General features: G+C 40.8%; 3 protein-coding genes and 1 pseudogene across 8 annotated transcripts; 1 reads left to right on the forward strand and 3 right to left on the reverse strand.

Annotated features, from left to right (window-relative positions):
• The window catches only part of LOC137765889 (mitochondrial assembly of ribosomal large subunit protein 1 pseudogene), a 931-nt pseudogene extending 99 nt beyond the window's left edge, over positions 1-832 (reverse strand).
• A 21,265-nt stretch (positions 833-22,097) lies between these two features.
• Positions 22,098-28,179, reverse strand: CRYGS (crystallin gamma S). Its single transcript, XM_068546415.1, has 3 exons — positions 27,679-28,179; positions 22,833-23,075; positions 22,098-22,436 (listed from the first exon to the last, which is right to left on the reverse strand). The coding sequence occupies exons 1-3, from the start codon at positions 27,697-27,699 to the stop codon at positions 22,164-22,166; spliced, it is 537 nt and encodes a 178-aa protein (XP_068402516.1). The 5' UTR covers positions 27,700-28,179; the 3' UTR covers positions 22,098-22,163.
• Positions 28,180-29,547: 1,368 nt separating this feature from the next.
• Positions 29,548-50,078, reverse strand: TBCCD1 (TBCC domain containing 1). 6 transcript variants are annotated; one of them, XM_068546411.1, is made up of 9 exons: positions 50,002-50,050; positions 48,125-48,231; positions 47,341-47,719; positions 43,001-43,156; positions 39,638-40,004; positions 37,650-37,836; positions 37,010-37,507; positions 32,338-32,488; positions 29,548-29,952 (listed from the first exon to the last, which is right to left on the reverse strand). In XM_068546411.1, exons 3-8 carry the CDS (start codon positions 47,674-47,676, stop codon positions 32,359-32,361), a joined length of 1,674 nt encoding a protein of 557 aa, XP_068402512.1. In that variant the 5' UTR covers positions 47,677-47,719; positions 48,125-48,231; positions 50,002-50,050; the 3' UTR covers positions 29,548-29,952; positions 32,338-32,358. The 6 variants fall into 6 exon arrangements, with proteins under 6 accessions (XP_068402512.1, XP_068402513.1, XP_068402510.1 ...); XM_068546412.1 differs by lacking the exon at positions 50,002-50,050 and adding an exon at positions 49,767-49,977; XM_068546409.1 differs by lacking the exon at positions 48,125-48,231 and having other exon boundaries at positions 50,002-50,078.
• Positions 50,079-55,436: 5,358 nt separating this feature from the next.
• On the forward strand, positions 55,437-71,059 carry DNAJB11 (DnaJ heat shock protein family (Hsp40) member B11). Its single transcript, XM_068546416.1, has 10 exons — positions 55,437-55,705; positions 58,382-58,538; positions 62,328-62,425; positions 64,209-64,341; positions 66,503-66,645; positions 67,471-67,553; positions 68,226-68,283; positions 69,418-69,529; positions 69,983-70,142; positions 70,601-71,059. The coding sequence occupies exons 1-10, from the start codon at positions 55,638-55,640 to the stop codon at positions 70,663-70,665; spliced, it is 1,077 nt and encodes a 358-aa protein (XP_068402517.1). The 5' UTR covers positions 55,437-55,637; the 3' UTR covers positions 70,666-71,059.
• The last annotated feature ends 186 nt before the right edge of the window (positions 71,060-71,245 follow it).

Here is a 71,245-nt window from a genome sequence, read left to right on the forward strand (position 1 = left end):
CTGGTCATCATAAGAACGTAGGGTCCATAATTTCTCTAATTCATAGGTTTCTCTGGTTTCTGGAAGCATCAAATGAATCACCATGCTGCCAAAGTCCACACAGAGCCAGTCATCAGTGTCCTTCCCTTCGATGTTAACATGAGGCTCACTTTTACATTTCAGGTATTTGTACATTTTCACAATGTAGTAGGCCATGGCATGTAAGTGTCGAGGGGAAGTTCCACTACCAATTACACAGAAATCTGTATATTTCATTTCTGGAGGAACCTTAATGACACAAATGTCTCTTGCCATTTTCTTGCCTCAGAAGTGAAACCAGCATATTGATGTCACACTTGGGACCAGTATGATCTGCGGTGCCTGACTCCGGGCGCCCCTCGCCGCCCGGCAATCCCCTCCGCCTGTCCTCCAGGCCGCGCGCTCGGTGGGGGGGGGGGCGGGCAGACCCTGCCGGGGGGCGGTCCCACCGGAAGCCGCCCCACTGACCGCAGCCTCGGCGGGCCACGCTCCCGGGGAAAAGGCCTCAATGAGTATTTCTTAATTGGATAAATAGAACAGAATGAAAAGCATCCCTGAAGAGAGAGATGAGAATACGGCATTGGTGGTTGCCCGTTGGTAGGGAGGGTGGGGTGTCAGGGTAGAGGAGGGCTGAGAGGAGACGGAACCTCATTCTGTACTGTGTGCAGCTTTTGCACATGTGCACCACCTTAAAAAGTTAAAAAGAAAAAAAAAAAGGGGGTAAGAACAGGAAAGCAGGACACCGTGGGCCTAAAACCAAGTTGGAAAAAATGTGAAATCTGGTCGAGCATCTCTTACTGATACCATCCTCCATTACAGCGGAGGAGAAAAGCTGACTAGAGGGTTAGCAGTCCCTTCCCCTTCACACGGCAGCCCTGAGGGGCTAATCTGCTCTGGCTGTAAATATGGCAACCTTGAGGGTTTCCTTACATAAGCAAATAAGGCTCTCGTAAATAGCACAGCCAAGTCCTTTGAACACTGAAGCAACAGGCCTTCGTTTTGACAGCCAGCCCTTGACATCTTGTCAACCTCATGGGAAGTCATTTCTGCCTGTTCTCCACTAAGCTGGTTTCACTGACACCTTGGAAATGGTAGGCACTCCTGGATAAGGAAAGTCTCTATGTGTTTAATTTGGGCCAATTCCTGTTAAAACCACCATTCTTCTATTTCTAGCAATATTCCCAAATGCCTAATTTCAGTGCTCCCTTCAAAAGGTGGGCAGCATATGAAAGACAGAGAATTAATATTCTTTATCTTTGACAGAGAATTTAGTAGTTAATATTTTGACAGAGAAGTATAAATTTACATGAAATATCTCATTTCAATCTCATAACAGCTTTATGCAGGAGATGGTATCATCCTATTTTATAGGAATTGGGGCTTAAAGAAGCAGGTGGGAAGCAAGGATTCCAACCAGGCCGGTCTCTAAAACGCACGCTTTTCCTCTCCACTGCCTCCCAGCATTTGTATTATACCTGCAATTTACAAAGCAACTCACATACACTATCCCATTTAATCCTCACAACCTGAAATCTAAGAATTATTTTAAATTTCCATTTGCTATGGACTGAACATTTGTGTGCCCCCTGCAAATTCATATATTGACACTTAATCCCCAGTGTGGTGGCATTCGGAGGTGGGGCCTTTAGGACATAATTAGGCTATGAAGATTCAATATCAAAAAAACAAACAGCCCAATCAAACAATGGGCAGAAGACCTAAATAGACATTTCTCCAAAGAAGGCATACAGATGGCCAACAATCATATGAAAAGATGCTCAACATCACTAATTATTAGAGAAATGCAAATCAAAATGACAATGAAGTATCACCTCACACCGGTCAGAATGGCCATCATCAAAAAGCCTACAAATAACAGATGCTAGAGAGGGTGTGGAGAAAAGGGAACCCTCCTACACTGTTGGTGGGAATGTAAATTGGTGCAGCCACTATGGAAAATAATATGGAGGCTCCTTAAAAAACTAAAAATAGAGCTACCATATGATCCCACTTTTCCAGATATAGACCCAGCAATCCCACTCCTGGGTTTATATCTGGAAAAGACAGAAACTCTAATTTGAAAAGATACGTGCACCCCAGTGTTCATAGCAGCACTATTTACAATAGCCAAGACACGGAAGCAACTTAGATGTCCATCAACAGAATGGATAAAGAAGATGTGGTACATATATACAATGGAACATTACTCTGGCATAAAAAGGAATGAAATATTGCCATTTGCAGCAACATGGATGAACCTAGAGAATACTATACTTAGTGAAGTAAGTCGGGCAGAGAAAGACAAATATTATATGATATCACTTATATGTGGAGTCTAAAAAGTAATACAAATGAATCTATACACAAAACAGGAACAGACTGACAGACATAGAAAACAAACTTATGGTTACCAAAGGGGAAAGAAAGGGGGGGGAGAAATAAATTAGGAGTATGGGATTAACAGATACAAACTACTGTCCATAATATAGAGAAGCAATAAGGATTTACTGTATAGCACAGGGAACTATATTCAATATCTTATAATAACCTATAATGGAAAATAATCTGAAAATATATATATAACTGAAAAAAAGAAAAAGTTTCTCATCAGTGTGTCTCCAAAGACACCAGGCTCTTTTTCCAAGAGTTATACAAAGTCTTGTTAAAACCTAGAAACGTTTAATTACCTATGGCATATACAAATTACTCAGATTTCATTTGGGTCAAGGCTTAAGATATTATTAAAATTATCTGTCAGGGGACTTCCCTAGTGGTCCAGTGGGTAAGACTCTGTGCTCCCAATGCAGGGGGCCCGGGTTCAATCCCTGGTCGGGGAACTAGATCCCGCATGCCGCAACTAAGAGTTCGCATGCGCCAACTAAGAAGCCCACGTGCTGCAACTAAAAAAGGATCCCGCATGCCGCAACTAAAAAAAGATCCCACATGCCACAACGAAGATCCCGTGTGCCACAACTAAGACCCAGTGCAGCCAAAATAAATATAAATAAATACATAGATAAATAAATAAACAAAAAATTAAGTTGTGAGGGCAGAGCCCTCAGGAACAGGAACAGAGACTTCCTTTCTGCTCTCTGCCTGTGAGGACACAAAAAGATGGCTGTCTGCATCCCAGGAAGCGGGCTCTCACCAGAAACCAAATCTGCCCGTGCCTTGACCTTGGACTTCCCAGCCTCCAGAACTGTGAGAAATAAATGTTTGCTGTTTAGGCTACCCAGTCTAAGGTAATTTGTTACAGCAGCCCAAACTGACTAAGGCATCATTTTACAGAGGGGAAAACTGCAGCTCAGAGACGGGCACATAGGGGCAGCATGGTATAAGACAGAGAGTGCTGGTCTGGGAAGAAAGACCTGGATCCTACTCCTGGCTGTGCCCCTGATGAACTTGGTGACCTTGGGCAAGGCATGCATGCTCTCTGGCCCACAGTTTCCTCTTCTGTAAGGCAGTGTAATAGACTAGATGCTCTAGCATCCCCAGCAGCTCAGATAGTCTTTGATCTTAGGAAACCTCTTGGTGTTCCTTGCAATGAGGTTAGAACTTTAGTTGTGAAGGGGGAGCCAATGAAACTGACATACACAACTGGCCCTGGTGGGATATTGGCATTTATTCCTATACTGCAGTTCACACTTCTAAGTTTCTACAGTTGCAATGTCTTAATCATAATGACACTGCTTCTAGAATGCCATTAATATTCCCATCGGAAATGGAAATGCCAAATTGCTAATCGCGCCCCGGGGGCTTTTCATCTCATGCTATCATCGCTTTAGATGATTTTTAAAATCATATTTAAGTTTATTAAAATATCAACCATTTTTTGTTTAGAAACAGGAAAGTCTACACCAGTGTTTATACAATGGCAGGAAAAAAAAAAACTCTGTCCACCAGAAACAAGCCAGCCCACGACTCCACAGAGCTGATGAAAACATTTGAAGAACCCAGCTCTGCCTGGCTGCCTGGCTGGGGCTCCCTTCGCGAGAGGGCATTGCCAACAGCAGTGACAGGTTAGTGCTGGGTTAAAGTAGCAGCTGGAATCAGCACAGGTGGAGGCTCATGGCCCCTGTCTGTGGCTCAAAACTGGAAGCTATGGTATCTTGCCTGGTAAGGAAGTGGGTGGAGCAGAAAGAGAATGGGCAGCCCGGGTTTGAATCTGGGCTCTGTCGCTGGTGTCTCTGTGATACTGGGCCAGTTACTTCATCCCTGTGAGCTTTAGCTTCCTCACCTATAACTTCTCATTTAGCATTTCTGGCTGAGGACTGCTGCAGTGATGGAACAGGCTTAGTAGGTGCACAATAAACGTCCATGTAACCACAAACATCTGCCCTGGACAAGACACAGCCTTTGACCTCAAGGAGTTCAAGGTCTAAAGAGGAAGAGAAACGTGGAGAGACAATGACGACTGAGGATACCGAGGACTGGGGTAGTGGCAAGGATGGAGAGTTGCGGGAGCTCGGAAGAGAGTGTGTAGCCTTATGGGAAGAGGTGATGTCGTCAGAGGAGACCCTCTCCTCCCCCCAACTTCCCCCCAGGAGACAGCTGAGCTGATAGCAAGGATGAGGAGGAGACTCACGGGGAAAAGGGTAGGGAGGGTTACTCCTGGCAGGAAACAGCCTGCCGCCTTTGAAGAATTATCAGCGATTCACCGTGAGTGCAGGGGATTAGAGTTGGGGATGAGGCAGTTGGGGAAGCGGAGGGAGCTGAGGCCTGTGAGCCCCTCTGTGAGCCTGGGGTCTCCCCATGCCCCCTTCTCCACCTGCGTGTGGGCACCCCCCTCTTGGCTGGATGGCTCCATGCACACGCTGCACAACTGCACCCCCACACCCGAGACACAGGGTGCTGCCTCAGCAGGGACGTATGTCATGGTCTGGGAAATCTGGATTTTGTTCAGAACACTCCGAACCTGAGGAATGAACTAGAAGGGTTTAAATCAAGGAAGTGACACAATCACAGCTGTGGTTTAGAAAGAACACTCTGAACACAGGAAGGCTTCTGGATGGGTGAGGAGTGAGAGAAGGCTGGAGGCCTGGGGGAGGATATGCTGAGGACACGAGCAGAGGCACGGGGGGTGGGGGGGGGCGGGCGCTGGCAGAAAGGGAGGCTTCAAGGAATCCACAGAAGGTAAACTGGACAGGATTTTGTGACCGCGTGGAGATGGGAGGAGGTGAGGACACGACGGTGGCTGGGGCCTGTGGATCTGCAGACGTAGACGTGGGAGTCATTTATGTGGAGAGAGAGGGGAAGGTGAATCCGTCGGAGAGTCAAGAGGGAAGAGGACCCAGAACAAAATGTCAGGGGCCCCTGAAGTAGAGACAGGAAGAAACATGCAGGGAGCAGGGAGGAGGCCGAGCCAGCCTGGCCCTGTGGTCTTTTTCCCCACTGAGTAGGAGGTGGAGGTATCTGGAGAGGCTGGGGCGTGTGGCAGGGCTCAAGGTGGCGAGGAGGAAACAGCTACTGTGAGGGGGTTGGAGAGGGAGCGGATCGGGGACGCTGGGGAGGACTGCCAAGCACGGGTTGTTTTCTCCTGGCCTGACAGCTGCCGTCAGTCAGGGGACCAGATGGAACAATGAGGTAAGATCCTCCCAGCACACAAGCTACACTCTGGGGGCAGAGCAGGTGCTTTTAGACACAGAATTTATTCGTCTGAACCGCTAGAGGGCCACCGGTGCCATTTGCTTGCGGGAGTGTGGGAAGAGGCTCCCAGCCGGCCTCCCCAGCTACCAGCAGGAGCAAGCCTGGAGCAAGAGAGCAAACGGAGGCCCATACACCCCATACACAAGCTGGCTAAACACGTAGAAACTCCAAGCGAAGCTATTCCCCCAACGGGCCTGCTTTCCTAGCCGGGCCTCGCAACCTATTCCCAAGCACCACCCTTTCATCCCAGAGGCTAAAGGCGGTGAGCTCTTCCCTGGGTCAGCCCGGCCACCTGTGAGCCTGTGAGCCAGGATGGGGCAGAAGCTGGACCTGGGCCCAGGACTCCCAACTGGTGACTAGACCCTCGGGACTGAAACGGATGGACACAATCAGGGTCTCCCAGGGAGCTGAGGCAAGCAGATTCCCCTCCCTGCGTGTCATTTTGCCGACTCAGGATTTCCAGGCAATTCTAAGCACCTCCCCAAACTACATCACCCGAGTAGAGAGAAGGGAAAGAGCATAGTTATCTTGTGGAAACGTCTCTGGCTATACACCTACTCTGGGTGATTTGAAGTGACTGTCAACAAAGCGGGCCTTCTGGAAGCAACCCAATTTCCTTCAACTGGTAAACGGTAAAACAAAATGTGGTACATCCATACAATAGAACACCACTCAGTAATTAAAAGAAAAAAACTACTCTATGCAACAACTTAGATGTATCTCAAAAGAATTTCATGTTAAGTAAAATAAGCCAGGCACAGAAGGCTGCATACTGCATGGTCCCACATTTATGACATTCTAGAAAAGAGGAGCTATGGGGAGAGAAGATAGATCAGTGGTTGCCAGAGCAGGAAGGGCAGAGGGGATTAGCTGCAACGGGACATAAGGGAATTTGACTGGGTGGTGAAAGTGTTCTGTCTTGATTGTGTTGGTGGTTTCACAGCTGCATACATTTGTCAAAACTCATCAAACCAAATACTTTTTAAAAAGGGTGAATTTAATGAAGCTAACCCCCAAATAAGTAAATTAATCAGACCCTCTTTCTCTGGTTTCCCAGGACAGAGGCTGTGGTTTTCTCCCTCTTCCTTTGTCTAGGGGGTCCATTTCAGCCCAAGTGACCCTCTCCTGTAATTTCCCTTCATTCAATTGGTTATCAAACCAGAGGAAGACAGATGGACAGAGATAGAGACAGCGGGAGACAGAGATTTAGACAGAAAGACAGAAAACATTCTATATTTTGGAGTTTGTGATATGTAGAATCCTCCTAAGCACGGGCCCCAAGGCAGGGAAAGGGTCCTCTTTCCAGGGTGTAAGAATAGCACGAGACTGTCATGGCTGAGAGCATCTCCTTTGATAAGTCTGGGTACCTCAACTTCTACCACCCAATAGATTCTCACTTACACAAATTCTTTGATAGTAAGCGTTCTGTGAGCATTGAATTTTTGCTGAAATTTTAAATGTGAATTTTTTAAAGACTCCCATAGGTAGTCACTTTAAAGTTTATATTCTTCCTGATTTATTTGTTTTGCACATTTGAAACTTTTCATGAATTGGATTTGCTTAAAAGGGAGTATACCTGAAGGATAAGCCATCAAACCTCTGTTTTGCTTGACAGACCTGCCAGATGTGTCGTTCTTTTGTGGCAGGGCCCAACTAGAAACCAGAGAAATGGAGGGCAGAAAGGAAGAAGATAACACAAAACAATGGATAAACAGAAAGCGCTTCTATTTGTCTTTCTGATGCACGCTCACAGACACTCACACATTCCTCCCCAGCCCAGCACTCCCTTGCTCACTTGTATTTCACTAACGTTACATGAAATCACAGGAGCCACCTACTCTGAAAGTATGCGTTCTACGTGTGATAAAAATGAAAGAAGACTTTTTCAGAATTGTCATATCATGGGAGAGACTTTCGGCATGAACCTGTCACACCGAAGGGCTGCTGTTGACTGTGGGAGCCCAAGAAGTCTGTAATGACCCCCACAGTCACATAGCCCTTCAGTGACTCAGTTTATTCATATGTAAAATGGGAATAACAATAACTGTCTTCTTTTTCTTACATAACCGTGGTTAGGGGCACGTGTGGAATGGCATGTGAAAGAGCCCTGTAAACTCTGGACTAGCACCTACCTACATAGCGCCTATAGCAGCTGCTGCGAACGGCTGTGAGACACAGCCAGCGTGGTGTGAAAAGCGGCTCCCTCCCCACCGCAAGGACCCCTGGCCTTTAGAGGAGGCCCCCGGAGCTTGTTAGTGGTCGAGATACTTTTGTTTCTAGTTTATAACCAACCTGCGGGAAGCCCCCTTCGCCTCCCCCGCTCACCGGAACACAATCTAAAGATTTCTCTCGCTGTCCTGAGTGCTGGATCCTGCAGGACCCGCCAAGCCAGGGTCATCGGCTTCCCCGTGAGCTCGGCATAGCATGCGGGTGTGCTGAGAAGCGCCGAGGTCAGCACCCCAGCCGGGACCCCCTTGTCCGGCCCCAGTCAGCGCGCCGGCTAATGCGGCCTATTCAGGGAGGCGGGGCGGGAACAATGGGAACAAATCTCTGCCCACCGCGCTCCCAGGGGACAAAGTGCTGGCAGCCTTTCCCTCGGAGCTCATCAATTCCGGAACCACTCAACCAGGGTGCTGAGCCCTGGCGGCTGCTGACTCACAAAGGGCCACGTGGACGCCGGGGAAACGGGAACCCATTTCGCCCAAGTGAAAGGAAATGCGATCGTTTAGCAGAGATAAGATAAGACGAGGGGGCAGCACAAGGCCTGGCAGAAATGAAGTGAGAGAGATCACGTTCCCTTTTCTGTGCAAGTAGCTGCTCCCCTCCCCCTCCGAGGCACGGAGCTCTCTGCTCTCCTGCGGCCCCCGACCCCACCTCGCTCCACTGCGCCCTCCTCCCCCCCACCTGCTCCCCCGACACCATCTCATAGCCACTCACAGACACGTAAGTCACTGGTCATTAAAGTGGGGAGGGGCTGAAGAGACCACCAGCCCACTGCTCCCAACCTTTAAAGCATCAGTGGCTCTCTTAAGCCTCCTTCTGCAGGGATTTCATATTTGGAGAGATTTTAGAATAGCTGCCTTTATTGAGTACCTGCTCCTTTGGGTCGTTCCCTGGACAAAGAATTTCCCCCTTACTATCTCATCTAGTGCCAGCAAAACTACTGGGAAGTGGGTGTAATTATCTCTATCTTACCTATGAGGAGGCTAAGACTAAGAGAGAGGTGTGTTTGCCTGAAATCCTACAGCTAGAAAGTAGCAGAGTTAGAACTGAACCAAGGTCTGTGTGGCTTCAAGTCCCCACAGGCTTCCAGCATTTGAGAAGAAATAGCTCATGCTCCCAGCAATTGCACTGCTAGGTATGTACTCAAGAGAAATGAAACTATGTGTCCACATAATAACTTGCACACCAACGTTTATATCAATACTGTTCAAACGTTCATCAACTGGCGAATGGATAAACAAAACGTGGAATATCCACACAATGGAATATTATTTGGCCATAAAAAGGAATGAAGCACGGGTACATGCTACAACATGGCTGAATCCTGAAAACATTAGGTTAAGTGAAAGAAGCCAGTCACAAAAGACCACATATTATATGATATCTTTTACGTAAAATGTCCAGAATAGGCAAATACATAGATACAGAAAGTAGACTGGTGATCACTCAGGGCTGAGGGACAGTAGCAGTGATCCCTAAAGGATGCAGGGTTTCCTTCTGAGGTGACAAAAATGCTCTAAAACTGACTGTGGAGATGGTTGCACATATCTGTGAATATACTAAAAACCATTGAGCTGTACATTTTAAACGGGTGAATTGTATGGTATGTGGATTATATCTCAATAAAGCTATTTAAAAAGAAATAGCTCATGTTATGACTGACAAGATATCCTGGTTCTGTGTCGTGAAGGTTGAGAAGCAGAAGCTGCATGGTACGGTGGAAAGAACCAGAACTTTGGAACCAGCGACCTTGGACAAGTTGTTCAGCCTCTCTGAGCCCGAGTTCCTTGTCTGTAAACTGGGGTTAGTAAGCCCATCTCACCCCGTTGTTACAGTGTATGGGAAGGCCCCCAGCCCCTCCAGGTATACAATTCCCTGATTTTGAAGTTTGAGGCTTGAGTGAAGAGGCAGAGGTGGGAGGTGCCTGCGGGCAGAGTGGTCTCCCCTGCGTAGAAGGGATCCTTCTCTCCAGATGTACCAAAGGCTAATCAGGCAAAGGGCTGAAAAGAAAGCTTGGTGATTCACTGCCCTCTGTTGCCTAAGCGACCCCAAATAAGAGAGACTGAGAGGAAGTGAGAAAACAGGGTGTGTGTGTGTGTGAGGTCTCGGGGCGACCCTGCTGGCCCTGGAATGGTGGGAGCCAGAACCAGGAGGGAGGCAGATGGGAGAACTAAGGGAAACCAGCCTCCTGTGGAAGGCGGCTCTTTTTCAAGGCAGCAGGATGGGTTGGGTGATTCTGATGTATTTCTGCCCGACTATGAAGCATCTGCCAAAAATGCCGTGATGCTTTTCTGAAAACAACTGGGGCGTTAGAAAGAGGTATGAAAAAGCTAAACAAGTAAAATAACAAAAACCAGAAAACAGAGCAACTTGGTAACAGAGGTACTTAAGGTCTAGGAGATGGTACCAGCACGTTGGCCACGGTGGGAAGTGCAGTGGATCTTCGTCATTCACAGATTCTGTATTTGTGAATTCGCCCACTCACTAAAATTTATTTGTAATTCCCACATCACTGATCATGGTGCTCTTGAGGTCATTCCTGGTCATGAGCACAGCAGCAAAAAATTTGTCACCCAGTGTGCACGTTCCCAGTTGAGGTAGAATAAACGCTCTGCCTTCTTGTTTCAGCTCTCATACTGTAAACAAGAGTCCTTTTTGCAGTGTTTAGTGCTATGTTTTCTGCATTATTTTCCTTTTGGTTCATGATCTCACTGTATAAAATAACCCACAAAGGCAGTGCCAAAGTGCTGTCCAGTGTTCCCAAGCACAAGAAGGCTGCGATGTGCCTTACAGAGAAAATGTGTGTTATATAGTCTTCCTTCAGGTATGAGTTAGCTATGAGTTCAGGGTTAATGAATCAACAATGTATATTAAATAAGGTGTCTCTAAACAGAAATACACATCAGCAAAAGGTTATGTATTGATTAGTTGACAAGAATGTTGTGACCAGAGGCTCACAGGAACCCAGCCCTATATTTCCTTCAGGAAAAACTAGTTCAGTACTGCATTTGCTGTTCAGGGTTCACATAGGATTCTATATTCATAGAACGTAACTACTACAAATAATATATGCTATGTATTTTTCATATATTATCTCATTTTAATGCCCACAAAGTAAGTGTTATATTTTACAAATAAGGAAATTGACATTATAAATATTAGATTATGTGACTTCTCTAACATGTGAAAGTGGCAGGATTTGAACCCATTTCTAACTCTTCAGTGGGGAAAGGAACTCTCTAGCGCTTGAGCTGAAATGCCAGTTCTTAGGGAAGTGTGATCAGGCTCATATCAGGGCTGGTAGGAGGGCACAAGGAGAGCTGAGCTTGGTCAGGAACAGTATAGATCTGAGAAAGGAGGGTGAAAGGACTAACACGACCCTCCAGATGTAGTCTGCACTGATCAGACTGTAGCCAAGACAGCGGGGAAAAGCCAATCTGCGATCAGCACAGAAGAGAGGCACCAGTGTGGTGAGGAGACTGGGAGCCAACCATGTCCAGAGAGAAATAATGGAAGGACTGGGAATTGTTCAGCCTAGAAATGAGAGCATGGAGGCAAACAGGGAGGGATCTTCAAATATCTAAAGGGTTATCTTGGGAATGAAGAACTAGATGGAAGGCAGAACTAGGATTGAGGGCTGACAGTTAGTTACAGGGAGCGGATTTTGACTGGGTGTAAGGAACATTTTTTGATATTCAGAGCTCTCCAACAAGCCAAGATTGGAAATGGGTGGTCCACAGGCCAAATCAAGCTGCAGACATGTTTTGTTGCCTCCCAAAAAGCACAAAAGTGTTTTTTAAAAATTGTATGTAAATGCCCTGTGGGACATGTATCCCAGTGCCACGGCCTGCAGCACTCCCTTTTAGCCCCATGTCACTCATGTGTAACTTGCCTTACCCGTCATGTATGGGGTTGACTGATTTAGCAAATAAAATACAGGATGTACAGTTTAATTTGAATTTCAGACAAATACTTTCTTAGTATAAGTATGCCCTGCAATACTTAGGATATACTTATACTGTATTTGTATCCCAACACTTGAGACTTACTAATACTGTCCTGTATTTAATCTGGCAACCCTACCCTGGTAACTTTAAATGGGAGTCCCTGACATTGCATTTTGAGGAAGTGGGCTCCACCTTTGGGAAATAACCAGAGACTTGTCTCAGAGGAATGTTCAGGATGGAAGCAGAGCTAAAATGGTCTAAGAATGCTTTTGCCCAATTTTCTTGAAACCCCCCATTTCAGAGCGACAAAACAATAAAAGGTAGAGGAAGTTAATAATTCTAAGTAACACCCCTGGTGCTTTTCTGGGTGTGCTTGATGGGAGAACGCTGGCTTCTTGCTCTAATGGCAGAATATCGTACCAGAACTGGGACTGATTGCTAGATAAGGACATAATGTGTTCCTGACCTCTAATATCAATTGCTAGTAAAATTCCTTTTAAGTGCAAGTTGACTGATGTCTCTACAGCTGGGGAGAAATGTTGCAATCTCTTTCTGGATCAGGGCATGAACAAAAAGGCATCTAATATCTCAAAATTATAATTCAGTTTTATCTGTCAAAAGCCATCTTCTGCTTCTCTGAAGCTGTGGTTAGTCATACTGACACTTGTTTTCCTACCCTGCTGCCAACACTGCTTTTCTGGTTGTTTTGAACAGACGGTGGCCAACTCACCATGGATTGGAACGTGGCAGCAGTTGATACAGGAGGAGAGACTGGCCCTAACTCACTGCCTCAGTTTCCTGGGCAGAAAAGGAGGAGCGGTATCTCTGAGCCAATTCCAGAAATTGTGCCTCTAAAAATGGGTGTCAGTAGTCCTTGGTCATCAGCTAGTCCTTCAGCCTCCAGAGAATCCAAATGTTGATGTTTGATGGGATTTGAGTGAGCATTTGGTTCAACTCGCTCGTTTTGGAGATCAGAAAAGTTAGCTTCAGGTAGGGTGTCAGGGCCTAGAGCCCTTTGCAGCTCAGCGAACGGCCTCCCATTCCTCTGCCCTGGTTCATCGTGGGTCCTTCCCTTATTTTCACTCAATTTTCTCAAAGTCCCTCACTCAAAACAGACAAAATGGCAAAAGGCAGGGGAAGTTAACAAAATGCATAAAAATACTTGAGGGAAAGTATCTACCACACATTAGAGTGTAGACTAGAGTACACACAAAGGCCGTGTCCCCAGCCATCCTAACTTGTCCTTCTGGGGACAGCTCCTAGGAGACGGGCTTTGCCGTCTCTTTTAAAGACAGGTGAATTCAGCATATCCCCAGGTTCACTTGGATGCTCACAGAATATTCCTAGCGATACTGTTTCCTTCGTCATGCTTCATTAAGATTCAATAGGTAAGATCACAGGGGTCACTCAAAGTAAGTAAAACTCAATAAAACTCCATGTCAACTATTGTAGAGTAGGGACAAACTGTTTAATATGTCCTTTTGTTTTAGAGGAACTGAACTTAGGTTGAGAAGTAAGAGATCTAGGAGTCTCTGAATCTTAAACAAGGGAATTCCGGTGACTCGTGGCTCTGTTATTTTCCAGTAGTAGCCCTGTTCTTACTGGCTATTCTCGATAGGTGTTCTGTCTCCTCAAGCAGAACTTCAAGGGGACCTGTCCTTCCTACCTTTTAAATTTCTCAGGGTCTTATTCTTACATTATGCACACATATCCCCAGCCAATATGTGTTGAATGAACGAGTTGGAACTAAAAAGGACAAGGACTTTGGAAACATAAATATCCTGGACCAAATCCAGGTTTCTCCATTTACCAGCTGGTAAACTTGGGCAAGTTTTGAACTTCTCTAGACCTCAGTTCCCTCATCTGTAAAAAGCAGATAGACCCCCTATCTTATAGGGCTGTTGTGAAGAGAAAATGGGATAATGAAGGCACACGATAAATGGCAGCTATGATTATTGTACCTGTTGAATTAATACAGACCTTTTTTTTTTTACATTTTAAAAATCAGTTTTATTGAGATATAACTTACATGCAATAAAATTCACTGATTTTAAGTGTACAACTAGATGAGTTTTGACAAACATATACAGTTTTGTAAATACCACCACAATCACGGTATAGATTTCCATCACCACAAAAAGTTCCCTTGTGCCCCTGTGTAGTCAGTCCCCTCTCTCCATCCCTGACCCTTGGCAAACACTGATCTACTTTCTGGCACTATAGTTTTACCATTTCTAGAATTCCATATAAATGAAATCATACAGTATGTGGTCTTATGTGTCTATCTTCTTTCACTTAGCTTAATGCTTTTGAGATTCATTTATACTGCTGTGTGTTATCAGTACTTCATTTCTTTTTACTGGTGAGTAGTAGCCCATTATGTGGCTATACCACAATTTGTTGATCCATTCACCTACTGATAGATATTTGGGACTTCCAGATTTGTGGCTATCATGAATAAAGACTGAAGTACAAGTCTTTGTGTGAGTATCCATTTTTATTTCTCTTGGGTAAATACCTAGGAGTGGGATTTCTGGGTCAAATGACATACTAGTTTTCTACTGCTGTGTAACTACATATCACAAATGTAATGGCCTAACACAACATCCATTTATTACCTGACAATTCTCTATGTCAGAAGTCTGGGTGGGCTCGACCAGATTCTTTGCTTAGGGTTTCACAAGGCTGAAATCAAGGTATTGGTCAGGCTGGGTGCTTATTTGGGAGAGCTGGGAAAGAATCCACTTCTTCCTCCCGTTACAGGGGGGTGGGGTGGGGGCTCTTTCAGATCTTTAAGGTTGCCCACATTCTTTCTCACACAGCCCTTGCATCTTCAAACCAGCAATGCATGTTGAGTCCTTTTCACACTTCCAGTCTTTCTGGTTCTTCTTCTGCTACCAGCCAGAGAAAACTCTGCTTTTAAAGGACTGGTGTAATTAGATTGGACCCACCCAAACAATCTCCTTTTTGCCATATAATGTAACCTAATCACAGGAGTAACATCTGGGAGCAAAGGTCATGGGACCATCTTAAAATTCTGCCTACTACATATGGTAAGTGTATGTTTAACTTTATAAGAAACCATCAGACTGTTTTCCACAGTGGCTGCACCATTTTTCCCTCCCTTCAGGAGTGCACGAGAGTTCCAGTTGCTTCACATTCTTGCCAACACTTGGTACTGTCAGTCAGGTTTAGCTGTTGGTGAGTGTGTAGTGGTTTGTCAAGGTGGTTTAATTTGCATTTTCCTAACCCTAAGTTCTTTCTTATGCTTATTAGAGCATAAAATTTTGTTTGATGAAAGGTTCTGCTGCTTTAAAAAAAGATTTACATGCACTGGCTTAGATAAACTGTGTGGCTCTTACAGAATCTGTAATCTGTGAATCTTTTTTTTTTCACGTCTTTATTGGAGTATAAATGCTTTACAATGTTGTGTTAGTTTCTGCTGTACAACAAAGTGAATCAGCTATATGTATACATATATCCCCATATCCCCACCCTCTTAAGCCTCCCTCCCACCCTCCCTATCCCATCCCTCTAGGTCGTCACAAAGCACCAAGCTGATCTCCCTGTGCTATGCTGCTGCTTCCCACTAGCCATCCATTTTACATTTGGTAGTGTATGTAAGTCAATGCTACTCTCTCACTTCATCCCAGCTTCCCCATCCCCCCTATGCCCTCAAGTCCATTCTCTACATCTGCGTCTTTATTCCTACCCAGCCACTAGGTTCATCAGTACCACTTTTTAAAATTCCATATACATGCGTTAGCATATGGTATTTGTTTTTCTCTTTATGACTTACTTCACTCTGTATGACAGATTCTAGGTCCATCCACCTCACTACAAATAACTCAATTTCATTTCTTTTTATGGCTGAGTAATATTCCACTGTATATATGAGCTACATCTTCTTTATCCATTCATCTGTCGATGGACACTTAGGTTGCTTCCATGTCCTGGCTATTGTAAATAGTGCTGCAATGAACGCTGTGGTACATGTATCTTTTTGAATTATGGTTTTCTCAGGGTATATTCCCAGTAGTGGGATTGCTGGGTCACGTGGTAGTTCTATTTTTAGTTTTTTAAGGAACCTCCATACTTTTCTCCATAGTGGCTGTATCAATTTACATTCCCACCAACATTACAGGAGGGTCCCCTTTTCTCCACACCCTCTCCAGCATTTATTGTTTGTTGATATTTTGATGGTGGCCATTCTGACCAGTGTGAGGTGATACCTCAATGTGGTTTTGATTTGCATTTCTCTAATGATTAGTGATGTGGAGCATCTTTTCATGCATTTGTTGGCCATCTGCATATCTTCTTTGGAGAAATGTCTATTTAGGTCTTCTGCCCATTTTTTTATTGGGTTGTTTGTTTTTTTGATATTGAGCTGCATGAGTTGCTTGTATATTTTGGAGATTAATCCTTTGTCAGTTGCTTCACTTGCAAATATTTTCTCCCATTCTGAGGGTTGTCTTTTTGTCTTGTTTATGGTTTCCTTTGCTGTGCAAAAGCTTTTAAGTTTCATTAGGTCCCATTTGTTTATTTTTGTTTTTATTTTCCTTACTCTAGGAGGTGTGTCAAAAAGGATCTTGCTGTGATATATGTCATAGAGTGTTCTGCCTATGTTTTCCTCTAAGAGTTTTATAATGTCTGGCCTTACATTTAGGTCTTTAATCCATTTGGAGTTTATTTTTGTGTATGGTGTTAGGAAGTGTTCTAATTTCATTCTTTTACATGTAGCTGTCCAGTTTTCCCAGCACCACTTATTGAAGAGACTGTCTTTTCTCCATTGTATATCCTTGCCTCCTTTGTCATAGATTAGCTGACCATAGGTGCGTAGGTTTATCTCTGGGCTTTCTATCCTGTTCCATGGATCTATATTTCTGTTTTTGTGCCAGTACCATAGTGTCTTGATTACTGTAGCTTTGTAGTATAGTCTGAAGTCAGGGAGCCTGATTCCTCCAGCTCTGTTTTTCTTTCTCAAGATTGCTTTGGCTATTCGGGGTCTTTTGTGTTTCCATACAAATTGTGAAATTTTTGGTTCTAGTTCTGTGAAAAATGCCATTGGTAGTTTGATAGGGATTGCATTGAATCTGTAGATTGCTTTGGGTAGTATAGTCATTTTCACAATGCTGATTCTTCCAATCCAAGAACATGGTATATCTCTCCATCTGTTTGTATCATCTTTAATTTCTTTCATCAGTGTCTTACAGTTTTCTACGTACAGGTCTTTTGTCTCCTTAGGTAGGTTTATTCCTAGGTATTTTATTCTCTTTGTTGCAATGGTAAATGGGAGTGTTTCCTTAATTTCTTTTTCAGATTTTTCATCATTAGTGTATAGGAATGCAAGAGATTTCTGTGCATTAATTTTGTATCCTGAAACTTTGCCAAATTCATTGATTAGCTCTAGTAGTTTTCTGGTAGCATCTTTAGGATTCTCTATGTATAGTATCATGTCATCTGCAAACAGTGACAGCTTCCCTTCTTTTCTGATTTGGATTCCTTTTATTTCTTTTCCTTCTCTGATTGCTGTGGCTAAAACTTCCAAAACTCTGTTGAATAAAAGTGGTGAGTGTGGACAACCTTGTCTTGTTCCTGATCTTAGAGGGTATGGTTTCAGTTTTGCACCATTGAGAACGATGTTGGCTGTGGGTTTGTCATATATGCCCTTTATTATGTTGAGGTAAGTTTCCTCTATGCCTACTTTGTGGAGGGTTTTTATCATAAATGGGTGTTGAATTTTGTCGAAAGCTTTTTCTGCATCTATTGAGATGATCATATGGTTTTTATTCTTCAATTTGTTAATATGGTGTATCACATTAATTGATTTGCATATATTAAAGAATCCTTGAATTCCTGGGATAAACCCCACTTGATCATGGTGTATGGTCCTTTTAATGTGCTGTTGGATTCTGTTTGCTAGTAGTTTGTTGAGGATTTTTGCATCTATGCTCATCAGTGATATTGGCCTGTAGTTTTCTTTCTTTGTGACATCTTTGTCTGGTTTTGGTATCAGGGTGATGGTGGTCTCGTAGAATGAGTTTGGGAGTGTTCCTCCCTCTGCTATATTTTGGAAGAGTTTGAGAAGGATAGGTGTTAGCTCTTCTCTAAATGTTTGATAGAATTTGCCTGTGAAGCCATCTGGTCCTGGGCTTTTGTTTGTTGGAAGATTCTTAATCACAGTCTCAATTTCAGTGCTTGTGATTGGTCTGTTTATATTTTCTAATTCTTCCTGGCTCAATCTGGGAAGGTTGTACTTTTCCAAGAATTTGTCCAGTTCTTCCAGGTTGTCCATTTTATTGGCATAGAGTTGCTTGTACTAGTCTCTTAGGATCTTTTGTATTTCTGTGGTGTCAGTTGTAATCTCTCCTTTTTCATTTCTAATTTTGATTTGAGTCCTCTCCCTTTTTTTATTGATGAGTCTGGATAAAGGTTTATCAATTTTATTTATCTTCTCAAAGAACTAGGTTTTAGTTTTACTGATGTTTGCTATTGTTTTCTTTGTTTCTATTTCATTTGTTTCTGCTCTGATCTTTATGATTTCTTTCCTTCTACTAATTTTGGGTTTTCTTTGTTCTTCTTTTTCTAGTTGCTTTAGGCATAAGGTTAGATTGTTTATTTGAGATTTTTCTTGTTCCTTGAGGTGAGCTTGAATTGCTACGAACTTCCCTCTTAGAACTGCTTTTGCTGCGTCACATAGGTTTTGGATCGTCATGTTTTCGTTGTCATTTGTCTCTAGGTATTTTTGATTTCCTCTTTGACTTCTTCAGTGATCTCTTGGTTATTTAGCAGCACACTGTTTAGCCTCCGTGTATTTGTGTTTTTTACTGTTTTTTTTTTTCCTGTAATTGATTTCTAATCTCATAGCTTTGTGGTCGAAAAGATGCTTGATACGATTTCAATTTTCTTAAATTTTCCAAGGTTTGATTTGTGACCCAAGATGTGATCTATTCTGGAGAACGTTCTGTGTGCGCTTGAGAAGAAAGTGTATTCTTCCACTTTTGGGTGGAATGTCCTAAAGATATCAATTAGGTCTATCTGGTCTATTGTGTCATTTAAAGCTTGTGTTTCCTTATTTATTTTCTGTCTGGATGATCTGTCTATTGGTGTAAGTGGGGTGTTAATGTCCCCCACTATTATTGTGTTACTGTCAATTTCTCCTTTTATGTCTGTTAGCATTTGCCTTATGTATTGAGGTGCTCCTATGTTGGGTGCATATATATTTATAATTGTTATGTTTTCTTCTTGGATTGATCCCTTGATCATTATGTAGTGTCCTTCCTTATCTCTTGTAACAGTGTTTATTTTAAAGTCTATTTTGTCTGATATGAGAATTGCTACTCCAGCTTTCTTTTGATTTCCATTTGCATGGAATATTTTATTCCATCCCCTCACTTTCAATCTGTATGTCCTTAGGTCTGAAGTGGGTTTCTTGTAGACAGCTTATATAAGGGTCTGGTTTTTGTATCCATTCAGCCAGTCTGTGTCTTTTGGTTGGAGCATTTAATCCATTTACATTCAAGATGATTATCGATATGTATGTTCTTATTACCATTTCCTTAATTGATTTGGGTTTGTTTTTGTGGGTCTTTTTCTTCTCTTGTGTTTCCTGCTTGGAGAAGTTCCTTTAGCGTTTGTTGTAAAGCTGGTTTGGTGGTGCTGAATTCTCATAGCTTTTGCCTGTCTGTAAAGCTTTTGATTTCTCCATCGAATCTGAAAGATATCCTTGCTGGGTAGAGTAATCTTGGTTGTAGGTTTTTCCCTTTCATCACTTTAAATATATCCTGCCACACCCTTCGGGCTTGCAGAGTTTCTGCTGAAAGATCAACTGTTAACCTTATGGGGATTCCCTTGTATGTTATTTGTTGCTTTTCCCTTGCTGCTTTTAATATTTTTTCTTTGTATTTAATTTTTGATAGTTTGATTAATATGTGTCTCAGCATGTTTCTCTTTGGGTTTATCCTGTATGGGACTCTCTGTGCTTCCTGGACTTGATTGACTATTTCCTTTTCCATGTTAGGGAAGTTTTCGACTATAATCTCTTCAAATATTTTCTCAGACCCTTTCTTTTTCTCTTCTTCTTCTGGGACCCCTATAATTCGAATGTTGGTGCATTTAATGTTGTTCCAGAGGTCTCTGAGACTGTCCTCAAGTCTTTTCATTCTTTTTTCTTTATTCTGCTCCCTGGCAGTTATTTCCACCATTTTATCTTCCAGCTCACTTATCCATTCTTCTGCCTCAGTTATTCTGCCACTGATTCCTTCTAGAGTATTTAATTTCGGTTATTGTGTAGTTCATCACTGTTTGTTTGCTCTTTAATTCTTCTAGATCCTTGTTAAATGTTTCTTGTATTTTCTCCATTCTGTTTCTGAGATTTTGGATCATCTTTACTATCATTACGCTGAATTCTTATTCAGGTAGTTTGCCTATTTCATCTTGATTTATTTGGTCTTGTAGATTTTTACCTTGCTCCTTCGTCTGTAACATGTTTTTTTGTCGTTTATTTATTTATTTATTTATTTTTTTTGATGAGTGGGGCTGTATTACTGTCTTACTGGTTGTTTGGCCTGAGGCGTCCAGCACTGGAGTTTGCAGGCAGTTGGATAGAGCCAGGTCTTGATGCCGAGACGAGGACCTCTGGGAGACCTCACTCCGATTAATATTCCCTGGAGTCTGAGGTTCTCTGTTAGTCCAGTGGTTTGGACTCGGAGCTCCCACCACAGGAGCTCGGGCCCGACCCTGCAAGCCGCGTGGCTTGGCGAAAAAGAAAAAAAGGAGCAGTACAATAACAAAGAATAAAAAACAATATAAAATTAGATAAAAAATATATTAGGAAAAATAAAAATATATTTGAAACAACTGCAACAAGGTAGAATAAAACCACAACAGGAAAAAGAAAAAAAAGGGGGGCGGGGAACAAGCCAAAAGGAGCAGAACAATAACAAAGTATAAAGAATAAAATAAAATTAGAAAAATAAAAGATTTATTAGAAAAAAATCAAAATGTAAGTGAATCAACAACAATGACTCAACAAGGTAAAACAGAACCCCACTCTAAAAGAGGAAAAAAAGACAAAAAAAAAACCAACCCTTGGCTGTGGGGGCGGAGTTTAGACGGGGGTGGAACTTAGGCAGGGGCGGGGTTTAAGGTGGGGTGGGACCTAGGCGGGTGGGGTGGTGACGTTTGAGCACGGGGCGGGGACTCTGCTCAGGACCTGCACAGAAGGGGAGAGGCTGCCCGTGGAAAGGAGGGCCTCTGGAATGTGGAGTTCTGGAGTTTGGAGGTAGGGTGCTGAGTGAGGGTGTGTGGGTGGGGTATAGGCCCTGCGCATTGGAGGGACCCCGAGTGTAGAGGTGGGGCCCTGGGTGGGGGTGTGGGGCGGGGCTTGGGTTCTGCGAGGCAGGAGGGAGGCTCTGAGGACAGAGGATTTGGCCCAGGAGCCCAGCAGGCTTCCCGGTGCCTAAGTGGACAGGGAAAGCGCTGGCCCCATTCCCTTCCGTTCCTCCGTGCCCCTCCACCACCGTCTCCCCCAGTGTCTCCCCCGTTGCCGCTGGCCCCCTAACCATGGGTCCTGCTAGGTGTAGGAACTCCTCCCCTCCCCCAGCCGCCCCTCAGGGGTGCCGGTCCCAGAGGTCTGGCCTTACTTTTGCTCCCCTTTCCCTCCCTCCCACTCCTTCAGGACCTGCACAGCTGGAGGGGGCCTAGGTGGGCAGAGGATCAGGCCCGGGATCTCAACAGGTTCCTGGGGGCCCAAGTGGACAGGGGAAACCTGGTCACGCTCCCTTTTGATCCTCTGCCCTCGCAGTGGTCCCCCAATTTCCCCTGTTGGGCGTGGGATCCTTTTCCCTCCCCCAGCCCCCCCTCAGTGGCGCCAGTCCCGTCCTGCCTCCACTACTCCTCCCCCCTCACTCTGCCCCACGTCCTACCCGGTTGCTGGGGGTTCCTCCCATCCCCTTCGGTGTCCGTGGTCCCCCACCGGTGCCTGATAGGTGCCCTAGTTGTGAGGAGACGCGGATTCCGCATCCTCCTAGTGCACCATTAATACAGACCTTAAGCAACAAGAACCACCACATGGCGGTACGATTTTCTAACCTTTTAATCCCGTCCCATTTCGTCTGGCACAAAGACATAACCTGAAGGATGAGTTGCTTTGTGTTAACTGCCCGCTGTGGTGGGCACTGCTTTACTGGTGCCTACAAGTGTTTAAGGAGAGGCGTTATAGTGAACAGTAGAATGCATGCCAATCGTTTTTATTTATGACGCTTATTTGGACGACAAGGCCAGCCAGCATTTGGCCCCAGGAAGAAGCTTATGGCTGCATCCGTGTCGTCACTCCACAATGCGGCGGAAAGACTGGATAGCTGGGGAAGCTGCGCCCCAGTCGATGGGCCTCCGGTACTCCTTCTTGTCCAGGAGGTACTGCCTGCCACGGTAGTTGGGCAGCTCGCAGAAGACCCAGGCACCCTCCAGCACCTTACAGGAGTGGACCTCTCGCATGTGAAACCGCTCCATGATGGAAGGGCAATCTTCAGTGGTTTCATACATCTGACCATTAAAATCGCCTTTCTCAAAGATCTGAATCTTATACTGGCCTCCACTAGACTGAAAAAACAGAGGGGGAAATGAACAGCAAACATTAGCGAAATCAACAGCAGGCCAGGAACTCAGAGAACGGTGAGGTTTGGGACCCACCATCTTGAAAGTGAGACGATCTGAACACCCATCCCCACTGTGCACTGACTGAAACGGCTGACGTTCAATAAGAAAAACAATTCCTTAAAATATACAAGAGGTAGAGAAAGTACTATGGAAATAAGTCATGTGGTCTTGTGATGAACTGACCTCAGATTTTATTGAAGCCTCGGCAGCCAACAAGAGACAACCACCCATTAAGAGGTGGGAAAATCTTAAGAAAACGCTTTCACGTAAAAGCAAAAGGGCGGGGGAGGGGGTAAGAGACAGAAAGAGAGAGAGCACGCGCACCCTCTGCACACTCACCAGGTGGACAGCCCTGCAGGAGCTGAGGCGGTCATTGAGGCCCATCCAGTGCTGGTACTCAGAGTACTCGCCCCGGGGTAGGACGTACATGTACCCAGCAAAGTTGGGCCTTTCATACACAGCCCAGGTGCCTCCTTCCACTCTAATGGAGTTGCAGCGACTCAAGTACATGTGGAAATCCGCACAGTCGCAATCGCTGTCATAGTGGCGGCCTTGAAAGTTTTTGTCTTCAAAGAAAGTAATCTGGAGCACAGGGCAAACAAAGTGGAAAAACTGAGGGGTTAAGCGGCTGTGTTCATAGAAAAATGAAAATTAAGAACATATTCCCCACTTTAGAATTTCCTTTCTCCTCCATTTTGAGGAGAAAATATCTAGTTCTACCATACCTGACAACATTTGCCTTCTGGCAGACAACTTTAGTTGTTAACCACAGGAACGAGCACTTTCTGAGGGCTTAAAATGAAGCAAAACAAAAGAATCCTCTACTGTAAGGCAGCATTTTCAGACTCAAGCTCATGGCTTCTTTCTCACTGTACTTATGTAATAAATTTTCCACTTTTATATGTCTCTCCCACCGACACCTACTAGACTTCTTCCAAGGGCAAGGACCAAGCCTTATTTCAGCTATGGACCCCTATACCCTGCACTTGACAAACCCTCCAACAAATGCTAGATGAAGATGAGTGAGTTCCAAGTACAGAAATCCATTCTAGGTGATATGGAAGAGATATATAGAGAAAAAGAAAACACAGACCTTAGCTTTAGAGCTTATTTTAGATGGATATAGAACATACAGACATGAAAATATATCATATGTTCTGTATTATTATTTTGTTGCCAACAAAGTAGTTGCGAAGTAACAAAATGACAAGGCAAGAATGTCCTTTGCTTCAAACTCTTACCAAGTTGCATCACAATCTTTGGGGTAAACCTCTGAAGCCTGTGATGGCACTGGGAAATATGCAGCCCTGAGAAACAGGAAATACTACGCCTGGGCTCTAAAGCTGCATCTCTACAATCAGCCCTACTATTTTAGTCAAGCCACCTCTCAGGGCTCCAGCTTCCCATCTGTCAAATGAAAGGACTGCACTAGATTTGAAGCCCTGGCTGTAAAATAAAACTTTTCTGTTTGAAACAGACAACAGAGTTCCCAGGAAGTCCCAGGGCTTCATGATGCAGTTTCTGAAAACCACTAGACCAAATGGACCACAGAGTCTGTCCCTTCTTGCTCTATAATTCCACATCCAAGATCAATACCAGGTTATAATCTAAACTGAAATCACAGGTGTCATTGATTTGAGCAGTTAATTCCCTGGTGTTGTGCCGCCACCTTGTGGCTAATTTGCTTTATCGGTTTAGAAGGAGAAAAACCATGTCAGCCATTTCAGATGAAAGAAGCAGACAGAGCCAGTTAGAGTCTGGAGAGGATTTTTGAGGAGAGGATCTTTGAGGCAAGGATTGAAGGATAAGTAGGGGGTCTTCCAGAGGCAGAGCAAAAAGGACAGCTCGTTTAATGGAATAAAGGAGTGGAAGGACATGGCCCACTATAGGGACAAGTAGTTCATTAAGCCTGGTGCCGACTGAGCATGTGGTGAAGTGTTAGGAAATAACGCCAGAAGTGACACAAGAGCCATGCTAGAATCCGTCTGGTGATGATGTGGGAAATGTAATGGTTTGTACCTAGAAATAGCCGACTGCTATGGGCGGAGGTGAGAGATGCTGAGGACCAACCAAAGGCAACTGCAATGTGAATGACGATGAGGACCGTCATAAGAAATGAGGATTTGGTGACTAATTAGATGCAGGGAATGAAGGAAGACACTAAAAATAATTCGCAGCTGGGCCTCATTCTTTTCTACGCAGGTGAGTCTTTCTACATAGCAACCTACTAATAGCTTTTCCTTCCACTGTAAACTTTCTCCTTCCTGCCCTTCCCATTTCTCTCAACTCTTCCCTTTCCTGTTCCCTAAAAAGCTCCTTACCCTTCCTGCCCCTAAATCATCTACTTCACCTCCTTGCTTCCCTTCCCACAGTCACCTCTATCTCTTCCCGCTCCCTTTCCCATTTTAGCACAGCACAGATTTAGGTACGTGGTACAGGTGATAAAACAAAATCGCAGCACCACTAGTTAAATCTGGGTAACATTATCCACTGCAGAGGGTGGTTCTGAGGGTCCGATGATGGCACAGTGCCAACAGAGCAATTTTAATAGCTGCCTCATGATTTCCAATAAGCTTTTGCTACAACTGTTACAGATAAAGAAGTTAAATGACTTGCCTAAGGTCATTAGCTAGTTACAAGTTGGTTGCAGGCAAACCAGTGGACAGCAGTGCAGACTCCTGGTTAGTAATCTGTTGTTCATTTTATTTTACTTCATCTCCCTCTGTTGTCTTCCTACCTGCACAGCTAGCTCTGTTCAAAATATACCATTTACTCTTAGCAATGGAACAAGACCAATCCTGAATCTCACGGGCTTTTCCCAAAACCTGTGGCAAGATCTTTAGGAAAATCAAGGTAAACTCTCTAAGAATGGATAGATTCTAAACTTAATTAAATTTACCTTTGGTTTTTGGCCAACTATTCACCAAAAAAGAGGCTCTGCAAGGGATATGCCATGGGAAATTAATATCATCTTCCTTCCTTCATTGTTTCTCACACTTACTACCCTCTGCACACTTACCTGACTGACTTCAGTATATGAAAAGTGGAAATATATATGATTTTTTCCTTGCTGTCCACCTTGCCAGCAGACCAGCCAACCATCCCAAGGTTGAAACAAAGCACTAGCATTGCCACAGAACCATTACTGAGCTCCAGGGCCAAGCTCTTCTTTCAGTAGCAGACCTTCCAAGTTTCAGGGCCCAGAGAATGTTGCACCTTTACTCAATTTCCATTTGTAGAAGACCATGAAATACACTTTATGGTCAGCTGAGAAGTTGGGACTCTTGGACAAAAAATTTTGTAGAGAAGGCTAAGAAATGTGCAGGAGATTTTCCTAGAAGTTATTACAAAATTACTCTAATTGTCAAGTTAATTTTTTGAAAAATAGCCTACTAATCCAATACAGCAGAGGGGAAAATGTCTTGACTATTCCACAGGTAACAAGAACAAACTTAGTAAAATGCATTGCTTTTGCCCAGCCCATAACTCCTCTGATTAAACTGCTAGCAAGACAATGAGAAAGGGAGAAGCAATAAAAAAGTAAAAGATAAATTATTATTACTATCTCCTTTGGCTTAGCAAGCAAAAGTTTTTACTAAGTGAACAGACCAGCTACAAGAAATAAAAGAGTACATTATTCCTACACTGGAAATCATTGAAAGTGGGGCTGTTCTGTAAGAACCTTCCCTCCAGGCACGTGGATAGCCCTCTAAGGACTTCAGATGCTTTTTAGTGGGATTTTCATGGCATATTTTTCAAAAACCTCAGAGCACTAAAGACACTGTCTCATTTTTCTCCCCAAACCTTCTGGATGCAAATACGACTATTAGTTCTATTTTCCAAACGGGAAAAAAAATCAGGCGCTCACCAATTATGCAACAAGTTAACAGGTGCCTCCTGAAAAAATGCAATGGGAAGTGCCTGACATTGCCTGTGTAGTTTTTGTGCCAAGGTGGTTAGTATGCATCTAAACATGAGAAAACAATTGGACAAGTCCAGATGTCAGGACTTTTTATAAGACACCTGGGTTTGGACTTTGAAAAATGTCAATGTCTCACAACAACAAAAACTAGGGGGATTGGTCTATATTAAAGAGGCTAAAAAAAAGAGGTAAATGAAACTTGACAACCAAATGAAATTCATGATCCTTGACTGGATCCCACATCAGGGGAAAAGCCAGACATGAGGCACATTTTTGGGAGCAACTGGAGGAAATGTGAATATAGTCTAAATATTAGGTATTATATTCTGATAAATTTGGGGGACCTGATAATGATATGATGTTTATACAGGGAATGCCCTTGTTTTTAGGATATACATGCCTAAAAACTTAAGGCAAAAGTATAATGAAGTCTGCTATTTATTTCCAAATGGTTTAGTAAAAAGAGAAAGAGAGAGAGAGAAACCAGATATGGCAAAATGTAAACAATTGGAGAATATAAGTAAGGGACATACAAGTATTCATTTACCATCTCTTACTTATTCTTTTAAGATTCAATGGGCTTGAACATTTACACAGTAAAACATTAGGTGGAAAAATCAGGCACCAGAGGCTTTGCTTTAGACCTACAGTCAGTGAAGAACTAGAAAGAGAATGAAGGTATATTCCCTCATTCCCAAAGAGAATCAATTTCCAGCCCAACAATCGTGAATCACATATTTTAGAGGCAATTTTCTTAAACTAAGTAAGCAATTTTTGGGGGGAAAGGGATAAGAGTAGCTGCTGAATGAAGGGGATATGTAGGATTTAATTCACTTGATTGGTCCATCCGATTTGGCCATTTAGAATATTAATGGTTGATGCTAAATTTCACAAGACAGATTTTTATTCGAATACTACTCCACATAATCCTCTTATCTGCATGTCTTATTCCTGTGGAAATACAGAGATTAGTTGCTGGAAGGCAGAAATCATGACGATATTTACACATTGCATACCTGTACAGTATTCAACATAGTAAGTACCACACATGAAGATAAACCCTTAATAAATTATTTGGTAATTCTGTTAGAACAGAAAATAAAATAAGCATTCCTTAATCTTTTCTTCAATCAATCCCAGCCTTCTAACCACTACCATACTCACCTCCAGGTGAAGAAGCAAAAGCTTTCCTCCATGTTTCTTTCAATGTATCATTAGGTGAAAAAGTGGGTAGGCTAGAAATCAGCGTGACCGTTTACTTACCTTGGTTCCAGCTTTAGACATTTTTGGTGCATAGATTGGTTTCCCCAGTGCCGAAATCCAGGAATAGCTACAGAGAGTTAGAGGCACAGAGACATTTATACTGGGTTGGTTTCAAATCAAACATTTGCTTAGTCAAGAGAATAGGATCCAAAAATTGAGTCAGTCATTTAGAGGCTATTGATGGTTTCTAGAAAAACAATCAGGATTATGAAATAAAGGAAAGCTTCAGTACCCTCTTTAATGCTTACCAAGCCTTGCTGCAGTATAGACTTTGCTGACTCAAGACACCAAAACCCAGCCAAATTTTTCAAAATTAAAAACAAAAAAGTTCCTCTTACTTGGGCAATTTGGTTTTCTAGCAAGCAGCCACCTTGAAATCCCCCATGTCTTTTTTTCTTCAAAAGAACTTGCAGGAAATGAGTCAAAAAAACCACCCTCTAATTCTGAACAGAAGTGAAACATGTTCCAAAGCAATAAAACTGACCTGACAACTAAAGGCAATGCATGATCTTGTGTTTGGAAAAAAAGTCAACACAAGTGACATTTTGGGGATAATTAGAAAATTTTAATACAGTCTATATATTAGGTACTACTACTGTGCCATTGTTAAACAACTTCCTGAATTTAATCATATGTACTATGACTATGTAAGAGAATGTCTGGTTTTAGGAAATACATGCTAATGTATTTAGGAGTTAAGGTCCCAGATGTCTTCAACCTACCCTTAAATTGTTGAGCAAAAATAAAATAGTAACACTATATAGAGGGTTGGTAAAGTGAAAGTGGCAAAATGTTAACAATTGGTGAATCTAGACAAAGGCATGTGGGAATTTACATTCCTGCCACTGTTCTTTAAGTCTGAAATTTTTTCAAAACACACACATACACCCAAGAGTTCCAGTCCACAAGAAAGGGTGCTACAATGTGTAGCCCGAGAGACAGAAAGTTACTGTGGAAATCCTGAATTTGTAAAGGTTTAGATAAGCCTAACTTGCCACCTGCTAGGTGGCATTTCTCTGCCATGATATCATATTGGAACCTGAGTAGGGAACAGTTTTTGGTGCTTAATATACCTCTGATTTTAGGAATGAGATTACATCTTACTGAAACTCAAAGAAACAACAAATCAACTGTTCTCCATTTTAATTTTCCTGGTCAAATATATTCTTCTCAAAAGCCCAACTTCCTCATCTTTCCCCTTAACAAAGCCTCCAGCAAATATTTTTATAAACGGGATGCCCCTAAAATATATTTTGGTCAGCCAGAAAATGACAAATGTGCCTTGATATGAAGACTGTTGAGTTACAAAGTATTAAGTTATATGCTTAGTTTTCTGAACTTTATAAACTTTAAAGAAAGTATCTAATTAATACCATTAATTTCATTAAACAATAGCAGTTTCCAAAAAGACACTTCTATTATTCCAGTGTTTCTTTATTTGGTAATGCTCTCCTTGCTTGAATTTCATCAAGCAAGTTTAAAATAAAAACTCCAATTATAATTAAAACACATTCTGAGGGTTAATTTTCATTTTAGAAATAACAGATCAAGCGCTTTTAGATATAATTACTAATTAAATGGCCAAAGAGCATATGAAACAATGTTTATCAGCAATCAGATTCATTAAACTGGTAACTGTTTTCTTTATCTTAAAGAACGTAGCTTTCCCATCAAATGTAAACTTTATTTTGATATAACATCACAGAATGACATTGGAAATCTTTTCTAAAATTAAAAGTAAAGCTTTATCTTTTTATTGAAAGGAGAAGATTACTTTTTAGAGTTTGTTTATTGAAAATTTGAAGCAGAAAGTGAAATGAAAAATAAAGATTTTATGCAATTTCATTGTTGCATACTTTAAGGACTAAAATATCTTCGTATAAAATCTTTCCTGCTATATTTATACTCCAAAAATCATACTTTCATTCCAGTTCTTTTCTAAAAGGAGTAGTAATTTCCTTTTAAATAGTTACAAAGAACTACAAAACCTATGCTCAATCACTTTAATATTAACATATATACAATGCCTTCATCAACTTTTTCATTTTAGCATCACAAAATGAGCCTTCTGATGTTCTATAAACTATATGTTTATATAATAGAAGTTTAGCTAAAATTCAATGTAAACAGTAGCAAATGACATTGGAAGGAAACTTAAGGAAAGGTCTTCTATAGGAAGAAAAATCCCCAAAGTCTTTTAAGCAGCAAGAGCACCTTCCCAGTTTAGTTTCAACATGTGCACCATCTTGCATTCATCTTCATGTTTCCAGGGCCCTGAATATGAAAAAAACAAAACAAAACAAAAAAACTAACTTTCTATCACCTTCGTGTAAAAACAGGAAAAAATCCTTTTCATAAAATCACATAAATCGGTCAGATGATAATTTAGAGTGATAAAATATGTGAAGTTAAAAGTTAATTACATTCCTTTTTTCTGAGGGTCACATTAGTTCATAATAGAAGAAACGAAATTCATACATAGACATAAAGTAGCAGGCTGTGGGGTTAGTCTAAAGTAAGATCTTATCCTCTTATAGTTCCCATTTCCTTTGTATAATCTTCATCAGATTTCCAATTCTTAATCTCAGTATTTATTAACTAAATATTGTAAAATTCTTTTTTTATAAAAAGTAATACACACTTTGAAAATGTAAACAATGTATAAACAATAAAGAATAAGTTTACGCAGCTTTGGAAAACAGTTCAGCGGTTCCTCAAAAAGTTAAACATATGATCTTGCAATTCTAATCCTCCGCATAGTATACTGAAGAGTAATAAAAATATCTCTACACAAAAATTTGTACACGAAAGTACATATAGCAGCATTATTCACAATAGCTAACAAGTGGAAGCAACTCAAATGTCCATCAACTGATGAACAAATAAAGTGCGGTATATCCGTACAATGGAATAGTATCCAACCATAAAAAGGAATGATGTACTGACACATGCTACAACATAGATGAACCTTGAAAACATTACACTAAGTGAAAGAAGGCAGACACAAAGACCACATGTTGTATGATTCCATTTATATGAGATGTCCAGAACTGACAACTCAAGCGACAAACAGTAGGTTAGAGGTTGCCAGGGACCAGGCGGCAGAGGAGATATGGGGAGTTGGAGGAATTGGGAGTGACGGTCAATGTATACGGGCTTTATTTTTAGGGTGATGAAAATGTTCTGGATTTGTTAAATGGTGATGATTGTACAAACTTGTGAATATAATCAAAGCTGCTGAATTCTTCACTTTAAAAAAGTGAAGTTTATGGTATGTGAATATCTCAATAAAAATTAAGAGTAAGTTTTCTCCTACCCTAGACACCCAGTCTCATTCCTCAAAGACAAACACTGCTAACAATTTCTTTATATCCTTTCAGAAATTTTTAAGGCATATAACTAGCATAAAAATATGTGTGATTTATCCCTTTCCTTTTTTCAAACACACGAGGCAACATTTTACGCCCCCTGCCAGCTTTCACCGTCACCCCCTAGAGGTCATTCAGGATCAGCACATGCAGGTGTGCTTCATTCGTTTCAAAGACGCATTCCGTGGCATTGATGAATCAGTTCATTATTAGGCACCTGCCCTCTAATGGGGAGCATTTGGCTGGTTTCCAGCCCACAGCTATTTCAAACAATGCTGCAATGAACATCTCTTTTATATGTATGTATGTATGTACTTATTTATTTTTTATTGGAGTATAGTCGTTTTACAGTGTTGTGTTAGTTTCTGAACATCTCTTTTAAACAGATCTTTACATTCATGAATGTATCTGTAAGATAAATCTAAGAAGTGAAATTGCAAAGTCAAAGAATGTGTGCATTTTTAATTCTGATTTTGTCAAACTATCCTCCAAAAAGGTTGCACAAATTTACACTTTCCCCAGCGGTAAGTGAAATGTCTTATCAGTGTTGTATACTATGTTTTTGATCCTTGCCAGTGTGATAGATGAAAAATAGTATCTTACATTTCTTTAATTTTAAGTGAAAGTGAGCATCTTTGTGTTTGTAAGTATCTTCCTGTGAACTACCTATTTATGTCCTTTGTGTTTTTCTATTGTTAGTCTCTAAAGATACTTTAAAATAGCAAAATAAGCTAATTTCTATTAAAAAAAAAGGAATACTATGTATTTGGATTAAATAACTTCCAATAAATTTGCCTGTATCCATGTTCTCTTCTATTGAATCTGTAGGTCTCCTAGAGTTTAGTATTCAAATCTTCATTTGGATTAATTCTGGTAATTTATTAATGCCCATATGTACAATTAATAAAGATTAGCTAATTTATTAATTGATTTATGTGTGGGATTATGGGAAAGAGGAAAAATGTGTCAGAAAGGGTAAGACTAAAAACCATATATGGGGAAGTATAGAACAGCTGTGGATGGTACAACCTGTGCCAGGCAAGAGACAAAAAAGACAAATTTGGCTATTATATTTGCCCGTAACTCTATAGGCTCCACCTGAATATTTTGCTTGGCCTTCTCACTATAAAATGTAGTATATATGGGTATGTTAAAATCTGTATATGCTGGTGGGAGCAGTGGAAAAAATCAGCAATAGTTGGTAACATAATATTCTGTGTGTTTTTTTGGTATGCTTGTAAGATCTCCCCCAAATAATTTGTTTTAAGTGCCCTCCATTATAAATGCCTACCAGTGTTTTGATGAGGAAGTCTTATCCTGCTGCTTGTTTGGAGCCTGCTGCAGGGGGCACAAGACTGTCCAGCTGCTGACGATGTCCTGTATTAATCAACCACTCATAAAACTTGTTTTCCACAAGTACCTGGAACTGCTTCCTTTGATCCCTAAAATTGCAAAAAGAATGTAGCAATACTAATTCATATTAATTTTACTCCAAGTGATTATAAAATACTTTAATGGGATAAATGTTAAATTATTTCTAGTTAGCCACTTGTTCTCTCCGAATAACTGCTCTGTTCAGTTCTATACACTGAATCACCACCACCACCACCAAAAAAAAGATTGGTCAGATACAATTCCCTCTTTGTAAAAACTTATCAGTAATTATATATTTTGTTCTACTGTGGTTATTCACTCAACAGATATTTACTGAGGACCAAGTGATGCTGGGTAGTGTTCTGACTGATGAGGATAAATGTATAAAGAGAAGAGAAATGGCCTCTGCCCGGGCAGGTTTGCACTACATGATTCTAGAGGGCGCCATTCACTTTGTGACCTATGTAGTCTGTGCTCCTTGTGGACTGAATATTCTAGTAGGGGAGATAGGTAATAAATAAAATAAATATGTATATGAACTTAAGTAGTTATAAGTGCCTTGGAGAAAAATAGAGCAGAGTAGGGATATCAAGAGTATTTGGAATGCTAATGTAGCAAAAAGGATGGACAGAAGCCTAAGATGACACGTAAGCAGAGATCTGAATGAAGTGATGGATTAAGCAAAATAAATATCTGGAGAACATTCCAGGCAGAGGAAACAAAAAGTGCAAAGGCTCTAAAGTGAGAGAATATTTAACATGTTCAGGATAAGCAAGAGAAGAAAAGCTCCTGACAGCCAGGAGCTAGCTTGGCACCATCAGCTAGGCCTAGGTGTAGCTGGGATCTGACCTGCTGCTCTTCTGTTGAACGTAAATAATCCCATAGCACACCAACAGGAGACAAGGCCACTATGGGACAATGCTAGATCAAGGCAAAAATAAACTCATTCCATAATCATATGTCAGGTCCACACAAAAAACAAAACCATTTTGTGGTCCACACCACAAAAATGACCGAGCATCACCCTTTCCTGGCTAATGAGTGACCGCTGTTTCTTTACAATTATAGTTTTAGCCCCTTTATTCCTCTCCTCTGTAATATAAAAATTATTACAATACCAAATCATAGAATTACCCTCACTTCCAGATTGCATCCAACCCACAACAAAACCTTGCTTCCTACACCCCTCCCCCAAATCACCTAGCACAGCCAAAATACAATTATCAGTTCTTTTAAACACGCTTTTATGGAGATGAAACTAGTTCTCTCCCTCCTTGTAATGAGTAATAAAATCCAACTTTATTCTACAGATACGTTCCTGGTGGTGTTTGGCTGGACGGCAATGACTAAGTAACACTGTAGTATGGTGGGAGGGAAGTGAATGGGAAAAGAATGGCAGAAAACGAGGGAGAGAGGGCCTGGTAGGTACTGCGAAGGTTTTATATTTTATTCCAAGTATGATGGGGACCCATTAGAGGGGACAGAGCAGGGAAATGACATCATCTAATCACTTTAAAAGGATTGTGTTGGCAGTTTCTTTTCAAATTATTCAATAATTCTTCTGTCTTCCCATGTTCCCAAAGTTAAATTGCATGCTTTTGCTGGTTTCTAGCGTTATCATGGATCTCATCACTTGAATATGCTATGATTCAGAGGCAATATTTATTAAATGCTTACCACATTCCAGATTCCACACATGTGTATAAGCTTTTCATATGTGTAAGAAAATCCAGCCATCTAAATACTAGCAGCATCCAAACAACAGAATTGCTTTAAAAGAACGTTCTTCCAATGATCCATTTTTATATCACATCGGTATAATGATTATATTATATATGACAATAGTTCACAGAAAACAGTAAAGACACTAAGAACCCAGGTTCTGGAACCAGGCTGACTAGGTGTGAATCCTGGCTCCTGCGTGACTTTGGATAAATTACTTAAATCGCTCGGTTCCTCAGTTTTCTCATCTGTGATAGGGAACTATTAGGAAGAATAAATGAGTTAATACATAGAAGGTGCTTAGAACAGTACTTGGCACATAGTAAGTGCTCAATACATATTACCTATTATTATGGTCATCAGCACTATTCTGCTAAATTGAGAATGACTGATCTGTAGTATTAGTATCCTGGTGGCTCAATCCATGAGATACAAACCAGGTGGAATGTTTGTAACAGATAACAGCAGTATTACTACAGTGGATTCCCAGGTAAAGCATGAGTTGTGACTGTTATTGATGTTTCTATTTTTGGCAGGTAGCAACTGTTTTAAAGAATCTAAATGCAACTATGTAATTATATATTATATACCTGCTTCCTTAATCCATATGCCACAAGAATGCATCCAGAAAATACCATGGCTGGATCAAGTCTTTTTTCAACAATTTCTCTTACAATGAAGCTAATTCTAACAGGGCAGGTCTCAGATATTGTGGGTAAACAATCTCACCCAGAAGATGTGTCTCACAAACTCATCACTAAGCAGGGTGCCTTACACTCACATTACTATACACGGTACAGCACACACCACTACAGTGTCTTACACACACATCGTTACTATAAGTTATCTTATTAAACTTTTATATCAATCTCATCAGGTAGAAAATATACTTTATATATGATATAGCTAAGAGCCAGACAGGTCAGATGACACATTCAATGTCACACAATAAGTGGCACGACCTGTACTAATTCCTGAGTCAGAGTACTTTCCACTACAATATAGACACAGCTATCCAAAGAACAACACTAATTTTAACATCTAATAAAACCAAGACATCTAATTAAAATAAGCATTTTTACTTACACATCAAATCACAGTTCTGGATCATCAGAAATAGAAACACTTTTAGGATGGCTAATCTTCCAAGATAATGACAACCAGAAGAAACAACAACAAACAAAAAGACTGATACCAAGCAAATGGAATCCAATTATTAAAGTAATAGTTTTTCTAAGTCTCAAGGACCAAGACATTATCAGAATATAGGACATTTCATGTAAATATCCTCCAGAAGAACTTGATACCCTTTTCTCAAACTAGCTCCAGCTCCCAAATGGACAATGCTGTAGAAGAAGCACCCCTCCATCTTTCAGTACTATGTTTCCTCTCCTAATATCTCTAACAAATAAAATTTAATTAAATACCAAAATACTTGTATAGACAATAATTACTTATTCTGAACAACCACTACTTTTAAGTTGCACATGTTATTCTGTCCAGAAGAAAACTGATCAAATGTTTCTAAACTGGGCTCCAATTTTTGGAGTCATCTTTAATTTTCTTGTCTTTTTTACAAAATCTTGCACCAAGTCCAGCCTCCTGTCAAAGTATTTCTGGTCTCCACCCCCATCATCTCCACTCTAGTCCAGTTTCTTAGTCTAGAATATTGTAATATCACCCTGACTTCCCTCTTTCAGATCTAAGCAGAGGATCTTCATATGTGCCAATCACATTTTTTAATCTGCCATAGCATCTAATAAAGTGGTTTGCATATTGTAGGCATTCTATAAATGTTCCCGAATAAATGAAATGGCTTTCATTCCATTGTTCAAAACCCTTTTATGGCTCCTATTACTTAATTCCACTTAAATCTAACCTTTATTGCCTGATATTCAAGATTCTACATAATCTGGCTCAATCTACCCATCCAAGTTTAAATATCATTATCCATATCCAGAATCTTGTTTCAGCAACTGATTTCCAGGATACCTGAAGTCTGCTTCTGCTTCCACATCTACTCCTCTAGTGCTGTTAAAAGTATTCTGCCCAACCCTCACTTCTTCTCCAAACTCTGCTCATTTTTCAAGGTCCAACACAAATTCTATTTTCTCCATAAATCTCTGACCACTCACACTGATGTTTTCTGAATCTTTACATATGGTTTACATATAGTGTGTCCCTGGCTTCCAGAGTTCAGAGATCAAAACCCTTGAAATAAAATTTTGTGGTGGACATAATAAACTATAACCATCTACTATCACAAGCATGTTATGAAAAATAAAATATTTTAGTACCCCCAAAGTAAAAAGTAATTTCAGAATAAAAGACAGGATTCTAAATTGACTAAATTTAGCATTATTTTAAAACTGTATTTATTTTTCACATTTTACCATGGATTAGGAAAACTCTGACAAAAACTGGCATTAGTCCACGGACCAGCATGGACCAGGAGTCCACCCTTGCAAGTCTGCCTGTGGAGTGGTGGAGCCAGGAAACCTGTATTTTCAACAAGCTCTTTGCATGATCCTGATGCACAATGCAGCTTGAGAACCACTAGTATAGTGCAGAGAAGTAAATTAAAAACTAAAACCAATCCATTTATGATTGACCTTATATATGATCTTTCATTCATTGAAGTCTTATATCTGTCAGTTAAACTTAAGCTACTTAAAAGAAAGGCGTCTAATACTTGAGTATCCACTTGCTCCCATCCCCCAACCAAACTGTGCCTGGAATACTGACCTTAGTGAAAGATACACTATGTATTTTTGATTTCTTTAGCACAATTATAAACATGTGCAGATTAATTTGCTTTCCCATGGAGTTTTACGTAAGACAAATTACTACTTTTAGAAAACACTCACTTTGTCAAACGAGCCTCCTTCACAGTTTTCTGCCAGGTCTGTATCTTTTTCTCTCTTTGGCCCAGTGCTTTCTGATATGCAGATGGAAGACCCCCAGGTATCTCTGTTGTGTCCCCTTCCATTTCAAAGGGAATAATAAACACATAGAATTCACACGGTGCTAAGAGTCGGAAGACACTTGTGCTGCTGTTCTCTCTGCACACAATCATGGGATTATCCCAATAGTTAGGCACTGTAGCAAGGCCAGTCCTGGCCATGTGGTCCTCCAGCATTGGGTAATGGGTATGAAAGGGGGCAAAAGTTACTCTCTGGTTCCCAGAGAGAATAAGTGGGCGTGTAGGTGTCAGAATGTGAAAGATGCAACCTGTTGTAGAAGAGATGGACAGACGATGGCAAACAGCAATGACTTTAACGTTGTCACAGCTGTGGAGATGAAGAGCAGTCTGTACAGGGCCCAGGATGAAGGTGCTATTCCTGCACTTCTCAATTGTCACAGATCTGAAAAATGAGGTAAATTCCTCTGAATAAGAATACGATAAAAAATATCTGACTACGATATTATACTCTGATGGCAAATAAAAGGACAAATCCTGGTCCAAAGAAAACGTCACAACATCAAAACACTATGAAGACTGCTTACCGTAAGGGAGACAGCAGATATACAAAAGTCTCGTTGCAACGATGAATCTTTACATGTGCCCCCACCAGAGTATCTGAGCTCTTGGCCAATGTCTGCTTGTAAACCTGGCTCATCACCACCAGGCGGTGCATCCTAGGAGCCACGTGAGTATTACAAGCAATCTTAGCTCTTTTGGTCGTCCCTTCAACTATTTAAGAAAAATATAAATAAATGAGATTGTTTCAAAGAAAAACAATCAACCATACGAGGTTACACATGTCTACATGTATACATGTCTAAAATTAGACCCATGTGAGGTTTAAAAAAATGTTAGATTTGGGTGTTGGGTGTGCTATATTATTCTCTGTGCTTTTCTGTATATTTGCAATATTTCAAATTTTTTTGTTTTAAAAAAAAGGTTAAACCTACAATCCATTCAACATTGCCTATAGATCTAAGATTTTTTCATGTCTACCCTTTAACTTAAGTAATGTGCCTAAGGCCATATGGCTAGTAAGTGGCAGAGCTGGCCCAACTCAAACAGTATCTTCTCCAACCAGACTTAATTTATCATCCCAACTCTTAAATAATCTCTTTAAATTGCCATAATACTAATTCTGAACCCCTCCTAAGTTACTTACCATATCATTCCATGAATTGTATTTGGGTTCACATCTTTACTCCCAGGATCATTACTAACTGAGAGCACATCTTCCTGTCAAACGTGGTGCCTTAAACACAAACTCACCCTCAAGAAATCTATGCAGGCTGACCTCCTAACACAGTCCCACCATTACATCATTGCCTTCTCAGACTGTACTTCCCAGAAAACCATCAGGATACCCTTGTAAAGAAAATTGGCCAAATGTGGAGAGGTCACATAGTATGCTATTCTTCTTTTAAAACAATTCTTATTTTTTCCTTTTATTAGAAAAGTAATATATGGCTACTGTAGAAAAATTTTAAATACTAGTAGTAAAACAAGATAAAAATTATTTGTAATCCTACTCTCTAACATGTTTTTGTATAATCCTAAAAGGTCAGATGTCCTTTTTCCTCCAGTGCCTACCCTAACAACATTTAAAAACTTACTTATATTCTTTTACCAACATCAAGAATTATGTAGTATCTCCTGTATATTTGTAGGAGCCTTACATATCTGAGAATCTGAGCTCACGCTAGAGCAATAGCTTGGTTGCATATAAAATACTTGGATCACTGTAGATGTTGCTCAACCATTTTCTGGTTTTCAGAATTATAAACATTTGATACGAAACTGATTTTTTTTTTTACATTTGCACGGAAACTGTTTTTTCTTTACCTTTGAAACTCAGAGATTGTGGACGTATATTCTAGTTTTTTCCCATTAATTTTGCTTGGCCTTAGTACAGGTACCTACTTCTCTTTAAACTTCTATCTGGGCCCCTCTTCTCTTAAAACTTATACCTGGGCCTGAAGAAGTCATACAGTACCTGAACCTATCCCTTTAGCCATCACTGGACTATCAGGAATAGATACATTTGCAACCAAAGCGTAATTCTCTCTACTTTGAATTTAAATTTCCAATTTAGAAATAGCTAGTCTGCTTGTGTCTGTGTAGCTCAAAAAGAACCTCATCTTTACACCAACTCTATGAGGTTGTAACTATGGAATGGCCAGTTTCTGGTAAGGTGCATAGAAAATAGGAAAGCTTCAAGCAAATGAGCATATGAGAGTGAGAGGGGAAAAAGAGTCAGAAAAGAGAAGAGCAGAGCAAAGAAAAGGACCGACCGAAGTTGGAGTTTCTACTAACTGCAACCAAAACAACCTGGACTAATAAATCAACTCTCTCAGACTGTGGCAGCCTTGAGAAAAAGTCATATACAAAAGAGATGTTCCCTTTTTCTGTTTTATAGTAGCAATATTTTTTAGGTCTTCCACAAAAGACATGTGATCATTAATACACCAGAAAACACTAGGTTCCTTAACCTGTCATTCAATTTAATATAGATTAAAATATTAATAAATACCTTGGTGAGCCCAAGCCAATTTCTTCCCAGACTTGAGGCAAGCAGATGTACCAAATGGATTCCCAGTTAAACAGGCTCTCAACCAGGCTTCCAGCTTGTAGAAAGAAAAGGCCTTAGAGGTCTTTGAGAAGCCACTTTCTGCATGCAGTGGTTGCCACAGTGCAAGTTCATAAAGTGGATATATCTTCCTGGCTCCACTCACTGTACCTTCAATAAGAAAGCTGAGTGCTACAACAGCTTCTCGAGAGACTAGACTACTATGGGTCAAATGAAATGATGCAGTGAGTTGTTCTGGATCTACAAGCAGTTCAAGGAGATCTGACAGATGATCACAGACAAAAGCTTGGTGACTGTAATCATTCCAGTTCTAAAAAATATCAAAAGAAAGCACTTTTAACAGAACAATGAGATTGAAACTCATTGTTTCAACAGAACAGTAAGACCTGAGACTTTTATATTTTAATTATTTTGTATTTATACTTTGCCTCATCCTCCCAAAAGCATTTAAAGTGGCTATATAAACCTTATAAAGATTTTCTGTGCACGTAATAGGTATAAACAGATTCTCTCTCTACCTTAGATAATTCAAAAGTAATACTAGTAGCTAACCCTCAGTGTGTGCCAAGCACTGTTATACAAAATTTAACATATTTGAAACTAGCAACAGTCTTAGGATAGATGCTATTACCATGCCCATTCTACAGATGAAGAAATGGAGATACAAAAAGGTTAAGAAACTTGTCCAAGGTCACACCCCTAGTATTAAATAGTCTAAAAGTTTCAGATCAAACATAAAAATAACCGCCTCAGACATTCATTTCATGAAGCACTAGGTTTCTTTTTAATTTACCTTCTCAAATTACAGAAGGAATTTCAAAATCTAATGAAACAAGGCAACTGATCTTACAGTAACCAGATTTAAGAGAAGTTATAACCTTGGGGGCTTCCCTCGTGGCGCAGTGGTTAAGAATCCGCCTGCCAATGCAGGGGACACGGGTTCCAGCCCTGGTCCGGGAAGATCCCACATGCCGTGAAGCAACTAAGCCCATGCACCACAACTACTGAGCCTGTGCTCTAGAGCCCGTGAGCCACAACTACTGAGCCTGCGTGCTGCAACTACTGAAGCCCGTGTGCCTAGAGCCTGTGCTCCGCAACAAGAGAAGCCACCACAATGAGAAGCCCACGCATAGCAATGAAGAGTAGCCCCGCTCGCCGCAACTAGAGAAAGCCTGCGCGCAGCGACGAGACCCAACGCAGCCAAAAATAAATATAAATAAAATAAATAAATTTTAAAAAAAAAGAGAAGTTATAACCTTGGGAATAAGCTTTGAGTTGGCAGACGTACCAATAACTTGGCTTATTCATTTGACAGATATGTGATATGAGCAGTGTTAAGTGATGAATTATGCAAACTAAATAAGACATGGTTCCTGTCCTCAAGGAATTCAGCAACTATGTAGTGAAATGACAGTATAAACAAATAACTATAACACAGTGGGATGAAACCTATAGCAGAGATCTGTAAGATGTTCTATGAGCATGAAAAGAACAAAGAACTCCATTTGGGGAAAACAAATCTTAGTGGAGTGCTGTTTGAATAGATTCTTGATTGACGCTGGTAGTTATGCAAACAGATCAGGGAAAAAAGCATTCTAGGCCTAGGGAACTGGCAACCAAAGGCCCATAGGAGTAAAATCACCTGCTGTGTTCAGAGAAATGGAAGTTCTGGGTGGGGTGTAGGTGGGTGTAGGGAGCATGCTGGGAAGTGGCAGGTAAAGGTAAAATGGTAGGCAGGGACCATTCACAAAAGGCTCTGTATGAAATACTAAGATATCTGGACTTTATTTTGTGTGCCAGAGACAAAATAAACTATTTCGTAAATAGCTATACCATTTTTCTCTTTACTAAACTCTCATCTGGATGCCAAAGAGCATTTCAAAGCAGAGCTGTCCACAGCCTCACCTGCTCTTCCTCCCTCTTGCTGCATCTCCCTCCCCCACGGTAAGCAGGCCTAAGAAGGCTCCAAACAGTACAAGATGAAAACAACAGTGACAATGAGAATTCACTGATGGAGTTCTGACAGGAGATGGATACAACGGATCTGTATTTTAGAAAGTCCAGTGTAGTAGGTGGGCTATAGATTAAAAGCAGGGTGACCAAGTAGGATCTAATTATAGAAATCAAAGCAAAAAAAAAAAAAGAAAAATGACATTAGGGCCTATATAGCGGAAGAAGAAGGATAATTTTTTTTTGGCTGCACCTCGAGGCCTGCAGGATCTTAGTTCCCTGACCAGGGATCGAACCCAGGCCCCCGGCAGTGAGAGCACCGAGTCCCAACCACTGGACCGCCAGGGAATTCCCAAAAAAAGGACAAAATTTTAAAGAGTTATTTTGAAGGCAGAATCAGTAAGACTTGACAACTAACTAGGTATGGGTGGTGATAGAGAGAGCATGGGTGGCTGGTGGTAACTTTCACTGGAACGGGGAATACAAGATAATTCAAGTGAAGGGAGATTCTACTGTAGGGACATACAGTCATCTCCCAAACTGAAGTACAGGGAGACCTCATCAGAACTGGAACTGGAAAGCCATCTTGAACCTGGTTCTCTCTCAGGTCTCTCTGCATGTTTGTTCCATTCTCTTCTTTTTTTTTTTCAGAGTTGCTAACCCCTCATAACTCCAGGTCACTCACAGATGTGGTAGCTATTCTGGTCCCAATGCCACATGAGCTACCAGCAAATACCTATCACCAACTGGGTAATTTCTTCAATCCCTGGGGTACTGATTGGGCCAGATCATCATTTCAAATCAGACCAATTTCAAATACATACCTAGGAATGGGTTATGCTAGTCAAGTGTCCATCCCTGGTCCAATCAGTTGCTGGGAGAGGTCATGCAATAGCACAAACTAAAGTCACCATATACTGGTGCTTACGATACAACAAGTCTCGTGCTATATATTACTGAATTCTCACAGCCATTCAGAAACAGGCATTATCATCTCCATTTAGAGAAAAGAAGCCAAGCTAGAGAAGTTAACTGAGTTGCCTACAATCATGCGAAATCAAATTCATTAACATTTGCAAAAATGGGAATGCTAGTAAGAGTAGAGTGAACGATTTGCCTGAAAATTATCTAAGTGATTTTTGTGTCGTTGAAGGAACTGAAATCAGTTCTCTATCTTGATTAAGACTGCACATATTGATTTTGTTTTATAATTAGGAAAAGAAAGAAAAAACAAAACAAATCAAGCCAACAAATCTCTGGCTTATATAAGTAATTCAAAGTAATTTTTAATGAAGGCAAACTGTCTCCCTCACAAATTGTCCCTTTCAGAGAAAGAGATCATAATTTAAACAGTACCTTATTATGACAACTGGATTTTTCAGTCAGGTCAGGAGACTGAGATCTGTGTCTGGGACTAGGCCACTCTTCTCCAATCAAAGATGTCCTCAGGGAGACCTTGTTTAACTGTTGTATATATAAGAAGAGCAGAAACTGTAGGGTGTCCACTGAAAGCTGTCCAAGAAGAAAATAAATGATGAACACATGTCTTAAAACAACATCAACCACTATTAGATATAGTAACTAAGTAGACATAGTAAAAGAAATTCACAACAGTGTGCTGATCCTAAGAAGACAAATGTGGAAATGTTGCTAGCATTGGATATGTATGTCTCTGATACCCAGATGTAGGAGTTTCTAAAACTAATTAAACTGGAGTCACTTACTTTCTCAGAAAGCTATGTAGCATCTATGGCCATAGTCACTCTCTCCCAAAACTGATGAAGTGGAAAGGATGAAGTACATACTTTTTTAAAGTATATTATTTCAGAAGTTTAAAATTACAGTTAAAAAAAAAAACCTTAGTAATCTGAATGAACAAATAGATGAAAGAAAGGAAGAAGGAAATTTAATCAAGACACAGAGGTTAGTTTAACCTGATCACAAACTTATCAAGAAAGTTCAGGATATCAGTGCAACACCTGAAATTGTACATAATTTTTTGGTGTATATGCATTTTGTGGGGGAGTAGGCCTCAGGTTCTCATCAAATTCTTAAAAGGGTGTTTGACTTAAAAGAAAAATACTACTGGTCTGACAGATGTTAAGTTATTTCTTGTTTGAAGAAGGGTGTGGTTTGAAGCTCAGGATTTGAAGCTCATGATTATCCTCATATACCCATTCCCATACACACACAAGAGAGGCAAAAAAGTGAAGTAATACATCTGGGACTACAGCTATATTCACCCTGACTCCCAACATGGCTAGAAATCAGTATGCCTAGGGAACTTAAAAATATGGACTCTCAGGATCACCTAAACCTACCAATTCAATCAGCTGTCAGTGTGGAACCTCATGAGTCTATATATTTAAAAAAATTTTTACTTTCTTAATTAAACTTTTTGAGGTAACTGCAGTTTCACATGCAGCTGCCAAGAACAGAGAGATCCCATGTACTTTTTATCCAGTTTCCCATCTTGTAAAACTATCATACAACAGCACAGCCAGGGTATTGACAGGGATACAGTCAGGGTACAGAACACTTCCATCCACGCAAGGTTCCTTCATGTTGCCCTTTTATAGTCTTTTATTCATGTGGCAGTCCAACACAGGGCATCTGGTTGGACGAGTCTCTAGGCTGCTGTCATCTAAGCAATGACTCAGGGATCTAGGCATCTTCTGTCTTTTGGAGCCACTGTTACACTAGTGGCTCCACTTCCCACCCTACCTCACCCCTTCTTTAGCCCCTAACCACTGATCTGTTCTCTATCTCCATAATTTTGTCATTTCAAGAATGTTACATAAATGGGATCATATAGTATGTCACCTCTTGGGATTGACTTTTTTCACTCAGCGTAATTCCCTGATTTTATACATACTTCTATTTAACAATTATTTGTTATATTATCATTATTCCTTCATATACCTGCCTCTCCATGAGACTGTAAGATCTTTCTCTTTTTCATTTTTATATTCCTAGTAACTAGCGTAGAAACTAGTACATAGTAAGCACTCAAAAAAATTGGAGCTTCTTGAAGGTTTTATTCATCTCTGTATATACAGCACCCACTACTGTACCTAGCACATAGTAGGCACTCAATAAATGTTTAATTAATGAAAACTATAATGCCCTTCTCCTCCTGGTTGCTTGCCAAACTTTTTTTCAATCTCCAAAACCTTGTTTAGATATTACACCATGTGGTAGAGACTGGCTAGATGCTAACGAAATGCCTTTCCTTCCTGAGCACACAATTAGATGGCATTTCCCAGCCTCCTTTGAAGTTGCATATGGCATAACTGGGTTAGTCAATGGAATGTGGGTGGGTTTACATATACCGCTTTTAAGCCTCCTGAAAACTATCCCAAAGAAATGGAAGTGAAGGACTCAGGCCCTAGTGGGAATGGCTGTGGCAAACTGTATTTTATTTGCAATTGTTCACTTCCTCATCCTCCAAGAGGCTTACACGGCCCTTCCCATGGCCAGGGGATTTCCCTGCCTCCTGTGAGGTAGTTTACCTCCCATCTTATTAATTTCAGGCATGGACATGTGACAAAGCTTTTGGCCAATGGAACAAAAGTAGTTGTAGTTTATGTCACATCTGAGCAAAAGTTTTAAGAGGCATCAAGACTTTTCTCCTGTTCTGTTGCTCTTCCCTTCTATCCCAAGAATAGACATGACCTACACAGAAGCTGTTTCTTCAGCCTGAGTCTCCAAATGGGCAGACACATAGAGCCACAGCCTGGAAAAGAGCCATAGCTAAGGTGCAGCCTAAATGTAAAATAAGCAAGAAATAAACCTTAGTTCCTGTAAGCCACTGAAATTTCATTTTTGTTTGCTTTTAACCTAGTATAACAGTGGCTCCAAAAGACAGAAGATGGCTAGATCCCTGAGTCATTGCTTAGATGACAGCAGCCTAGAGACTCATCCAACCAGATGCCCTATGTTGGACTGCTATATGAATAAGAAATAAACTGTTATTGCACCAAGCCACTAAAATGCTGGGATCACCTGTTACTGTAATAGCCTACCCTGATTAATATACTTTCTCTGTGAAGTCTTTCCTTATCACCAGAATTAATCATTCTCTTCTCTATTCTATTTCTGTACTTTATGCATACTTTTATTGTACATTCCATACTATTAAATAGCACTTTTTAAACTATAGTCGATTTACAATATTGTGTTAGCTTCAGGTGTACAGCAAAGTGATTAGGTTATACATATATACATATGTAATATATCTATATTCTTTTTTTTTGATTCTTTTCCATTATAGTGTATTACAAGATATTGAATATAGTTCCCTGTGCTATACAGCAGATACTTGTTGTTTATCTATTTTATATATGGTAGTTTGCATCTGTTAACCCCATACTCCTAAATTATCACTCCCCCTCTTCCCCTTTGGTAACCACAAGTTTGTTTTCTATGTCTGTGAGTCTGTTTCGGTTTTGTAAATAAGTTCATTTGTACTATTTTTTAGATCCACATATAAGAGATATCATATAATATTTGTCTTTCTCTGTCTTACTTCACTTAGTATGATAATCTTTAGGTCCATCCATGTTGCTGCAAATGGCATTATTTCATTCTTTTTTATGGCTGAGTAATATTCCATTATATATATATATACATATATATATCACATATATATATCAAAATATATCACATCTTCTTTATCCATTCATCTGTTAATGGACACTTAGGTTGCTTCCATGTCTTGGCTATTGTAAACACGCTGCTGTGAACATTGGGGTGCATGCATCTTTTCAAATTAGAGTTTTCTTTGGATATATGCCCAGGAGTAGGATTGCAGGATCATATGGTAGCTTTATTTTTAGTTTTTTAAGGAACCTCCATACTGTTTTCCATAGTGGCTGCACCAATTTACATTCCCGCCAGCAGTGTAGGTAGGAGGGTAACCTCTTCTCTACACCCTCTCCAGCATTTATTATTTGTAGACTTTTTGATGATAGCCATTCTGAACAGTGTGAGGTAATACCTCAATGTGGGTTTCTTTTTTACTGGAGCATAGTTGATTTACACTGTTGTGTTAGTTTCTGCTGTACAACACAGTGAATCAGTTATACATGTACATATATCCACTCTTTTTTAGATTCTTTTCCCATATAGGTCATTACAGAGTACTGAGTAGAGTTCAGTGTGGTTTTGATTTGCACTTCTCTAATAATTAGCGATGTTGAGCACCTTTTCATGTGCCTGTTAGCCATCTGTATGTCTTCTTTGGAGAAATGTCTATTAAATAGCACTTTTTTACACACCAGCTTCCCCTACTAGTCTATGAGCTCCATGAGGTCAGAGCTGCTGTTCGAATCATCTTTGAATCTCAGCATATAGCAGACGCTCACTTAAAAAGAGTCAGGTGCTCGGACCGTAACATGTCCGCAGTTCATAAACACTCATGTACCTCAACAGTTTTAATGTCAATGAAAATATTTCCCTCTTCCAATTACAGGGCTTCTATAACATTACTGCTTTAAAAATAAGTGAATAAGGATTGCTAAGTAAGGACTAATTCACTAAATATTGCCTAACTGGAACTGCTAAAACTTAAATGGTGCTTTGGCATCACATGGTCATTAAAACCTTACTGCACACTGTACAGCTAGTACAAAAATTTTAAATAGTTTATTTCCCAAAGTAATTAAACACACATACATGTACACATAAATCCATACCTGATTTCTTTGCTTTTCGACTTCATCCTCAGACATGCAGTTGGACAGAATCTCAGACCATTCCAGGCGCTCCTTCGGTGTCTTCACTGCAAGACTATCAAATATTTCAAAGTAAAGCCATGCCAGATCCTTAGCCAACTGCAGCTTTCCACACGCAATGTGCCTCCATGTAGACCAGGACAGGCGTGGGTAACCTCCCTCTGTGGCCCGGGTTCGCACATAGGTGGATATCTTCCTGAGATAGTGAAGACTGAACTTGGATGGAGGGGGGACCTGCAAGGCACCCACTATAAAGGGTTCTGCTTTCACCCAGAGGAGAACTCCGGACTGATCCATATTATCTCTAAGGACATCTGTGTGAAAAGGCTTCTTTGCATACCTAGGAAACAAAGTTTCTTCACAAACTAATTTGAAATAAAACTCATTTACACATTTTCTTGTAAGGTGACCCCTCCCTTAACTGTTTTTAAATGTACTATGTCAATTTAAAAAGTGGATCTAGTTCATCAAACAAAAGCAGAATAGATTTTTGGTCAGATCTCATTATAATCTATTTGAGCAAGAAAAATATTGTGATAAAACAAAACTATCTCACTTGAGTTGTTCAAAGTGGTTGTTCTAGGAAGAGTGTGTAAAGCATGAGGTATGAGATAGATGCCTGCTCAGGACAAAGAAAAGAAGAAATGGGAAAGAGCCATCCTATCACCATCAGAAATCTTGCTCTATCCTGAGGGGACACACTAGTCAAAATAAGGGAATAAAATTTCAAAGTCCAATCACTTACACATAGAGGATGACCGATTAAAGATCTGGACGTGTTAGCTGACCATATGAGCTCAATATGAAGCACTAGCACAGGGTGGCAGACAAGAATGCTCAGGTAAATGTAGGCTGCAAAAATAGATCAAGGAAAGTCAAAGCATCTTTAGTCTCTATAACAGTGAACCTGCTCTGGCATATTCTACTGTCCTTAGCTCAGATGCAATATTTTTAGATTTTGTTTGTTCATTGTTTGTTGTAACAACAATACATGATTTTTATGAAATATTTGTTAAATATCTAAAAATATAAGGGGAGGAAATCATCCACAGTCCCACCACCAAAGGGAAACTAGTTAATATTTTACTGTACTTCCTTCCTGTCTTTTTTTCTACACAGGTTAGATATTAGTTTTTGAATTGTCATAGTTGTGATAATACTATATATTCTGTATTATTTTGTAATACAATTCTGTCTTATTTTAAAAGCTTAATAGCACTCTAAATAAATGTACCCCAGTTTATTCAACTGTTCTATTTTCAGACATTTCGTAGGTTTAAGATTTTTCACAAAAACAAGATAGGCAAAATATTGATCATTGTTGAAGCTGGATGATGAATACATGGGGGTTCACTTACCTATTCTACTTTTGTGTATGTTAAAATTTTCCACTAAAAAAAGTTTAAATGTTTTCACTTTTATAAATAATGCTATAATTACCATCTTTCTGCGTATTTTCTGCATTATGATTAATTCCCAGAGAAAATTTTCAGATGTTCATTTGTGAAATGAAGTAACTGAGATTTCTGAAGCTCCTGACATACATTACCATTGCTTTCCAAAATGATTATATCAAATTGTTCCATCAATTTGATTATATCAAAATGTTTTATTGCTATTATGTTTTGCATTTGACTTTAAGAAAATTGTGCTTCTTTTGGGAATTCTCTGTTCAAAAAGTAATTGACATCAATTGAGTGCTTACTATGTGCCAGGTAGTATTCTAAGTATTTCATGTTCTTCACCTTTCATCCGGACAACCACCTGGAGATACATATGATTATCCCCATTTCCAGATGAGAAAACTGAGGCTTAGAAAAGTTAAGGGACTTACCCAAAGTCACATACTTGAGTTGGCAGAGCCCTGGATTAGAATTCAAGTCTGTCTGACTTGAGAACTGTGTTACTTACAAATGTATTTTAGGAACCCAGTTTTGGGAGAATCTGGAAAATAGGAGTGAATCCAGAAGAGAATTACCAGAATGACTGGCCTTAAGTGGAAGGCCACCTAAGGACCAGGTGTAGGATCATGGAAGCATAAACCCAAAAGAAGGGTGTGAGAGGGTAGATGGCAGCTGTCTTCCAAATTGGGAATGGCTTAGCGTCCCTCTGAGTAACACCAGACGATGAAAGTTCTATGAGGAAGATCTTAGTCCGCTCCAAAGTGAAAATAGGCTGCTCTGTGAGATACTGACCCCTGTCCCTGAAGTTAGCAATCAAAAGCCAGAACCTGGGGATGACCCCTCTATTCTAACCACGAAACTAGAGAGGGCTAAATTCGTAAACATAAACTGGGGCTCCTTCCCTCTTCAAAAGCTCCCCTGGGATGCGCTGGGATCCGGCTTATTCAGGCAGGGGGACCGGCGTGAGGCCTAAGGCGGTCCTACCGAGGCTTCGCCGCCACCTCGTCCGCTCTCTGGGGGTAGGACGCGGTCCAGGATGGGACTCTGGGTGGGCCGCCCGAGCGCGCCCCGATCGCACTTCGGGAACCGAGAAGCCCCAGCTGATAAGAGTCCGTAGAGGACCCAAGACCTGGCGAGCGCGAAAGCGGCCTCCCCAGCCCGAGTCCGAAGCGTGACGAACTCCTCCCTCCTTCCCCGGCGCCGGCCCGCGCGCGGTTACCTGCGAAGATAGGGGCCACCCGGCCGCACCTCCCAGCGCGAAGCCGCGCCTCGCCCGCCAGACCGGCCCGCGCCCGCCGCTCACCCACTGCGCAAGCGCAAGGCCTCGCACCACCGAGAGCTGGAGGACAACGTTGCTAGAGCGACCCGCTACTTCTTCCGCGGTTTGGGAAACAGTTGGCTGAGGTTGAGGGCTTTTGATGCTGGAACGTGGAGCCAGACCCGGCCGCTCTGTGGTGTCGCGCCTTTCTACTCAGGGTATTAGGAAGTTTTCAATTGCTCCACAGAGCTGTGGTCAGCCACTAGCTGCTGGTAAGGTCAGCACGCTTTAGTCAGTAACAATAATGATAATGACAGTTTACATTTATAGAATGCTTACTGTGGGCTGGGCACCGATTAAAGAAAGCACCTTTACGTATCTTATCTCAGTCTTCCTAAGAGCCCTCAAAGTTAAGTACATTTGTTTTACTGATGAGGGCTTAGAGAGGTGAAAGTAACACAGAGACCGAGCTAAGACACAAACCCAGGCGGTCTGAAGCGAGAGCCACCAGGGTTAGCTCCTTAACTGTTAGCCTCCATGTTACCGCCTTCAGGAAGCTTTTTTGGATTTCACCCAGCATAGAAACATCACTCCTTCCTCTAAAACTCCATGTTATGATTTTTGGTCATGTCCTGCTTTCTTTTTTTTTTTTAATTTTTTAATTTAATTTAATTTATTATTTTATACAGCAGGTTCTTATTAGTCATCAATTTTATACACATCAGTGTATACATGTCAATCCCAATCGCCCAATTCATCACACCACCACCCGCAGCCCCCCGCAGCTTTCCCCCCTTGGTGTCCATACGTTTGTTCTCTACATCTGTGTCTCAATTTCTGCCCTGCAAACCGGTTCACCTGTACCATTTTTCTAGATTCCACATATATGCGTTAATATACGATATTTGTTTTCCTCTTTCTGACTTACTTCACTCTGTATGACAGTCTCTAGATCCATCCACGTCTCAACAAATGACCCAATTTCGTTCCTTTTTATGGCTGAGTAATATTCCATTGTATATATGTACCACTTCTTCTTTATCCATTCGTCTGTCGATGGGCATTTAGGTTGCTTCCATGACCTGGCTATTGTAAATAGTGCTGCAATGAACATTGGGGTGCATGTGTCTTTTTTTTTTTTTAATGTCTGAAACATTTATATTAACATATTTCCATACATATTTCCATACAAATACAAATATAAGATTTTTAGAAATTTCATGTAATGTCTGAAACATTTATATTAACATATTTCCATACAAATAACCCAATGAAGGTTTAGTATTACTTGTTTTGTTTGTTTGTTTTTTTATATAGCAGGTTCTTATTAGGCATCAATTTTATACACATCAGTGTATACATGTCAATCCCAATCGCCCAATTCATCACACCACCACCCGCAGCCCCCCACAGCTTTCCCCCCTTGGTGTCCATACGTTTGTTCTCTACATCTGTGTCTCAATTTCTGCCCTGCAAACAGGTTCACCTGTACCATTTTTCTAGGTTCCACATATATGCGTTAATATACGATACTTGTTTTTCTCTTTCTGACTTACTTCACTCTGTATGACAGTCTCTAGATCCATCCACGTCTCAACAAATGACCCAATTTCGTTCCTTTTTATGGCTGAGTAATATTCCATTGTATATATGTACCACTTCTTCTTTATCCATTCGCCTGTCGATGGGCATTTAGGTTGCTTCCATGACCTGGCTATTGTAAATAGTGCTGCAGTGAACATTGGGGTGCATGTGTCTTTTTGAATTATGGTTTTCTCTCGGTATATGCCCAGTAGTGGGATTGCTGGGTCATATGGTAATTCTATTTTTAATTTTTTACGGAACCTCCATACTGTTCTCCATAGTGGCTGTATCAATTTACATTCCCACCATCAGTGCAAGAGGGTTCCCTTTTCTCCACACCCTCTCCAGCATTTGTTGTTTGTAGACTTTTTGATGATGGCCATTCTGACCCATGTGAGGTGATACCTCATTGTAGTTTTGATTTGCATTTCTCTAATAATTAGTGATGTTGAGCAGCTTTTCATGTGCTTCTTGGCCATCTGTATGTCTTCTTTGGAAAGATGTCTATTTAGGTCTTCTGCCCATTTTTGGATTGGGTTGTTTGTTTTTTTAATATTGAGCTGCATGAGCTGTTTATAGATTTTGGAGATTAATCCTTTGTCCGTTGATTCGTTTGCAAATATTTTCTCCCATTCTGAGGGTTGTCTTTTCGTCCTGTTTATGGTTTCCTTTGCTGTGCAAAAGCTTTTAAGTTTCATTAGGTTCCATTTGTTTATTTTTGTTTTTATTTCCATTACTCTAGGAGGTGGATCAAAAAAGATCTTGCTGTGATTTATGTCAAAGAGTGTTCTTCCTATGTTTTCCTCTAAGAGTTTATAGTGTCTGGTCTTACATTTAGGTCTCCAAACCATTTTGAGTTTATTTTTGTATATGGTGTTAGGAAGTGTTCTAATTTCATTCTTTTACATGTAGCTGTCCAGTTTTCCCAGCACCACTTATTGAAGAGACTGTCTTTTCTCCATTGTATATCCGTGCCTCCTTTGTCATAGATTAGCTGACCATAGGTGCGTGGGTTTATCTCTGGGCTTTCTATCTTGTTCCATTGATCTATGTTTCTGTTTTTGTGCCAGTACCATATTGTCTTGATTACTGTAGCTTTGTAGTAAAGTCTGAAGTCAGGGAGTCTGATTCCTCCAGCTCCGTTTTTTTCCCTCAAGACTGCTTTGGCTATTCGGGGTCTTTTGTGTCTCCATACAAATTTTAAGATTTTTTGTTCTAGTTCCATAAAAAATGCCGTTGGTAATTTGATAGGGATTGCATTGAATCTGTAGATTGCTTTGGGTAGTAGAGTCATTTTCACAATATTGATTTTTCCAATCCAAGAACATGGTATATCTCTCCATCTGTTGGTATCATCTTTAATTTCTTTCATCAGTGTCTTATAGTTTTCTGCATACAGATCTTTTGTCTCCCTAGGTAGGTTTATTCCTAGGTATTTTATTCTTTTTGTTGCAATGGTAAATGGGAGTGTTTCCATAATTTCTCTTTCAGATTTTTCATCTTTAGTGTATAGGAATGCAAGAGATTTCTGTGCATTAATTTTGTATCCTGTAACTTTGCCAAATTCATTGATTAGCTCTAGTAGTTTTCTGGTAGCATCTTTAGGATTCTCTATGTATAGTATCATGTCATCTGCAAACAGTGACTGTTTTACTTCTTCTTTTCCAATTTGTATTCCTTTTATTTCTTTTTCTTCTCTGATTGCCATGGCTAGGACTTCCAAAACTATGTTGAATAATAATGGTGAGAGTGGACATCCTTGTCTTGTTCCTGATCTTAGAGGAAAGGTCATTTCCTGCTTTCTTAGTTCGTTTTTGGCCTCTCTAGGTGTGGGAGATACAAAGGTAAATAAGACTATAAAATGCAATTTAGTTCCTCTTTTATGTGGCCTCTCTCCCCTAGTAGGCATCTTCCTGAAAGCAGTAACCTGATCTACCTCTTACCTCTGTACTGTGTCTGGCACAGTGCTAGGCACTAGGATTACAGCAGTGAACAAAACAGATAAGGTTCTTGCTTTCTTGGAGTGTATATTTTAATAGGGAGAATAGATAATACAGTAGGAAAATAAAATAGAATAATTTCAGATGTTAGTAAGTGCTATGAAATCTGGGGAAGGGGTGAGTGCTGAATCTGAGCTGAGGCCTGAAGAATAAGAAGCCAGCACACGAAGATCACAGTCGAAGCGACTTTGTCTCTGTCACAAGCTCTGTTCTAAGTTGCTGTTCTAGACAGCTGTGAACAAAACAGTCCAGATTCATGCTTTCATGAAAGTGGCATTCCAGTGTGTATGAGTGTGAGGGGCAGGGATGGAAATAATAAAATAGCACACTGTAAGAATAGAGACTCAGTAGGGGCTAATTTTGATTGGTTGGTCAGGGAAGTCTTCTATGAGGTGGTGAATTTAAGCTGTTATCTGAGTTTAAAAAGGAGTCACCCATGTTAGGATCTGAGGAAAGAGCGTTTCAGGCAGAGAACAGCTAGAACAAACGCCCTAGGCGGGAATGAGCTTGGCGTATTCAAAAAAGAGAAAAGAAACCACTTTTATTGGAACGCGGTAAGGAGTATACTAGGTGAGGGTACAGATCATATAAGATTTTTGTTCTTTTTCCCCAGCTTTATTGAGAAATAATGTTTCTATCAGCTAGTATAAAGACTTGGAATCTTATTAAAAGTGCAATGAAAAGCCATTCGAGGCTTTTAAGCAGACAAATTATATGATCTGACATGTTTGTAAAAAATCATGGCAGGGGGAAGGGACGGGGTGAAAAAAAGATACTAAGATATTACGAGTGGAGGCAGGGAGACCAGTTAGGAAGCCCTTGCCAGGTGGGAGATGATGTGACTTAGCCCGGAGAGGTAGTGGAGATGTAGAATAGTGGACAGATTCAAGATACGGTTTAAAGGTAAAGATTTGGATAGGGGATACAGGAGAGAATCAAGGAAGACACCTAAAGTTTTGTAGTGAACAACTAGGTGGTTCAATTACTGAAATGAGCAAAAATTGGGGGGGGGGGGAGGATCCGCTCTCTTAACTGTAATATTTATTATTCTTTGCGTGCCTACTATGTGCCAGACGCTGTGCTAGACGGTTTACAGATTTTCTCCTACTAAAATTTCACAACACTACCAGTAAATGCTTTGCCTCAGGTTTGTAGATAAAGCAGCTTAGTCTCAGACTGGGAGCGGTGAGGGAGCATGTTCTCACCGCTAGGAAGTGGTGGAAGCTGAATCCGAACCTAAGTCTGCTTCCAGGGCCACTCCTCATCAGGCCTCTTCTTTGCGAAACCGAGACAATTTTCTCCTGGGTTTGTTAGAAGATAAAATATGATCTAAGCTGTGCATCAGCCGTACCGTTGGCGTGGAGTCATTGTCCCCGCCCATTTCGCCCGCGTCCTTCCTCCCCGGCGTACAGCACCTAGCTCTATATGAATGAAATTCCGAGACTCGTAACCAAGATAAAACCTCCCTCCCGCAATTGGTCAGTGCTGCAGGAGGAGCCCCGTGATTGGTGGAGAGTCCAAGGAGGCGGGCGGAGGGAAACTGTACCGCGATGCCGGCTCTTGGAACCCTTTCCCCACCACCAATCTTTACGTAATTTCCTGTGACTCGCAGGTGCCGGGGCTGAGCGGATTCCTGCGGCGGCACGATTCTCTGACGTTTCCCCTTCTAATTGGCCGGGAGCTGCGGCTGTAGTTCCGAAGCCTAACTGGCCGGCCTCACCGCCTCGGAGGTGAAGTGTACTGCGCTGATTGGCTGTGAGGCGCCGGCCGCGTGTGATGTCCCGAGCAGCGATTGGCTCTGGCCCGCTGGGTGCTTCTCTTGCCGGGACTCGGGACTCCCGGGAAGTGGACTGGTAGAGGAGGGGGCGAGCTAGCTGTGGCTCCTGACTAAGTCGGAGACTCCGGCGGGAGGCGGCCTCTCAGGGCCGGGTGGGCTGGCGAGCCGACGCGGCGGCGGCGGCGGCGGCGGAGGCTGTGAAGAGTGCGGGGGTCAGGGGCCCGCACAGAGAGACCATGGCCCCGCAGAACCTGGGCACGTTCTGCCTGTTGCTGCTGTACCTCATCGGGGCCGTGATCGCCGGGTAAGGAACTGGCATCCGCGGGCACGGGGCCCTTAAGTCAGTCTTGGCTGGGGAGGAGGCTTGAGGGAGGAGGGGGCATTCAGACTGGGGGAGTGGAGAGGGGCGTTGCTGTGGTGAGGCGGTGGAGCGGAGGAATGGGTAGCGTGGGCCAGGCTTGTGGGGTGGAGAGGAGAGCAGTGGGTGACACGGGTGAGAGGGGCTTAGACCCAGAAGCCCTAGAGCTAGATTTGCCTAGAGAAGTGAGGGTTGGATGCAGTGCCAAAAGCAACGTGGGGTGAGGGGGCTGCTGAGCTGCAGAAGAGGACAATGCAATGTTGAGCCTGCAACAAGCCATTGGGCTGACATTAAAGTGGGTGGGTTATGATGCCAGGCCAAGTGAGGAAGTGGGGAGGACAGGTTAGGGAAGCCATGCTGGGACTGAAGGAAGTTGGATTGAGGGAGCAAGGCAGACCCTTGGGAGAACCCTTGTACTTCTCAGCTTCTTGAGATACTGGGCCTGAGTTGTCATCATGCCTCACTGTCTCTCCATGGAGCATTCTTAGGAAGCTGAATGGTATTATGAGCGGGGGAAAAAACATTTCCACTACTACACCAATAGGTAGTAGACTGGGATTCTAGCCCACCCACCCCACTTACGAATTATGTGACCTTGAAGGAACATCTCAATTCTCATCTGGGACATGAGGATGATAATGTGCCACCTGTTTGAAGGAAGTAGGACTACCTGAACTCTTGAGATTCTCTGGCCTTTAATAAGATCCACGATCGTATAGGCCTGCTGACCACTGGGTATGATATGCCAGGCTCATATTTTAGAATGTGGGGAATAGTAAATTCTTAGCTTTTGACAAATTTATAGGTTGCTCTGAATGTAGAAAGCACTACCTAGCAGAGCTTTAAACTTTAAGTACTTGTTATTCTCTTAAAAGTTTTTTCCCTGTGCATATATGCTTCAACTTTGTTGGGTTTTTTTTTCTTGTGAAACATATTAAATTTCTAAAATAAAAATTAACTTCTCCTAGGTAGTGCTTTATTGGGTTTTTTAACATGTTTTTGTTAGTACTTTTTGCACTTAAAGCAATGGGTAACTTAAGTTGTTTAAAAAAGATGTCAGGATAAATACTGTTAGTACTGTAGGTATAAACTTCAGTTTTTCATAAAGGATCCTCTTGGGAACCGTCATGTTGATGCTGAGTTATGCCAGCCATCTTTTCCCTGTATTTTTCTCAGCTGTTACTTAACCATTTTTATATTAAGTATGTCCTAAGCCTCATTTTTTATATAGCTAGCTCTTTTGTCATTAACATTAGTGAACCTTTTGATTTATTTAGTTCTTGTCTCAAGAGATGTCAAGTTTTTGCAGATTTTTGGGGTGTGGCGATAAAACACCTAAATAATACTCATGGAACCCCTTGTCAGTGATACTTTTTAAAATTTATACATAAAATGATTAAATGATTTTCCTGAAGTGTGACTAAGAGCTTATGAAATACATTTTTTTTTAAAGTTCTGTCATATATTACGTGGATCTTGACACCCCAATGCATTTTTCCCCGCTGCATTTTAAAATTACCATCATTACTACATCATCTCCCTGTGAAAAACTTTCCCATCACTTTGGTTGAGAGAATGCATTTTCAGAATAATTTCTGCTGGCTAAAGTGACTCTGGCAAAAGGAATAGACTTTTGTGAGCATGCTTACTTATTCATTTCATTCAACGAATATTTATTGGTGTCTTCTATGGGCTGGCTATGGTCCCTGCCCTGAAAGTTTGTGAGTCTTATTCTGTCTTCCCATTGGCCCTTCCTGCAAAGATTCCCTTTACAATTAATTTGGTACCAACATAGTTCCTGGCAAGGAGGTCAGTGGATCTCCACTTTATCTCCTAGCTCATGCCATGTACATATATGCAGCTGCTGAGACTTATAGGTGCCTGCATATGGGTTCCAGCAGCTGTCTCTAATTAAGACTTGACCTAGACAAACTAGTATAACTACTAGTAATGACTGCAAAATTGAAATTTTCTCTCTCAGCAAAAAACTTCACAACTCATACATTCAAATGGGTGTTACTCTCTCTTCAAGCTTCTTATTTGGGCTTTGACTTAATCTGTGTTAACCTCTGAAGTTAACCTCAGTCACTTCATCTTTAACATTCCAAGAGTGCTACTGTTAGAACATTTCTGTGACATAATCTTTTTGAGTAAAGAACATCTCTGACATAATCTTTTTGAACAAAGAAATTCATCCTTTGAGATTATTTGACCTTTGGAAGCAGTCAAAAGTCATTTGAAGTCAGTAATAGGGGAGAAAAAAGAGAGTCAATTTGATTATACAGTTCTTGGTTGAAAATGATGTGTGACCATAAAATAAGAAAATGATATTCTTGACTAAAGGTAGTTCTAAGAGAAGAATGCCAGAGATATTTTGAATAATTCTAGTATTGTTCAAAAAGTACATAGCCTCTCATTGTGATTACTTCAATATGAGACTCATTACAAATTCTGGTGTGTTCTCTTTTTAGTCATTCTTTTTCGTGTGTCACGTGGGTACCTTCATTTTCCTACCTCTTTGCTCAGACACAAACCTAAATGTAAAGGAAAAAAATTTCACTTTTAAAAATGTAATGTATTAACTCTTTAATGAAGTATCTTCTCCCTCTCCCCGACCCTCAGGCGAGATTTCTATAAGATCTTAGGGGTGCCTCGCAGTGCCTCTATAAAGGATATTAAAAAGGCCTACAGGAAACTAGCCCTGCAGCTTCATCCTGACCGGAATCCTGATGATCCTCGAGCGCAGGAGAAATTCCAGGATCTGGGTGCTGCTTATGAGGTGAGTCAGGAAAAAGGATAAAGTATGAATAAAACCTACAGATACAGAAAAAACCATGTAACGCTGAGTAACACTCCCATTTTTCAGGTCACTTTTTTAAAAAAATTGACAATAGATAAACGTAGCACTTGATGCTATATTGTACATTAATGTTAGTAGGTGGTACTTCCTGCCCTTTTCATATCAGTATTTGTCTTATTAAGGAGAGTAATGTTGAAAAAGATGAATGAAAGAAAATAGGATCGGTAGGTTAATAAGTAGGTTGATGATCAATCAGTCCGTTTTGGAGTTGGAGCCAGAAACAGAAATAAAATCTAAATGAGGATTGCAAATCCACATGTGCCCATGTGGACCAGGCAGATAACATGCAGGGCAGGTATAAGATAAAACAGGAGAGTGGATATTCTACCTCCATGTTAGGAATCAGTCGGGATTGAAGAGGACTGTGACAAGCTGAAGACTTCTTGCCCCATTTCAAGGGAACAGCTGTTATTCAACACCAGCCAGTTTTTGCCATATACAGATGCAAACACTGTGTTTGCACACAGTGTGGCCAGATCATTTAATTTTTCAAGAGGAGTGGAAATCCTGATTTTTTGGTAAATTCTCCTGGTTGTAAAATGTTGGTAACTAATTCAATTTAAAATTTTCTTTTACGTGCAGATCAAAGAAAACACAGCTATAGTTTGAATTTGCAACCTGTAATCTAGAGGTCAAAATACTTTCATGTGTATCATCTCATTTAATCTTCATTAGGACACCATGGAATATAGTAGAGCTGGGCATATTCTTATTTTTTCTCGGCTGTTACTTAACCTTTTTTTTTTTTTTTTCATTTTTAACAACACAGAGGAACATTTACTGAATGCTTAATAATCTTTTTACTATTTGAAAAACCATTATACACAGAACCTTTCAACACTATGGTGAAAAAATTTTACAAATAAGTTACTGATAATCTTTCATATGTGTTAATTTAGGAGTTAGCTGTTTTGTGTGTGTTGCAAGTCACCTTTTCCCTAGAAATACAATAAGAGACCTGTGGTTATACTTTTTCTTTTCAGCTTTATTGAGATATAATTGACAAATAAAATTGTAAGATATTTAAAGTATATATTGTGATTACTTGGTACACATACACATTGTGAAAGGATTTCACCCATCTAGTTAATCCATCACCTCATATATTTATTGTTTTGGTGAGACCATTTAAGCTCTGCTTTCTTAGCAAATTTCAGTTATACAATACAGTGTTATCAATTCTAGTCACCATTTATTCACATTTTCTAAAAGGGCACAGAAAAAATAATTTGACTCCAAAAGTCAGAGAGCTACAACTTCTGAATTCAAATTAAATCCCTGTATAGTGAGAAGACTGAAAACAAATCTGAAAAATATTTTAGTGGAAAAAACCCAGAAGGAAGGGATCCCAAGGCCTCCTAGGTTAAAGAAGTGAATGAACCAAAATAGTGACTTATACCCAGGTGAAACCTAGAACTAATGGGGTTTCCCTTTCTTCTCTCAACACCTGTAGGACCGAAATTCCTAACCTCGGGCCCACAAATAAACTTGAGAGGGTTGGTGGACCCTCCTAAATTACTGTATGTAACATTTTCTTTCTTGTTGATAATTTGGATTCCATATTTCGCACTGTGTTTCCCATGAGTATTCCCCTTGCTTGCTAGGAACCCAATAATCAAAAATATTTTCTGGGGAAACTGTTGCTAAGAATTTACCATGCTCTTTAAAGACTCTACCATGTTCTTTAGCTATGACCTAGGCAAGGCTATACATTGATCATTCATGGCATTGCAGTTTAACTCTCAAGAACCTTTCTGGTCATTAGTTCAAACTTTCTTTTTTCTTTGTATCATTCACTTGATTGCCTGCCTTTGGTCCTTAGATAAATTAGTGTTCACAAATCAGAATCCCAGTAAAGTTGAAGAGTCTTTTGTGAATACAAATCTGTCTTCTGTACTGAGCTGGCATTACTACTGGCATTTTAATTAGTTGAGACTCTGGTTGGTTGGCCAATCAACTAAGAAACTTCTTTTTTTTCTTTTAATAATAAAAGTTTCCAAGACTATGGAATAAAGTTGCATTCCTTAGACAGAAGAAAAGTGAGGAGTAAGTGAATGGTAATAGGTAACTTTAAGGGTAATTTGGGGGTAGTTATTACAGAAGCCTCCTATGTCCAAAAAGAAGCTGACTTAAAAAAATAGTCTTTGTTTTGGGGTTTTGAAATGGTGTTTCTTATGGACCCAAATGTGGGGTTCATTTCTTTGCCAAGACAGGAACAGAGAAGTAGACTTGAAAGTAAAAATATTGGAAATCCAGATCACATAATAATGAGTTTTGTTTTGTTCTGTTTTTTAAAGTTAACTCTGCCCATGGCTACTTCCCCAAAGTGGCTATTTTTTTAGGATATTTACCAAACTATTTTTTTCTCACCTGGTCTATCACAGTGGCTTTAGTTGAGTACTCTGGTCACTTCTAGACTAACCCATTTGTCTTTGCTTTTAAGAATGCTCACTCTCTTGTACACTGAATTTCTTTTTATCCTTCTAAATGTATCTTAAATGTTAGTAGATTTTTGCTGTGGCACCTTACACACCATTCAGGCCCTGAGCCAAAAGTGTGTCCTATTTACATATGCCAATCAGATCTTCCCTTTCTTTTGCTGAGTCAACAAGCCCCATGTACTTCCAACCTCACTTTTCCTGAGCCAACACAAGTATGGGTTTGAAATAACTTTCTCCTTCAGTCTGCTATCTAAATAGACATTTAAGAATATCAAATAACATAAAGTTATTCAATTTTCAAAGTTATATGTGTGCATATATTTCAGAATGCTCTAAGTAAATGGGAAGCTTTTTTTTGGAGGGCAAATTTTGAAGAACATTGAAGCTTATTTTGTTTTACAGTCTTTAGTTCTATATATGGAATGGTCCCAATGAGAAAGCATATACCTATGACTGAGTATGTAGTTTTCTAAAACCATTAAAACTTCAGAAAGTCTTTTCAAATTGTGAAATTGAGCTTGAGCATCCTTCATAGAGCAGTGTCCCTTTTCACTCTTTGCAGTTCCAACTCAGGAGGTTATGAGCTGTATGTGGCAGACAGCATTCTTCCACAGATGGATTCCTACATGTATCAAAAGAATGAAAAGGGAATATGAAAATATTGCAGTGTAGAGCTTTCTGGAGACCTGTCATTGGATTCCCTTGACTTGCCAGTCTCTTAATGTGTGTGTGGTGGTGGGGTGCAGGGGTTATCGTATAGACATGTAGGGCTGAGCAAACTTGACGGCTGTTGTAATTTACTGCTTCTGTGACTAATGACAATCTGTCATAGTCATGTCCTAGTTTATAGTTTAGAGAGAGAATATAGCATAGTGGTTAACAGCCTAAACACTGGAGTCAAACTGCATGGGAAGTAAACCTGAGGAATTCATCTCACCTCTTTCCTGTTACTGCCCTCACATTCATAGCCATGTCGCTAATCCCCAGCATGATATTTATGTGGCTAGGTGAGTTTTGATAAATTTAAATTAAAAACATGAATTGAGCATTGTGGAAAGTTACAAAATGAACACTGATCAAAGAATTTAGTCTGATAAAGAAAATAACTTTATAAACATGCCTTAATACCATACATAATGAAAACTGAATTCCACTAAAATTTTACAAACAGTATCAGAGTTTAAAAAAACAAAAACATAAATGTGAATTCACCTTACCTGAATATTACCAACTCATAATCTTTTCTTCCACTGGCTTTTGACCCCAGGTTCTGTCAGATAGTGAGAAACGGAAACAATATGATACTTATGGTGAAGAAGGATTAAAAGATGGGCATCAGAGCTCCCATGGAGACATTTTTTCACAGTAAGTAATTTATCTATCTGCAGGGTATTAGTGTCTGAGACTGGATCACTTAGTGAGTATTAAAGAATTATCCTTGCTCCCTTGTTCAGAAACTTTCGCTGAAGAGTACAACTCAACTGATCCTTGACCAAGAGGTCATTCATCATCCTTTCTGTGGGAATATACTCCTCTATTTTCACAAAGCTCCAGAAAAGACAGGCAGCACTAAAAGGGATGTCCATCTAGCCAACCATATCAGTTAAATCAACCCTGACTGTGTTGGGGGGGATATATGTTGGAAACCAGTTCATTTTATCTCCTTGCTGTCTTAGAATCTGCAAACCACTTAATGAGCAAAGTGATTCTTGTAAGCAGAGAGAGAAATTCCTACTCTTATACCCAAAGCTGACTCTTCATCCTATCCACAAGGGAGGGATGATTATGATAATCAGCATTGTTGGAAGGAGTTGGGTTAGAGACTCTTCATCCCTTGCTGGGCCCAGCTTTCTGGGAGTGCTGAGTGGCTGGAATAATAAACATCTTTCCTTCCCGCTCTTTGAGCCCCTCTTTGTTGAGCATTTGAATTTTCATATGTCCTGATGATGCATAAATAGGAGACCTTGATCTGGGGTTTCAAGTCAAGTTATAAATAAAAAGATGTTTGAATATGCATTTCTATGGGGAGAGGATGCATTGCTTTCTTCAGATTCTCTTCGGATTCTTCAGATTCTCAAAGAGAATTTTCTTCAGATTCTCAGATTTCTTCAGATTTGTGAACCGTTCCCCAAAAGAAGTAAGAATCACTGTTGCTACAACAGCTTCCCTCATTTAGTGTTTGGGGGTGACAGTAGATTTTCAGGACTTACGATGATGTGTGAGTAATATTATTAGGAAATCTTTCTCTTCCCCAATATTGATTTGGCTGCTTTAGCCTACCAGGGAAGTGTCCTGTTTGAACCCCTTAGCAGTTAGAAGTGATATCCAGGGATGCCAGAAAGAAAACAGGCTCTGCCCTTGTTCCTTCCCCACCAAAATCCTCCCTCTCTGCTTTTATTTAAGATTCAGGGAATCCATTCACCAAGATTGGGTTTTGGTTTTGTTTTTTGGAGGGGTTTGGGGTTGTTGTATGTTTGTCATCACTATGCTAACATCTGAGGCTTCTTAATAACCAAAACTTAACATCAAGATTAGAACTCCTATACAATTAAAGGTCACTGTTTATAGTAATCTCAAAGTGACGCTTCTGTTACTTAACACAAATTAATTTCGGTCTTACGAGACCAGAACTTCCTTTTCTGTAACATCCAGAGTTTTACTAAGGCTGATGCTTTTTTAGTTTAATTATGTATCCAAGATTTTTATACAAAGCAGTAGCTTGTTTCACCAAAGTTAGTTTCTAAAAAAGCATGTAAAGGTGAACACTACAAATGTCCAAAATTACCATTAGGTTCGGCAATACGTGGATTTATGTATACCATACCCTTTCTCAGTATCTCCATTATATCCTGATATTTGTCAGTATTGAGAGAGATTATTTTTTCATTGATTAAGAATTCATTGGCATACTGTATACACTGTACTGTGTGTCTGGGCAATATTAAAAAGTAAATTTTTTTGTGGTAGGGGCAATATAGTTGACATTATATAAATTAAAAATTGTGTATGATGTATGACTCCAGTGTATTAAAATGTCTGTCAGTTTTGCTCACTGGTGGGACACAATATTTTATCAATGTGAAGAAAACTAAAATTGTAAGAGGTGAACTCTGATTTCTTTTCCTGATGATTTTACACTTACCAACAGCTTCTTTGGAGATTTTGGTTTCATGTTTGGAGGAACCCCTCGTCAGCAAGACAGAAATATTCCAAGAGGAAGTGATATTATTGTAGATCTAGAAGTCACTTTGGAAGAAGTATATGCAGGAAATTTTGTAGAAGTAAGTCCAAACTGTACAGCTATTCATATTGACTCCCAGAATGTGTTCTTATGACTAAAAACAAGAGGTTTCTGTGTACCTTCTCTGTCTTTTAGGGGGTGGGGGGGTGTATAGAATTGAATTAATCATAATCCTTGGTTCATGATATGCTGTTATTATTTCATGAACTCATCACTCAGCCCAAGAACTAAAAAAAACAATACCAGGACTTATATCTACCTACATGCTACTTCCCTATTCCATTCCCTTGCCTCCTTTCCCAGGTAACTGTCTAATATCCTGAGTTTTGTCTTTATTGTTCCCTTGCCACTCGTGTTTGTTTGTTTTATTACATATATAGGAATACCTGAATAATATATTGTTTACTTTCACTGTTTTTGACTTTGTAAAAATGATATCATACTATACATTATCTTCTGAGCCTGGCATTTTTTACTCACTCTTAATATTGTCAGGATTCATCCATGTTGTTGCTTATAGCTATAATTCTGCTGAATAGAAATTCATTGTGACCACGTTGCGTCAATAGGCATGTAGGTTACCTCCATTACCTCCAGTTTTTTTTTTTTTTTTAATAGTAATCTTTTATTTATTTATTTTTATATTTATTTTTGACTGTGTTGGGTCTTCGTTTCTGTGCGAGGGCTTTCTCTAGTTGCGGCAAGCGGGGGCCACTCTTCATCACGGTGCGCGGGCCTCTCACTGTTGCGGCCTTTCTTGTTATGGGGCACAGGCTTCAGGTGCCCAGGCTCAGTAGTTGTGGCTCACAGGCCTAGTTGCTCCGCGGCATGTGGGATCTTCCCAGACCAGGGCTCGAACCCGTGTCCCCTGCATTGGCAGGCAGATTCTCAACCACTGCGCCACCAGGGAAGCCCTTACCTCCAGTTTTTTTCAATTCCAAGCTGTGCTTTTAGGAAGTCTTGTACATATATCCAGGTAAAAAGATTAATTTCCCATGTTCCCTTGCAGACCTGTTGTCTGTCATCATTGCTAATACATAATGTACATCACTCTTTGCAGTTAGCATGCTCCTAAACAAATTCCTTTTTAATCTAATTATTGTAAAGGATGTATATGACCTTGCTATTTAAATGCCCCCATGGTAAGTTCTTTTTAAGAAAAAACTACCTTGAGAGAGCATAGTGGTTAAAAGCACAGAGTTTGGAGCTAGACTGCCTGGTTTAGAATCCTGGCTCTACCATACATTGGTTATGTGACCTTGGTCATATTACTGAGCCTTTCTGTGCTTTCATTCTTTCCTCTGTAAAATGGAGATAATAGCAGCATCTACCTCATAAAGCTGCTGTGAGGATTAAATGAGTTCATAAATATATGTGATTAGGGCCTTGCTTGGCACATACTAAGTGCTATAAAGTGTTGGCTCTAATTATTGTTATTGTTATTTATTCCATTGACCTGGGCTTTCATATGTTCGTGGGCTTCGAGGGATTTTTCTCCAAGCATTCATGTCATCTCACTGCATGAGCATGTGCCCTGTGATTAGTAGGTGTTTGACTAATTAAACAGGCAAAATCAAGAGTACATTTCTTCATATATTTTAGTTTCCAGTGATTTAGAGGGATCAGAATGTTTGATTGCAATCAGCTACAAGGAGATGATCGTTGTGTCTTTTCTTATGGGTTAGAGTATCTGAATCGAGACAGCACTGGAAAACACTGCCAGATTGAGTTGCCTGAAACAAGGAAGTGTTTTCATGAGGTTAATCATGGCTAATCCTGGGGTGGGAGCCACATGCCAGCTTTTGAAGGCTGTGGTTGTTCTTCAGGGCTTATGCTTTACACAGCTCAGATTTCTCAAGAGGTAGTAATTCTGTGGACTACTTTAACTCAGTAGTATTTCGTCATGACTTAGAAAAGGTGATCCCATACGTACTATCTTTCAGTTCTCTTCTTTGTTACCCTCCTCTCTCTTCTCCAACTTTAGAATTTGAGTCAGTTAAAGATCCATTTGCTCCACTCCTATGTGGGAGCTGACTTGTAACTCCTCCAAGACTTCTCTCAGCTGTGGGTCTCCCTGAGGGATGGCTTGGGAGAGAAGGGGAAGTGCCAACCCCGGCAGGTGCGCAGAGCCCCGATCTGGTGAGGAAACCAAAGGCTGTGGGACACAAGGGAGGAGCTGATCCTGTGTGTGTACTTGCTAGGTGGTTAGAAACAAACCCGTGGCAAGGCAGGCCCCTGGCAAACGGAAGTGCAACTGCAGGCAGGAGATGCGGACTACCCAGCTGGGCCCCGGGCGCTTCCAGATGACCCAGGAGGTGGTCTGCGACGAGTGCCCGAATGTCAAGTGAGTGCAAGCACCTTCTTTGCTCTGCCAAGGGACACTTTAATTATCTCATTTGTCTAATAAAATGCCAGTGGTCCATACCTAGATTTTTTTCCCTCCCTCTCCCCGATCCTTCTCTCTCTCCCTCATGTTCTACCAGAGGATAGAGCAAAGAAATGTACAGTTTAATTTTTTCTGAAAGTATCTATTCAGAATATCTCCTTTTATGTTTATGAACTAATAAGCAGTGCCCTTTATTTCTGAATATACTTAACAAAAATGTTGATATTTTTCCGCTTTCCTACTTGGGATGTTTCCTTTTTCCTACTTGGAATATTTAGAGCAATCTTATGTGTACAGCTAACATTTCAGATTAGAGAAGTACTATTTGCTGATTATCTTATAAATACAACTATTTAGTTGAACCTTCAATTGTATATATTAAAACTAGCTCAGTTATTTGTGGGATCAGTGAAAAAAATCAAATAGGATAAACTCTCCTGTTAGATTTTCTGGTAAACATGATGCTGTTCTCACATCATGCTGTGCGCATTTATGTAAGTGCGAGTAGTTTTCTCTGTTACTGATCATTCACTTCAAGGCAATCAGTCTCCTGCAGGCTTTTTTGGAGTCAGCAATTGCATGGTTATGTGTAGCTTTGCCCTGGCTTTTGGTAGGTGGAAGGTGTAAATGGATATCAGGTGGTTTTGTCATTTAGGGATACAGGATAGTCTTCCAAGAAAAAGGTCTGATTGAGTAGATAAAACTTTATTATCTGTATCTGGGGTTTGGTTTATATATATATATATATTTTTTTTTTTTTCTTTTAAATGCTCTTTGTCTCAGACTAGTGAATGAAGAACGAACACTGGAGGTCGAAATTGAACCTGGGGTGAGAGATGGCATGGAGTACCCCTTTATTGGAGAAGGTGAAATATTGATATTGATGTTTTATTATTGTAACTTTCCACTCTCTGCCTGCTCATGAACACCTCCCACCCCAACTCACCCCATACCTCGTGGCCACTTAGTAAATGCATATATCATTTCCAACACACTTCAGTCAGTTTTAGGACACAGAAAGCCTTTTTATGACCATCCTTAAGCATCCTGGTTGGTCCACTTAAGCAGTAGTATTACTGTTTATCCTTTGACTGTCATGGCCAAAAGTTACTGTCAAGTAGCCTAAGTTAGGTCAAAGTTTAAATGTTCAGAACTTAATGGATTAATTTTAACTCAGCAATGAAAGAAGATATGTAACTCTAGTTGGCATTAATAAGATGCTCTCAGACCTCACTTTGGGGTTAAATTTAAATCTCTAGAAGAAAAATAGCTTTAAAACATCAGATTCAGGAGACCAGTGAATCATTCTTTGTTTAAGAAATAGGTCAAGTTATTTATTGCTGTGTCTGAGGCCCAGGTGATCCTCACTAATAATCTGAGACTTGATATAACCAGGTAGACATGCTGCTCTCACAGATAGGCTTGACAGTCAAAGCCTAAGGTAGTGGCTTTAGAAAATTCTCTCAACTGCTAAATAGATTTGCAGCATTCGACTTGCATGGCTTACAGTGTGCTGTAATCTCTTCTCTTCTGACAAGGTGAGCCTCACGTGGATGGAGAGCCAGGAGACTTACGGTTCCGAATCAAAGTTGTCAAGTAAGTAATCTCAGTTTAGAGGCCTTCTCTTTAGCCCTTGCTTTTCAGAGGAGTCAGGTTAGAGAAATATGGGTTGCCACCAGGGCACTTCCAGACTTTTTCCTCTGTTTCATGCCCTTAATACCCTAAATGTGTAACTCTACAGCCATACTGAAAATTTGGGGTTGGAGCCTAGGATTGAGTCCATTTATTTATTTACTCAGGACTTCCAAGTCCAAAAGATGTTGGGAGGAAAGCATCGATATTATGAGTAAGGAGCTGTGAAAGAGAGGCAGACAAGGAGACCAGAGATTTTAACTGAGGAAATACGGCCCCATCCAAGAATGGGAGACTTTTCCATAGAAAGGAGCTTCTGTGACATAATCTGCAGCTGGTGGGCAGCTTCTCTGGTTGGCTTCTCTTCAACATGCAGTTCTACTTACATAAGAATTTTACCTGGGACTCAGGCTTTCTTGTTTATCACTCGTCTCTTGTTACCACTTTGGAAACCAGTGATACCTCTGCTTCTAAGGATTCATTGAAACGAGGTTCCCACCCAAATATGGAGAAATGGGCCCCCAGCGCCAAGGACTCTTTTGCCTCATAGCACTCTTTAATCTCGGTGATCTTTCCCCAACGTTCCTCACCTACCTTGTCTTTCGCATCACTTCCCAGAGAAACTAGCACATGTGCTGTTCCCTGAATAAACCTGGTACCTTCTCAAGTCCTTATCTTTGCCAGAATTCCCTCTTGCCCTATCCCCACCCTCCCCTGCGCCCACCTTATTTGCAGCTTCAGAGCTGATCGGGCCTTACAAGCCCAGCTCTAGAAGTCCCCCAGGACCCGTCCCTGATGCCCTTCTCCCCAAGTCCCACAGCCAGAAGTTGTCCTTCTCTCTTTTCCATAATCTAGTTGCTTGTATTTTAATTACATGCTTTGACTTCTGCTGATTGTAAGCTCCTTAAGATTAGGATTTAATAAATCTTAGGCTACTTTACAGTCTTGATTAATGCTACACACGAAGGAGTGTCTAATAAATGCCTATTTCTTGAAAGAGTGGCATTCATCCTTTTCCATGATTTTTCTAAAAACCTTTTGAACTCTTCCCAAAGAAAGACTTTGGAAGTTAATGATCTTTACCTTGTTCTGTTCTAGGCACCCAATATTTGAAAGGCGAGGAGATGACTTATACACAAACGTGACAGTCTCCCTCGTGGAGTCTCTGGTGGGCTTCGATATGGATATTGCTCACTTGGATGGTCACAAGGTAAGCAAACCAGTTCTCCCGCTTCCTGTCCTTTTAAAGCCCTCACATGGCTGCTGTTGAGGTTACTTCAGCCACTTCAGCCATTTGGAGCCACGGGGACTAAGTGCTCAGGCTTTGTTGTGTCATGTTTCCTCACTCTGCTGCTGAACGTGTAGCAGTAACAACGCCATGGACCCCTCAGCTACTCGGAGGTGGTTGCACAGCCTTTGGCGGCCTCGTCTTTACAGTCTCTGTTGGCAAAAGCCTTACTTTTTTACGTGTTTCGTTTTTCTTTTTCTTTTCGAAAACCATCTCTTCCTTTGGCTCGCACTGTCCTAATGATGTTTCCCCTGCCCCTTCATCCTGCTGCTCTGAGCCGTGACATGAGCTCTGGGCACCAGTACTCACTGGAAGCTGTGTGTTGTGCTTCGAGAGTACCAGTCCTGCTCCAGTCCATCCCCTTTTGCTTTCCAGGTACATATTTCCCGAGATAAGATCACCAGACCGGGAGCCAAGCTATGGAAGAAAGGGGAAGGGCTCCCCAACTTTGACAACAACAACATCAAGGGCTCTTTGATAATCACTTTCGATGTGGATTTTCCAAAAGAACAGTTATCAGAGGAAGCAAGAGAAGGTGAGGGTATAATGTTTACTGTTCAAGGAAAGATGAGGTCTGCATTAGAAGGATTAGAGGCTTAGGGGTGAAGTCTGCAATGACTGATTGAGAAGAGGGCCCTGTCAGTGGGTCCTAAGTAAAAAGGAAAAGGTGAGAGAGGTCAAAACTGGAAAGAGGACAAAGAAGAAGGAATGGAAGACAGCCAAAGAGCTTTCTGTCCATCTCGATTGCCTCTTATCGGATTTTGTGGGATGTATGTGTGGTATGTGTGCCTGAGACACAAAGACAAGGGGTCACCTTGGACGTGCGTGTATGGGTATCCACATGCGATAAAGTTAGACATTGGTAGTTACTTGTTTAATTCAGATCCATGGTTGTCATGAGGCCTTTTGTGAGCCTCCCCATGAAACATGCTCTTCAAACTCTGGGGAGGTCACTTTTTTGTTAATGGAGTCGTTTGTTCATTCTTTCCTCAGGTATCAAACAGCTGCTGAAACAAGGATCAGTGCAGAAGGTATACAATGGACTGCAAGGATATTAAGAGTGAATAAAATTGGACTTTGTTTTAAAATAAGTGAATCAGCGATATTTATTATCTGCAGGGGGGTTCTTTTTGTGTGTTTTTGTTTTCATTTTCAATATGCAAGTTTGGTTTAATTTTTTTTTCTTCTAATGATCGTCATGAAATGAATAAGAGGGCTTAAGAATTTGTCCATTCGTGTTGAGAAAAGAATGACCAGCAAAAGGTTTAATAATACCTCTCCCTTTGGGGATTTATGTCTGGTGCTGCCGCCTGAGTTTCAAGAATTAAAGCTGCAAGAGGACTCCAGGAGCAAAAGACACAATATAAAGGGTTGGAGTTAATTGTTAGCTATTTCATTCGAAATGCCAACTGGAGAAGTCTGTTTTTAAATACAATTTTGTTGTTAATTTTTTCTTGACTCCTGTTTCTTGTTGGTGTAGTTACCCTGTTGTCTCTTCCATCTCCATTTTGGTCATTTTTCCTTGATCAGCCTCGTTTCCCTCCTTGGGGCCTGTGAGCTAGTTGGGTTTTCCTCCCATCAAGCAAGATGAATGCACAAACCTGTGGAAGAGTGAAGATCCAGTCCCCATACCCAATT

This window comes from Eschrichtius robustus, chromosome 6, assembly GCF_028021215.1.
Source record: "Eschrichtius robustus isolate mEscRob2 chromosome 6, mEscRob2.pri, whole genome shotgun sequence".
NCBI classification, from domain to species: Eukaryota; Metazoa; Chordata; class Mammalia; order Artiodactyla; family Eschrichtiidae; genus Eschrichtius; species Eschrichtius robustus.

Coding starts and splice junctions, on each gene's coding strand:
- CRYGS (XM_068546415.1), bottom strand. CDS start 27,699: ATGTCTAAAGCTGGAACCAAG. Junction 23,076..27,678: donor TGTCTAAAGCTGGAACCAAG/GTAAGTAAACGG, acceptor CCTGTGCTCCAG/ATTACTTTCTTTGAAGACAA. Junction 22,437..22,832: donor CCTGCAGGGCTGTCCACCTG/GTGAGTGTGCAG, acceptor CTGTTTTTTCAG/TCTAGTGGAGGCCAGTATAA.
- TBCCD1 (XM_068546409.1), bottom strand. CDS start 47,676: ATGGATCAGTCCGGAGTTCTCCTCTGGGTGAAAGCAGAACCCTTTATA. Junction 37,837..39,637: donor ATTGGCTTGGGCTCACCAAG/GTATTTATTAAT, acceptor TTTCTTAAATAG/TTGAAGGGACGACCAAAAGA. Junction 37,508..37,649: donor TATCTGCTGTCTCCCTTACG/GTAAGCAGTCTT, acceptor CTCATTTTTCAG/ATCTGTGACAATTGAGAAGT.
- DNAJB11 (XM_068546416.1), top strand. CDS start 55,638: ATGGCCCCGCAGAACCTGGGCACGTTCTGCCTGTTGCTGCTGTACCTC. Junction 66,646..67,470: donor GACGAGTGCCCGAATGTCAA/GTGAGTGCAAGC, acceptor TCTTTGTCTCAG/ACTAGTGAATGAAGAACGAA. Junction 68,284..69,417: donor TTCCGAATCAAAGTTGTCAA/GTAAGTAATCTC, acceptor GTTCTGTTCTAG/GCACCCAATATTTGAAAGGC.